The 61,422-nt window shown below is 33.8% G+C and overlaps 8 protein-coding genes and 2 long non-coding RNA genes across 12 annotated transcripts in view; 7 read left to right on the top strand and 3 right to left on the bottom strand.

The window, feature by feature from the left end:
• The first annotated feature begins 1,045 nt into the window (after positions 1-1,045).
• On the top strand, positions 1,046-7,287 carry LOC142619918 (serine carboxypeptidase-like 7). Its single transcript, XM_075793296.1, has 15 exons — positions 1,046-1,096; positions 1,309-1,471; positions 1,584-1,729; positions 2,721-2,797; positions 2,953-3,075; positions 3,681-3,783; positions 3,971-4,008; positions 4,131-4,232; positions 4,439-4,525; positions 4,611-4,766; positions 4,853-4,924; positions 5,012-5,130; positions 6,683-6,796; positions 6,898-6,952; positions 7,058-7,287. Exons 2-15 carry the CDS (start codon positions 1,311-1,313, stop codon positions 7,139-7,141), a joined length of 1,437 nt encoding a protein of 478 aa, XP_075649411.1. The 5' UTR covers positions 1,046-1,096; positions 1,309-1,310; the 3' UTR covers positions 7,142-7,287.
• A 4,865-nt stretch (positions 7,288-12,152) lies between these two features.
• LOC142618215 (uncharacterized) lies at positions 12,153-19,629 on the bottom strand. The gene is made up of 13 exons (XM_075791119.1): positions 19,279-19,629; positions 18,248-18,382; positions 18,044-18,070; positions 17,143-17,233; positions 16,902-16,945; positions 16,497-16,595; positions 15,993-16,050; positions 15,824-15,876; positions 15,570-15,671; positions 14,967-15,032; positions 14,229-14,350; positions 13,698-13,869; positions 12,153-12,625 (listed from the first exon to the last, which is right to left on the bottom strand). The coding sequence occupies exons 1-13, from the start codon at positions 19,393-19,395 to the stop codon at positions 12,557-12,559; spliced, it is 1,155 nt and encodes a 384-aa protein (XP_075647234.1). The 5' UTR covers positions 19,396-19,629; the 3' UTR covers positions 12,153-12,556.
• Positions 19,630-19,936: 307 nt separating this feature from the next.
• LOC142620875 (uncharacterized) lies at positions 19,937-21,587 on the top strand. The gene is made up of 2 exons (XR_012841651.1): positions 19,937-20,354; positions 21,304-21,587. It is a non-coding gene; the product is annotated as an uncharacterized LOC142620875 (long non-coding RNA).
• A 246-nt stretch (positions 21,588-21,833) lies between these two features.
• On the bottom strand, positions 21,834-23,579 carry LOC142621071 (uncharacterized). The gene is made up of 2 exons (XR_012841696.1): positions 22,979-23,579; positions 21,834-22,322 (listed from the first exon to the last, which is right to left on the bottom strand). It is a non-coding gene; the product is annotated as an uncharacterized LOC142621071 (long non-coding RNA).
• Positions 23,580-25,520: 1,941 nt separating this feature from the next.
• Positions 25,521-30,428, top strand: LOC142618470 (pentatricopeptide repeat-containing protein At1g71490). Of its 2 annotated transcripts, XR_012841296.1 has the most exons (3): positions 25,521-25,663; positions 26,330-29,034; positions 29,240-30,428. XR_012841296.1 is itself a non-coding variant. In XM_075791411.1 (2 exons), exon 2 carries the CDS (start codon positions 26,457-26,459, stop codon positions 28,662-28,664), a length of 2,208 nt encoding a protein of 735 aa, XP_075647526.1. In that variant the 5' UTR covers positions 25,521-25,663; positions 26,330-26,456; the 3' UTR covers positions 28,665-30,428. The 2 variants fall into 2 exon arrangements, 1 of the variants encoding a protein (XP_075647526.1); XM_075791411.1 differs by having other exon boundaries at positions 26,330-30,428.
• Positions 29,006-30,303, top strand: LOC142619469 (uncharacterized). The gene is made up of 2 exons (XM_075792569.1): positions 29,006-29,034; positions 29,394-30,303. Exons 1-2 carry the CDS (start codon positions 29,006-29,008, stop codon positions 30,301-30,303), a joined length of 939 nt encoding a protein of 312 aa, XP_075648684.1.
• Positions 30,429-31,849: 1,421 nt separating the features above from the next.
• On the bottom strand, positions 31,850-36,736 carry LOC142619189 (uncharacterized). Its single transcript, XM_075792265.1, has 5 exons — positions 36,283-36,736; positions 34,084-34,198; positions 33,892-33,973; positions 32,634-32,685; positions 31,850-32,130 (listed from the first exon to the last, which is right to left on the bottom strand). The coding sequence occupies exons 1-5, from the start codon at positions 36,652-36,654 to the stop codon at positions 32,068-32,070; spliced, it is 684 nt and encodes a 227-aa protein (XP_075648380.1). The 5' UTR covers positions 36,655-36,736; the 3' UTR covers positions 31,850-32,067.
• Positions 36,737-37,747: 1,011 nt separating this feature from the next.
• On the top strand, positions 37,748-40,133 carry LOC142618740 (pentatricopeptide repeat-containing protein At1g71460, chloroplastic). Its single transcript, XM_075791750.1, has one exon. The coding sequence runs from the start codon at positions 37,837-37,839 to the stop codon at positions 39,931-39,933; it is 2,097 nt and encodes a 698-aa protein (XP_075647865.1). The 5' UTR covers positions 37,748-37,836; the 3' UTR covers positions 39,934-40,133.
• Positions 40,134-54,328: 14,195 nt separating this feature from the next.
• LOC142620932 (ethylene-responsive transcription factor ERF021) lies at positions 54,329-55,547 on the top strand. 2 transcript variants are annotated; one of them, XM_075794247.1, is made up of 2 exons: positions 54,329-54,949; positions 55,052-55,547. In XM_075794247.1, exon 1 carries the CDS (start codon positions 54,401-54,403, stop codon positions 54,947-54,949), a length of 549 nt encoding a protein of 182 aa, XP_075650362.1. In that variant the 5' UTR covers positions 54,329-54,400; the 3' UTR covers positions 55,052-55,547. The 2 variants fall into 2 exon arrangements, with proteins under 2 accessions (XP_075650362.1, XP_075650361.1); XM_075794246.1 differs by having other exon boundaries at positions 55,041-55,546.
• A 4,932-nt stretch (positions 55,548-60,479) lies between these two features.
• Positions 60,480-61,422, top strand: part of LOC142619466 (uncharacterized) — a 1,965-nt gene continuing 1,022 nt past the window's right edge. The window contains exon 1 of the mRNA XM_075792564.1: positions 60,480-61,422. This exon is cut by the window's right edge and continues 1,022 nt beyond it. Within this exon, the coding sequence (XP_075648679.1) occupies positions 60,480-61,422 (943 nt within the window).

The following is a 61,422-nucleotide window of genomic DNA, read 5'->3' as shown; positions in this document are numbered from 1 at the left end:
CTGCAATAAGCTCATTGCATCAACCAAATGAATTGGTCCCTTCTGAACTGCTTCTCAAACACCAAAACACCTCCTCACTGATATGAGTATGGTGAGATAAAGATTTGGCTAAATGTACCTCTCAAGAATATGTTAATAGAGAGGGTGAGAGTAGAGGAATTTGGGGAAGGATGAAGATTGTGGATGAGTCAATTTTGTTTTTCTTTAAGGTTTCTCTCTCAAAATTTTCTCTCGAAACTCTCTACATTTCGTGGGTATAAGAGTATTTATAATAGGGTGTATGAGGAATGTGAAACGTCAGGTTTATCCAAATAGGGCATTCTGGCGACTCGACCTTGCGACTGAAACGAGCCACGAGCTAACTACCTGATCAGACTAGAAGTTTTGTCCTGTAGTGCTCTAGCTGTCACGACCCTTCAGCTCCCCTACATGCTCCACACGTGTGCCGCCTTTGACGACTCGCTAGTCACAAGCCAATCGCGAGATCCAGTTGCAAGATCCAGTCACGAGGCTCTTCTTGATTGCACACTTTTGAGGTTTCTTCGCACTCTCTCACATACTACCCTTACATAATTCCTACCTAAATACATTGTATCTAGTTGCTAAAATACAAGCAAATTTTGCACGAAATAAAGCCAACACATAATTGAATCAACTCAATCTTACAATGTTATCAATCAATTTTTTAAATTCAAATTTTTATAGTTTAAAATAATTCATAAAAGATGAGTTTATGGATCACAAAGTAAATAACATCTGATTAGCATGAAAATTGGCATGCATGTTAAGCACATATAGAACATGTAATTCAACGGTGAGATTCTTAAAATATGAATTGAATAACAAGTTATTGAGTGATGTAATATTACTTAGAGTTACAGTAGGTGTAACTTGAACCTAACTCATATATATATATATATATATATATATATATATATATGCACACTAGGACGATGTCATAAAATAAAATAAATATATTATATAATAAATTGTTTAATTGCTTATCCAAAATCTCATTCGCTACTATAATATAAATTTGTTTAGTTTCACAAGTTTTATGGTCGAAAAAAGTCACCCTTCATCAAGTTCCAAAGAGGTAACATCCATTTCTTCAGCTTGGATATCGGCAATGGAAGCATCAAAACTACTTACTAAATGTGCCTGAATTTCAGACTCACATATTCTTTGTTTTTGTCTTGCACATATGTCTTAAATTTCATGAATTCAACTCAAGAAACTTGAAAAGAATGATCTCTATTATTCTTCTGACATATACTTTTTCTTATGATGTGAATGGATAACTTTTAGGCATGGCAGCACAGCAGCAAAAGTTTGAAAGTATGTTCAGCTCCACTGTCATCACCTTGCTTTGGCTGCTTGCATTTTCTATGTTGTGCATGGTCCAGTCCCAGTCAATTGTCGAGACTCTACCCGGCTTTCCTGGTAAACTTCCATTTAAACTTGAAACAGGGTAAGTCATATTGTAATGCCATCTTTCCTCTCTATCTAGCTCTCTCTCTCTCTCTCTGTTTTATATATGCTTGGATTTATATGTTTTGCTTAGCATCTCTGTTAATTCTCAGATACGTGGGGGTGGGTGAAGCAGATGATGTGCAACTATTTTACTACTTCATTGAATCTGAGAGGAATCCAAGGAAGGACCCTCTGCTGCTTTGGCTTACTGGAGGCCCTGGTTGTTCTGGCTTCTCGGGACTGGTTTATGAAATTGGTTTGACTTCTCAGTTCTCACTCTTTGTTTTTTTTTTATTCCTTATAGTATTAAGCTACTGTTAGCCTACCCAGGGAGGAGTTAGGAATTTTTGTTTTGTGAGCCAAGTTATGGCACTAATATATTTATCAAGACAACTAGCATATACAAATATATATTGTGGGCGCTTTTTGTTTTACACAGAGGGAAACTTTTTGCGTACTCTCTTGTGAAACTTTTTGCAATCTCACATCGAAAGTTACTCCCCCCACTTGCTGCGTTATAAGCCTGAAGTTGAAGGAGTAGTGTACCATCAGTTATTAATAAAAAGCGCCTATATATATATACACACATTTTTTTAATTATATATACACACTTTTTATTTGATAAGTTATATATATACTCACCCAAAAAAAAAAAAAATGAACTTAGTATTTTCAATCAAAGTTATGTTTGATGATGATCTTTATAAAATAAAATTCATTTTTTCCATTTTCATAGTGAAATTTTTAAAAAGTTCCATTTTAAATACAAATTATCAAATTTTATACTAAAGTAAAAAAATCTTTCAATTGAACTAATGAAAATTTAAAAAACATGCAACTAAAGACATTAAAATAAGTTAGGCTCCAAACATATTTAAAACTATCTTGCTCTAACCTATTATGTGTCAACTAAAGACACATTTCATGTGTAGTTTTAGTGACAAAATTTTTTTAATGAGTCGATGACTTGTTAATCGCCACATAATGAGTTAAAAAAGATAAAGTCAAACATGTTTGATGCCAAACTTTATCAAATATTTAATAGATGTAAGAGCACATTTTACAATAAAAAATAGAATTGCGAAAAATAAAGTTATATCTCTATAACTATTAGACCAATTATTTTTTTTTAAGAGCATCATTGAACTAATTCAAATATTTGGGGGGCAACTCTTATTTTTATAGACTAAACTTTGAAAATACTAAAGACTCTTTTTTTTTCGTTGATAATTTGCACTGTAATGTAGGTCCAGTGTCATTTAATTACGAAAATTTCGATGGGAATGAACCAACATTCCAATTGAACCAATATTCATGGACAAAGGTATGTCATCATATACTCCTATATTTTTTTTTTTGGGGGGGGGGGCCGGGGGGGGTGGTGTGGAATCGGCTTCTATGCAATGTAATTGGTGATTTCGATTGTAAAGACTTCTTTCGGCTCCACTTCAACCATAGTGATTATTGATTTACTTCCAGGTTGCTAGCATTATATTTTTGGATGCTCCTGTTGGCACAGGATTCTCCTATTCAAGAACCTCCCAAGGTTACAATATGACAGATACATTATCAGCAGCACAAACCTATGAATTCTTGAGGAAGGTGAGTGAAATTCTACAAAATAATGAAAAAATTTCGTTTCGCTCACCTTTCTTTATAATCAAACGGGAAATTCTCTAGCAAATGGAAAATAAATTTTTAAGATTACCCAGGCAGGTTTTATTATGACAATTACTTTACATTTGTTGTACTTCAATGGTGTTAAATCCACCCAATTGCTCTTCTAACGTGTGACGTAAATACTAGTCATTGAAAGAATTTTATTTTTTGTTGTGTTGTAATTTTCGGAATTTTCTAGAATATGATTTAATTTTCTTGTTTTGGAGAGTTTGTCAAAGTATTTTGGTCAAAATTAACTCTTTATATGGTAGAAAATTAATTCAGATTTATTTAAGAATAGGTTTTTTTTTTTTTTTTTGTAATTTTTTCTATCAATAAAAATTTTAGTACTTATATTATTTATTTATTTGGTGGAATCCAAATCTTCACCTTCAGAGTTCAAGGTTTTCTAAAGTCCAGTCAAGAACTAACCCTTCTCTCACGTTGCATTGTTTTCATATAAAATTAAAGCACATACTAGCCTTTTTTTTTTTTTTTTTTTTGAGGGGGGAAAGCACATACTAGCTAATATTTTTGATTTGTCACAGTGGCTATTGGATCACCCAAAATTCTTGACAAATGTACTCTATGTTGGTGGCGATTCATATTCAGGCATTATTGTTCCAATCATCGTTCAAGAAATACATAATGGTAATTTGTGATGACTTATGATAACCCAATTTTGGTATCAAATCCAATCCAATTCGGTTGCAGAGAAAGCATAGGACGAGTGGTTTACTTCAAAACAATCAGAGTTAACACTTTTTTCTTATTTGCATCCATTTCCCCTTTCTATTATCATAAAGGTCCGTTTAATTTTAATCTTACATTCTTGCAGGTAACGCTATTGGAAATGTGCCATTCATGAAGCTAAATGTAAACAATTTTTATCACACAACTTGGATCACAAGAGCTAGTTCTATCTTATTCTTTCAAATGTCTTCTGGATTTTGGTTTCTACTAGTGAATAAATCAAGATTCGTTTAAATTGAAAACAGGGATACTTTCTTGGCAACCCAATTACAGATCGGCGTAGTGATGTCAGTACACAAATTGAGTATGCTCATCGTGTGGCACTTATTTCCGATGATCTCTACGAGGTAATTCAATATTTCTTATGTTTATGTAACTGATGTGATGGTAGATTGAAATGTTGTAAAATTAATAACAACTTACCACTTTAGTAGCAGTTGGAATTGAAAAATGTTGTGTGTTGCATTACTCATACTTGTATACCCTCCATCAAAGATAACATTAGACGATTAAGACTTACAAATAATCTAACAGCTATATCTTAAATTTCCAGTCAATCAAAGAAAGTTGTCATGGCGAGTATGTGAGGGTAGATCCAGAAAATGTGCAATGTCTGAAAGATATTCAAGCTTACACAGATGTAAGAAAAATTGCTACTTCTATATATCCAATTACATATGATATTTATCTTTCACTTTCAGTGTGGCTAACTGACTCTGTTGTAGTGCATTACAAAACTTGATCCTGCCAACATTTTGGAACCAAATTGTCCTTTAATTTCCCCAAAATCAAAACGAATAGGATGGGATCAAGCAATTTTTGAAGAAAACCCTATGGATATACTCCTTTCGTGGTCTCGAACTCCTTCCTTATGGTGCCGGGTAAATTGCTTTTTCTCTTTCTCATGTTAAAATGCATAACTAATTTTTCATTATTGTCTAGTAAATTCCTAAAATTTCTTTTACAGGTTTATAATTATGTGCTCTCATACATTTGGGCTAATGATGAAAATGTACAAAATGCCCTTGGCATCCGGAAGGTACACTGATTGTACCATTACACTTTATAGTTAACAAAATCCAAAAACGAATGGATCACTTCATCATATTGTTATGATGACACGCAGGGAACAAAATTGAGCTGGTTTAGATGTAATAGGACTTTGTCCTACACATATGATGTTGTAAGTACCATTGAGTATCATCGAAATCTCACAAATACTGCCTACCGATCTCTGATTTACAGGTGACAATGATGCACGACATCCCTTTCTCCTTTTATTTTCTCCCTATATTTTAAGCATCTTGTTGAAATTATATCGAAGTTAAGATTTTTGATTCAATTATCTTCTTCATCTTTTTCAAATTTTTTTTTTTGGCTGGTTAGTAGGCCACTGATTCATAGAATGGTGAAAATATTCATTTGGACCATGACACAAAATATTAAAGAGAAGCTAATAATATGTGTTATTCTCTTGTTGTTGAAAATTGAAATTCAAATTGCTTGACATAATTTGTTAGAATGAGTCGAACATAATAATGTGAGCCTCATTATTTGTCTGTTTGGATCCACGTCAAAGCTGCGTTTCACATTTGCGTTTACTTTTTTTTTTTTAATTCACGCGCAACGGCTTTTAGGAGACAGTGCACTGTTCATGTACTGTTTGTGAAATGTTTGTGCACTGTTCATTAGAAAAAATATTAAAAATAAGTTCTACGGCACTCAGTGGCGGAGCCAGGAATTTAGGTCAGGAGGGGCAAGATTAAAAGATAAAATTGAAAGTAAAAAACTAATCTTAAAAAATTTAAATATGAATATTAAGAGTATGCAATATACCTGTGAATATTTAAATGTGACTCAATGACTTGAATGCTTTTAAAAACTCTGCTTGAATGCTTTTAAAAACTCAACAGAAACTCTAATAACTTGTTTGGATGGAAGGTGAGTACAAGGAAATAGAGTAGAGAGAGGGAGAGTAAGTTAAATTACCTTATTTGGATATTTTTTTAAGAAAGAAGGGGGAGTGATTTGGGAGGGTTTGGATGAGTTCTAACCCCTCATTTTTAATTCTCCAAAATTGGAGAGATTTTGAGGGAGGGTAGAGTTTAGAAGTGCTGAACCAAATAAATTATTAAATTTACCCTTATTATATTAACAAAATTACAAATTATGAAAAAATTAATTATTCTCCCCTTACTTAATTTAAAAAAAAAATCTAAAGAACTTTTTTTTTTTATTTTTATGGGAGGCGTGCTTTATACTGTATTAGATATACACTTTTTTTTTTTTTTTTTCAGAGTTCTATTAGTATTAGTATTAGTACTCCAATAAAAAACAAAAAGGTTCTATTAGTATTAGGTTGGTGTGATTCCTATTCCGTATTGGCATATAACATTAGCAGTAGGTTTTTTTTTCTTTTCTTTTCTTTTAATCATTACTAAGTGGGACCAATAGTTTTATATTAAAGTTATAGTAGTTTTAGAGTTCTATTAGTTAAGGCTGTTGAGTTCTGAATCATGTAGCTGTTTGTTCCCAATAAATAGAAAAGTTTTTTGTCTTTTGTGTAGGGGTAAATAAGACATTTCAATTCAATACATTATCATTATCAATAAAAAAAAAATTGAAAGTTCAGCCCCCCCTCGCCCCCCCTTCCCTCCGCCCCTGACGGCACTATTCACACCTTTAAAAATTATTTTGTTACAGTATTTTCACTTTTTAGCGATAAGTTCTATCCAAACGGACCCTATGTTCGACATTTTTTTAACTCCTCATGCTAAGTATTTCTCTTCTCACACAGTGGAGACCAAGACCTGAATGTTCCATATGTTGGCACCCAAGAATGGATCAGATCCCTCAATATGACTATCACAGATGATTGGCAGCCATGGTTTGTTGAGGGCCAAATTGCCGGGTTGGTATCTAAAATTTGGAATTAATATATCTTTAGCCCTGTTGTCAAATTTTATCCTCTTGCCTGTATGAAATAAAACTACTTTTATTGTTATGACACAGGTACACAAGGCTCTTTACGAAGAATTTATACCATATGACTTTTGCTACGGTTAAGGCATGAAAAACACGCCCTGATTATTTTTCTTCTCCATTAATGTTATGTTATGCAAGAACAATTAAAGTTGACCTTTTTATTTTCCTATTCTAATTGTACACGTAGGGAGGGGGTCACACAGCTCCAGAGTACAAGCCTAGAGAGTGTTTTGCCATGGTGGATAGGTGGCTTTCCTACTATTCTCTCTGATTTAAAAAAGTTGTAGCTGCAAATCTTAGCAACAATTTGATATGTAAGCAGCCAGATGGTGATAGAAATTGCTAGTATGGCCACTGTGATGATGAAAACAATTGGTGTTGTTTGTAATAAAAAGACTGAACCAACCAATAAGTATTGTCATAAATTTTACTATATTTAGTGGGCACTTCAACTTTTAAAAACATAGGAATATTCAATTAGAAAATAGAAGGCTTATATGTGAAATCTGACTCCAATGTAGTTGTTAAAAGTTAAAATAGGAGTACTCGCTGACTTTGATCACTTCATACTGAAGTATTCAAGTATTTTCTTAATGTAACTTTTCTGTTTTTTGATCTCTTTGAATTTCAATTCCTAAAAATTTCAATCAGGATCTTAGCTGCGATGAGCATCTCATCGACATACAGCAAAAAGAAGACAATAGAATCAATGGAGAGCTTGTGATACACATAACTATCATGCTTACTTCTAGAGTAATCGTGCCTAATATCATGCAAGTGGCAAACTACATATACCACTGCCTTGGACATTACTTCAAACTATATATTGATTTGTCAAAAAGCAAACATGGTCTTATTTTTCTTTAACATCGAAATGCTCTAGCTAATGGATATAAACAGAGTACTCTGCCCTTAAAATAGAGTACCCTGTTATAGATGTAGCCTACATTGTTCCTACAATATATACAAGGAATTTGATTTCAAACATTATAAATCGTCGAAACTTGAAAGGTGATCTAGTGGTTGAGGCTCATTACCAAAAACTACCCTCCACATGGGAATAAACATGAACATCCTCTAAACACCAAATTTCCTTTAGGTAAGCATATATGTTTGTCTAGCTCATTAGGCTTGGGCCTAGTATCCAATACTTACAGCACACTCATATTACTTGTGTTCATTACAAATTGTGTCTATTAGTCTCTTGTCTTTAAGTAGAAAGGGTTCAAACCCATATTCCTGTATAACAATTAAGCCAACACCTATAACCCCATCTTATTTACTAGAACACTATTAAAATTCCTGCATGAGTTGCTCAGTTGGTTTGGAGTTGATTTTCCTTTCTTGTTTTATTAATCTCTTTAATTTAAGTATGTAAATTGTATCAATTGGAGAGGGAAATCCTTGAGAAAGCAATTCCCCCCAAATTTTTTTGAGGAAACTGGTCCAAAATTATATCACAAATCACAATGGTAAAGAGGTGCTTTGCCTAATCCATAGACTAGAGTCCCAATTCAAGAAAAGCCTAGATTGTTCTTGGTGGAAAATGCCTTTTCCAATTCTTATGAAGTTCTGATTTTATTTTATTTTTTATGGCTATAATTTTCCTTAGTCCCAAGTCAATTCAGAGTTCTTGGAAAGATTTATGCACATTTGGTCCATTTAGTTTGAGATTTTAGAAACAAAAAACTTTATTCTGAGTTCTAGATTCATAATGGCATCCCATTAGGGATGAGCAATGTACGCTAGTGGTCGTACGATTTCTTTCTTTAGGAGACGATGTTCTTTCAAAATTGCACAAATCTTTCTATCTTCTCTTCTAAAAAATAGATTTAAAAAAAAAAAAAAAAACCCTTCTTTTGGGCTTCTTTTTGAGATTTATATATATATATATATATATATATATATATATATATATATATATATATATATATATATTTTATATATAGGCTAAGGTTTTCTTACTAATTTAATTATTTTTTATTAGTGAAAATAGTTAGGTGATAAAAGTAAATGCTAATCTTCGAATCAGCAGAGGGTAGGTGTCTAATAACTTTCCATCAAAACTAACTTCAAACTTTGAAATTCTAGTTAGGACTTTTGCCCAAGGTTTCAAAAATCGATTCTTGGACCATAAAATCAAGGGGCAACTCCAATTTCTCCATTGTAATCCCTGAAACTTGAAGTGAATTTTCAGACTCATGTTTAGGGTAGGCTACATATGCGTACCGAAAGAACCAGCCATATATAATCGATTCAAGCAAATGGGTTGAACCCACATTTTGAAAGACTTCCAAATATGATTTTTTGCCATTCAATTTTTGTTTTCCTTTTTTGTTGGTATCGTATATTCATATTGATGTAGTATAGTTTCAAACAGAGGAGAAATCATAAGCCTTCACTTCAAATATCATTGAATATTATATTGTACTATGTTACTTATTAATGTGAAAGTTGAATAAATTCCAGGAGAAATTATCAGCCTTCATCTGCTCTTGCAAATAGTTAGATTAGGAATTATATTTGAAAATATGAAACAAATGTTACCCTTCCTCTCCCGGATCAATCCATGAACCTTTCACTTGCTTAAAAGAGAGACATATGTTTATTGTTGTTATTGTTGTTGATTGATTGTGTGCAACCCAAAAAACCTTCCTTTTTGTAATTGGAAATTTCTTGAATTGTCTTCAAAATTTCATCATCTTGAGGAATTGATGATGGCCTTCGATGATTGGAGCTTTGGGAATTGAATATGGCAGTTAATGAACTCTCAATGTTTAGGGTTTTGGTGGAATGATTATGAAAGCTTGTTTGATGAGGGAAGAAGATTCGGTGATTACAAAATACACTTCTCTCACTCATTGATTTTCTTAATCCATTTCTCTTGATTTTACAAAGAAAAATGGTTTAGGAAATTTAGGTGTTGTTTGGTAGAGGAGTTTGAGTAACGTTGTTTAAAATGATGTGGATAATGTGGTTTAAAAAGTGTTGTAAAAAATATGTATTTATAGTATTCATAAAGAGAAAAATGTGTTTGGTAATGTGTTTCAAATAACATGTTTTGGTGTTAGAATAAGTTGTGTGTTTGATATGTGTGTGTGTGTTTTTTTTTTATAAAAAAAGTTGACAATGATGATAGGCCAAGAATGTATTGATCCCTTGTGATGAATTAATTAATTAATTAGCCAAATTTATTAATTAATCAAATTAACATGCAATGTATGTGGCAGCATAAACAAATCATCAACTAAAATAAAATGCAGCAGAAAATAAAGTTGACAAAGTGATTTTTTTTTTCAAATGGGAAAAACCTCCAAGACAAAAACTCCATCGGGTGATTTTAAGGTCCCCACTCTTGAGAATTCACTATTATCACAACCAGCGGTTACAAGTAAATGAATTCCAGTACCTTATACCAACCTACAGTTGAACCCTAACCCCAATACCCAATTGAACTTGTTTTGTATTGACAATCTCTCTTTTTAATGCACGACTCCCAATACGTGACTAACCAATAGATGCACGGATCCTAGTACGCGACTTAGTCACCAACTTGAAAAGGATTTTGGCTGCAAAGTTCTTCAGTTCATCACAAGATGAAGATCATGAAGTTGCTTGGTCACAAAACCCTACAGTGTACAAACACAGCAACTTTTTCAAGAGAAAGATGAACTAGGGAATATGTCTCCGGTTCACAATATGCTTGTGAAGAACTTTTGCATTGATGTGCATCAGCTATGACGGCCCTTAAAACAATTTTTATATATATATTTAAGGTTGTAAGAAAAGAAAACTCAAACACATACTCACGAAATGGAATAAAATCATAATTGAAAATCTGATTTTCTTACTTGTTTATCAATACCAAAGTTCAGTCCCTAAGCAAAAATTTCTAGCTATGTCATTGTTTTCATTTATAGTGGCCATTTTTTATCTCTTTCATTTCATGAAAAAACAAAGAGAAAAACATTCAAGAATATTTAACAATTTCATGAAAAAACAAAGAGAAAAACATTCAAGAATATTTAACAATCCCTATTGCTCGCACGTATTTCATTGATGAACATGGCTTCTTAATGTAGGCTATTTTAATATGAAAATTTTTCAATAAGATGGATGAGTGCCATGATTATTAGTTTCCTCCAATATTTTAATAATTCTCACCAAGAGAACTCAATTAGTTGACCCTTACTTGTATTTATTTGACGTGTATTTTAGTAATTTAATAGTTGATGTAAATCATTCCTCGTATGCAGTTTGTAAAATAGTTTCTTCCAATATTTTAATAATTCCCACCAAGAGAGCTCAATTGGTTGACACCCTTTTTTTTTTTTGAGAAACCAATTGGTTAACACTTGACACTTGCTTGTATTTATCTGACATGTATTTTAAAATTTTAATAGTTAATGTAGACCATTCCACATTAACAGTTTGTAAAATATTTTATGACTCTAACATTACTCTTTATATATACAATATATACATGTTGATAAGATGGGGATATCGACAAAGTGAAAGTATATTATTAAGATTTTATTTGGACTACACGAGACGTAGCACAATGTATACTGTTAGTTTATGGGGGAGAAAATGGGTTATGTTTTGGGAGAATTCCTCTCCTTGGCTCCACTCTAACATTTATCTCCTGTGCTCGTAGGAGGTTCCCCACTCTTGGTCTTACTACAAAAACAAGTGGTTCAATAGGCTTCTTTGTCGCCATTATAGCAATGCCATAATAGCACACCTATTCTGAGGCCAATATTTATAGGGAAACTACTGGTTTTTTGCTCAAGGTTCGTGGCCTTGAAGGTTTGATTCAGAGAGTGCTGGGGATCACAATATTCTTGTGAAGCCTAGGCTTCATATTGGTCCCAGGTTTGGCAAAATCAAGTCTACCCTATTGAGTATATTTTGACTATTTTCAAAACTACCCCTCAGCTCTATGGAAAATCTACCACTAGCCATTTCTTTTGGACCATGTTACATATTGTGAAACCAACTAATGAATTCTGCTTGCTTTACCCCCAATTTGTGAGCTAAAGCCAAGTCTCACCTGGATATGGATATCCATCATGCGTATATAATTCGAGGAAGTGATGGGAAGGACAAAAGTAAAACTGCTGTGCATCCCTGGAGCTCATACAACTGCTGGTCATTAAAGATCACTTGCAAAGACTGATAAGAGTGAAAAATATGCTTTTCTGTACAAAATATTGTTTCTCCATTCAATTTGATTGCATGATTCTAATATGATGCAACAGAACCATTACGTATCAAATGAATTACTAGAACGTTTAGTTTATTCAATACAGGTATGTATATAACTATTCTTTGCTTTAACAACCGGAAAAAAAGTTTCCAAGAGTTTCATTGTTCATGTGCATTCCTCACAGGTCATCTGCTTTTACCTTCTTTTGCAATAACTCCTATGTAGACTAACCTCAGTGCCATATATAGAAAAGATAGATAAATAGATCATTGTATATTGTTAAGGAAAAAAAGGCTAAGGGAAAAGAACAGAAAAGGAAAAACAAAGAATGAAAAGAGATATACAAAATTGTTATAATACAGTAGATACATACGATCATCTGGTAACCTCCTGCTGAAAAAGGAATATACGTGACAGATGCTTGTGTTTGAAGGCCAACTAACTCTGAACTGAAAGTGACAATAACCTTGAGATCCCTTACTTTTTTATTCCCTTGAAAGAAGATGAAAGAATCCTAAAGAGCCCATCTGGGTTATCCGCTTGTACCTGTTAAAATAAAGCATTTGAAAATGTAGTCCATTACTTCAAAAAAGAAAAGAAAATGTAGTCCAGTACTCAAGCCCGTACACAAACTGCACTCAACATTTCCATTTGATACAATGCTTAGAGTGAGTGATATTATTCATGTATCTCACACTGACACAAGCCTGCAAAGTAGCAGGTTGAGTTCTTGTGTCCTGGTGTAAATATTAAATTAACCTCTAAGCTAAAATTACACATCTTTAACATTTGTGAAGAAGCTAAAATGACGACCACTTGTTGGTTACCACCCATTCTTAAGGGGAGGAGGTGCTTGTAATTTTGTCACCTATTTGTTTATGACATAACAGCAAATAAATATATAATTGAACAGTGATTTGATTTTTATTTTCTGTTTGTTTTACATCACTGGGTGTAAAGTTGATGTGCACCAAAAACTGGCCTATGATCACTAGAAAGAGATGGGAACCAAAAAGATATCTATCTAAAGTTAATATGCAAGTGATTTCTTTCATAAATTTTAAGTTACATGGCTCCAAGAATAGATGTCAGATACTGCCCTTTCAAGCCCCATCTAAAGTTAATCTTATGTATGCAGCAAGGACAATTTTTCTTTTTGCTGTCAAGGAACAATTGCCTGCCCAACTTGGACATTACCATCATATCGAAATCCAATGGAGAACATATAAAGAGAAATATTCGCTTAAGAGAATTTAAAAGTTTCTGTCCAAAATAAATTGAAAGCATTAAATATGATCACTTTTTCCCCCTAGTTGATAAAGTTGTTCATGGACTATCACTGTCATGTTGGGCTATAAGTCATTGAAGCCAACCCGCGACTAGAAAACATTAAAAGAACTTTCAATTTAAACAAATTGCCATCATTTTTTGTAAGGTGTGTCCTTAATTTAAGGAAGCTGCAATGGAATATATAATGACCCCAATCATGGAATTTATAAAAAGCAATTCTAATTCTTTCTTATTTTCCTCCAAAACATTAGAAATGGACATCAATTGTTCCCACCACTTAGAGCATACTGTGTGTATCACCAGATAAAAGTACATGATAACAACATACCCAATGGCCAGCATCTTCGAGGACATGCATTTCAACTCCAGCTCCCTCTTCAGCAGCAATTTCCTCAGCAGCATGAATTCTCTGGAGATCTTCAAGAGCCCACCTGTGCAGGCTCCTTTCAGCTTTCAAAAAATTAACATGCACACCTTGAGGCACATCTTCGACAATTTTCCTAAAATTATTCAGAGAAGATGAAAAGGCTTATTTTAGGCTCAACTATTTACATATTTCCCAAAACGTGAAACCATAAGTTTGTCTTCTGCCTTTACTATTTGAAATTCTAAGTTGTCAAAGGAAAGGATTAAAAAAAATTTCGAGTTCAATGTATCTAAAAACTACATTTCCGATGAGAATGACAACATATTTTTATATTCAAGGCAAAGTTCCTGCACATCCCATACTCCCCCAAAGAAGTCAATTGTATGGATATAACTTAAACAAATGAGAAGGATAGGTGCATTTGTATCTAAGAGACTCATTGGGGAAAAAAATGTATCAAGAAGGCCAACGAAATTAACAAGAGATTAATACCATAGATTTGTTTCTTCATAGGATTGATACATTTCAGCAATTCCCTTGAGGTCAAACACCCATGAGAAGCTTGATGATGATGAACCAGGAGAACCATTTGTTCGAAGGTTAGTTACCACCCACTGCACAAGAGAAAAGATGTAAGGTATTAATTTATCAAGGCATCAAAAGTAAACCTAAAGGCAATAAAAAAAAAAATTAGGAAGCAAATAAAGGAAAAAGATGCAACTGTTCTTTATTTTTAGAATTTTATATAGGTACTATTACAAAGCTTGTTGTACAAGGACCCCCTCGTATTCATATTGTCACAATTAAATACAATTTCAAATTAAACTTGCATTATAGAGAAACTAAATGTGATTGACCTGAAAAAAAATCTCAATGTAAAAAGGCTGTATTATTAACAAGTAGCATGAACTCCTCCACAAGCAGCTGTACCCTACAGAATACTAAAATACTTTGTAATATGTTTCTACAACTCTTAAATTCAGAATGAAATAAATATCTGGTACACTAAACACTAAATACACCTTAAACATTGGAATTACAAATTTTCTTTATACAGGATAGAAATGGACAGAATTGCAAGATCACAAGACTTTAATTAAGCATTAACCAAAACTGTCAACCATTATACGGAACGAGATTTTAGCTATGAACAAGGGTTCAATTGTCCAGCTTCAAATTAATTTCCTTCAGATACGAGTTCTAAGACCAGAATTGATGTTTCATACATACCTGTGCCACATCTTTCGAAAATCCTTGTTGAATGAGAGCATTTACAACATCCCGCTTTGAGGAGACCTTCGTTAAAGGAAAACCATAGCATAATTAATATCATTCTTACAAAAGGAAAGGAAACGGAGGTACTCTCCTTAAAGTAATCTGTATAGTAAGCATAAAATGCCAGACTTTTGTTCTTGGCAACAACAGAATATGTTTGAGGATAATATGGCTAGCCAAACTCTAAATTTTTTACTTTGGTAACTTCATGTGAAGGTTAGTAGTTAGTAGGGTAACTTTCCTTTTTTTTGATAGGTAATAACCGTTTTATTGATAATGAAAGCACAATGAATTTACGATATATATATACAGATAACAAATGCAAGAAATATTATTTGTTTGGTGCCATGATGTTGTAAAATGGCTCAAGTTGCGTGTAGCAAGATATAAAGAGATGTTGCTAACCTCTTTTACTTTTCCAATGAATACTTACCCTGTTGATTTACTTCTTCAAGTCAAACATAATAAAAGCAATGATAAAATTGCATGGTCCCTGTCTCAAGGAAGGATACATGATGCATCAAAAAGAGAATTTTGAACAATTGACTGAATACTGACCTCCTTTGGCAATGTACTTAAAAATGCTATTAGTTCTTCCGGATGATCCTCTCCGTCTCCACCAGATCGAAGCTTTCCAGGAGTAGCATCTAGAGACCAAACCTATATAAATAAATTGTAAACGGAAAAGGAAGATGATGTAAACTAGAAAACCAAAAAGAGAAAAAAGCACAAGCATATCATTACTTTGGCAGTCAAGGTCCACAAAAGTTTAGCAAGAGGTTACTTTGACTGGTCGTGAACAGAAAGCTTACTTTGACTGGTCGTGCAAGAGGTTTTGCAGCTTGCTCTACCATGCTCAATGCAACTGCATAAAAAATTAGAGAGCATACTAAGCACCATCATCTGAAATATTTGTAATTACACTACCATGTATATTTCTCTCAAATTAAGGTATATTCCACGTTAATATAATTATAGTACCTTTCCCTCCAAAACTATGGCCAACTAAAACTCGAGGTGTCATTCTTAGCTGTCCAACCTAGCCAAAAGATGAAGAATAAAAATCAAAAAGAAAAGTTTAAATACCTAACCTAATAAGTTGCTTCTCTACATTTTATAGAGGATAAAAAAAGAATACATGTCCTGGTAGAAAATATGGAAAGATGAGATGCATACATAATCCAGAAAATCATGCTAGTTCCCGCACATGTATATTAGCAATTGAACTTGGCTTGTGGAAACTTAAAACAATTAAAATGGCCGGGGGGGGGGGGGGGGGAGGGGAAGATTAAGCTATCGACTATGTTGAATGCAAAGCTATAGCACCCAAAAGAAAAACTGATACGCCCAACTGCCTGAATTGTAGTAATTAGTGCATCAGCAATGCCAAAAGTGAGGACATATCAGACTCTGTTTTAGCTGATTTAAAATATGGAAGAAAGTGTCTTTCATAACAAACATAGCCAAAACTCAGAATATACTTACTAGCTTTAAGACATCAAGAGCAGTGGAAGCAACAGTATGGGGACCCCTCTTCTTTATCGATGCTGAATCACCGTGGCAACGCAAGTCTACTAAAAGAAACTGTCCAAAGAAACATGAGAAAAAAATAAGATTGACTTGAAATCAGAAAGTCCCAAGTTGTTCTAGTAGAACCATGACAAAGGGGCCATAACAGGAAAAATAGGCGCTTAGATGGGTAAAAACTATGATGCATTCACAACTTTACAAAAAAGTGGCATTGGAACAGAACACAACTGGTGGTCGACATTCTACAATGCACAAGTAGCAACTTCAACAAAAAGATTTTGTGGAAGGGAACCTATCCATTTTTGTAAAATGTAAAAGGTACTCTATTAATGTCAACCAAGCACAATTTCAGAAACGCACCTGCCATGTTGGAAATTCCTTGGCCAATCTCCGTGCAAAGGTACCTGCAATATTAGCCATTATGCAACTCATTAATTTCTACAAAAACCTAACAAACAGTTGCCAAATATCATATCAAGTTGTTGGCCACCAATCAAGATGTCAAATGAAAAATATTTACTTTTGTTCCTCTCTGCTTGGGAACAAATTTAGTTGGACCAATGAAATTATCCATAGCAAATGTAAAGTACAAAGTACCCACCCCAGTTCTTCCTGCTACCTAGAATGCCATGTAGAAAAACAGCTGTTGGTGGGTCAGGAAATGACCTGTCCATTATAGAACTCCATCTTACCTGCAATCCAATAACATCATAATACAAAATTACAATTTTTGAAAAATACCTGAGAAGATTTATCAAATACATGATATTTTCTGGAAGCATAAGAAACACACTTAAAAGCTTTTCTCACTTCTTATAAATGCAAAACTTGGATCTTTCTGATCAGGGACCATTTGAAAAGTCTCAGTTTCTAACTAAGAAATTATTTACATGCAGATACTTGTCTAAACCTAATTATTGTCCATAATATTTCCAGTTAATCAACCATTCCAAGAAAAGATTACCAAAAATAGCACAAAGAAAACACAGCAACACCATAATTGATTGTGGTTGATTAATGCATTTTAATGAAACACATCAAATGCACCATCAATGAAACGATAGTGTTGTATGTGAACACAAGATTGAAACAATGTAACCTATTGAGGAATAACATAATTACAGATCCATGTTAAAAATTCTCAAAGCAACTATTTATTAGTTTAAGGTCCCTCACAATGATATATTAAGAAAAACATAACCCATATAAAATAGAAAAAAGAAAAAGGAAAAAAAAAATACGTTAAGAAAAATATAGTTGTTTAAAATTGTACCAGCTGACCATATTGAGGCAACCAACCACAAAGGAAGTATCATAAGTTTGGAACTAATCAGAGCAATATGGTAATTGTAGGTGCTAATGTACAACAACTGAAACAAACATGATAGAATCAACAGCTTTTGTCCCCCACCCCCCACCCCCCACCCCCTCTTTTTTAATGAGTTGAAGCAATGGCTCAATAAAGACAACTAATGAAGATTGAAGAATACGCAAAGACTTACAAGTGCTCCTTGAATAAGATCATAAGCCTGCAAAGAAAATCATTGCAATGCCAAATGAGTTGAAATAACACAAACAATAATCTTAAAATTATTGACTGTACATTACGCAACAACATTATCAGTAAGCATCAAGCTTCTGCATGACTTGCACCTTATAAAATCATTGTAAACTAATGTTGCAAGTCCAAAAGTTAGTTCAGTTACCAAGATTTCAGAAGTCTTCCCCACATTTCCCCTACGAGCAAGCCTCTCATCTACTATTGCCATAGGTACAGTTAAATCTTTAGTTGCCCTGCTGGATTGACGAAGAGCTAAACGAGAGACAAGGAACTTGTCATTCTACAATAACAAAGTGTTAAGTAATAAGTCAGTCAGTCATCCAAGAGTAAAAAAATACTACTATTAATTACACAGTTACATTACCAATGGCCACATTGGAACTAGTCTAGCATAATTGTATCATTCTTACATATTGCTAAAAATTGAAACTTTATATTTTAGTGTTCCTTTTATGACGTAGGGAAACTTCACTTAGATTAGTTGCACGTCACAAAGCACACTGTACAACAATCCTAAATAGGCAACAAACCCCACCCGCCATAACCAATTATTGGGTAATCCAGGGGCTTTTCACCCTTGACGGGCTAAGCATATCTTAGTGTTTGCAAGTTCTTTACATCTGTCATTAACTCATAGCAGTTCTAAACATAATGAACAAGAATAAACAAACATTTGCCTCATTCTCACAATACTCCGGAACTACCACACTTTCAAGTCATATATTACCTTCATTTCGGGTACATTATTTAAGGATTCATAGTTATAGCTCATATTTCTCATAGGACTTCCAAGACTTAAACCTTTTTATACGTCTAAATTCGACATAATTTAGATCATAAATACAATAGAATAAAAATAAGTCAATTCAAAGCTGTAAATTCCATTGCAAGTTTATGGCATAAACTACATTCAAACGAGGCCGTGCCCATTCATCAAGTTCAATGATTTTTCGGTAACACACACAAAAAAAAACCCAAAAAAATTAAAAATATTCACAGTCTCAATCAATTTGACTTCAAACTATACTAGGTCACAATCATTAACAAAGTAAAAGATATTGTTGATCCTTAAAATTACTTGAATTATGAGCTATAACGCACATTTTTCTCAACAAATCAACGGCTCACAAAGCATATAAATTCACAGTGATTTTGCGTAATTCTAGAAACTAGTACCTCAAAAGGCCTCGGAATCAAAGCCATATTTGACCGGAACTTCGACTCCGTCCAGGAAAAACTAACCGATCTCCCTCCGCCGGAACAGGACGGCGCGAAATTCGAAACAGCCGACATTTCCAGAGCAAAACGACAGCGTTTTTTTACTCTTTGCTTGGAACCCTAACGATCTTTTCACTTTTTTCAGAGAAAGAAACGGAGGCGGAGACACCGAGGGAGTAAATCGGTGCCTCTCTCTCTCTCTGTATGCGACTCCTTTTGCTTAGTAATGAGCTCCGAAGTTTTTTTTTTTTAATTTTTTTATTATTATTTTTGTAGTCGGTGGAGGTGTTACATGTGAGTTGAAATGTCGAGAATGCCACCCCTCTTGCCAACGGTACTTGTAGTACTTGGTCCTAGATACGCGGCTCTGGCGTGTGGCCTGCAATCGTGTGTTACTGTTTGGGTTGTTATGGCTTTTAAAGGAGAAAGTATATAGTGTTTCAGGAACTCCAACTCAGCACACATGTGGTGTTTCTAAGACCAATAAAAAATTGACACCTAGCTAAAAAAAAAGACACATAGTGTATTGAGCTATTTAAAATAGAATGACTAAATTGGCCCTGAAAAAATTTCAAACACCCGCCATTTACTCTCTCTGCAAAACCAAAAACCAATTACTTTCCTCTTTTCAAAATCAAATCTCTCTCTCTTCCCAGTCCCCACGCCACCATAGCCCCTGCTCTCTCTCAGCCCCAAACCCTGATAGCCACTTCCCAGCTGCAGTGTCTCCGGTGGCACAATACTGCCGAACATTGCAAGTTCCAACGAAACCGGCCTTTGCCTCGTCAGAAAACCTCCAAATCTTCTTTTTCTAGCAAAACCATCTTATGCTGGAAGCTTTCTTGCCCCCCTCACGTATAATATTTTGTTCCTCTCCTTCTCTCGCTTACTCTATCCCAGATTAGTTTCTAGCCTCAGTCCCAGAGCTAGTCCCAAAAAACCCTAAGAATAAAATTACCCCAAATTGAAAACATTGAATTCGGTCTCTCCCTCAATTCCAGATCGTGTGGAGAAAGGATTTTGTGTTTTCTCAGGTAATTTTCTTCCTAAATTTTTTCTCAGGTTTCTCTCTTCACATCCCTCAGTCTTCACTGATAAGCCGCCACACGAGCTCCAACCTCTCCATCTCTCTTTATTTTTCTTATCTTATTTTCTTCTCTCTCTTTTTCTGCTCAAAGGTCCCTCCTTTTTTTTTTTTTTTGTCTGTGGGTTTGGAGATTGAAAAATGGGATTTTATATTTGGGTCCAAGTGTGGAGATTTGAAAATAAGGGATTTTTGGGATTGGTATTTTGGCCGTGGGTTTGGTTGTTTCTGTGGGGATTTTCTGATGTGGGTTTGGGGATTGTTATGGCTGTGTGTTGTGTATTGTGCTGATGTTGGTGTATGCATGTGAATCTCTGTTCATGTGATGGTTTTGCAATGGATGTGTGTGCTTGTTTAATGTAATGCTTGTGAACTCACCCAAAAAAAATTGTAGCTTGTGTGCTGTCTTGTGATCATGTACAGAGAGATGAAAATGCACTAGGTATGTAAAGCTCAAGCAGAACTAGCAACACATGAGAAAAGAATGGATATTACCCTTTTAATGCAAATTGAAAATTTCTACGTTATTTACTTCACTAAATTAAATTCCAAATCTATAAATGCATAATCTTCTTACCCAACTATTATTTTGTTCTTCATGTTAACATACATTTGCATATGGCAATCTGAACTGAGGCAGTAAGCACAAAGAGTGACCTGACCATACTTCAAATATTTTTACTTTTAATTCCTTACCAGATTTGCTAGATAATTATACTTTCTTATATATTAGTTTGCTATTTTTATGGTTGTTCGCACATTGCCTGCTTTGTCTTTTTCTTGGTACTTTTTCATCATAATTGCAGTGGAGTTTTATTTACCTACCCAAAAAAAAAAAATCTGGAATTGTTGTTGGCTATACTAATTATCAAATTTTGTTTCTTGTTGGATTATTGTAGGGGGTCATCAACTATGTAAGATTTTTCATTAAAGCGATGAAGATGTCAAATATGAAGCAGTGAGATAAATTGAAGCTCTGAAGTATCAATCAATGATGGATATATACAAAATAGTTGTGAAGAAGCTGAAGTAGGCATCAATAGGGTTATGGCTATTTTTTGTAGTTTGTTTTGGTGTGTTTATGTATGCTGGCAAAACAAAAAAAGCCTATTTGTTGTTACCTTGATGTAACTTTTTGAATAATGATGCCAATAATAGTGATGTATCAAAAAATTTATCTTTATGTTAGCTTGTGGTTTAGTAGACAATTGTAGATTAATATTACCTTTTGTTGAGTTTATGAAGTTCAATTAAATTTAGCTTTATGTTAACTTTGATAATCATTGGGTGCTAAAGACAAACAACACCACTTGGGGATTACGGCAAACAACGACACAATATATATAATCTAAATTCCAGAATTGTGTGCAGAAAAAAAAAATCTTACTCACAAGATAGGTATTTCATTTTGCAATGATATATTTTCAAGTTTGACAAAATAGGTATTCCCATAAGAGTTTCCATGCTATTAACGTAACAACATAGTCATGTATATCACCTAAATATACAATCTGTAAAATTGCAACTTTATTCTGGATAAATAGATGAAAATTATCACCTAAAGCTGCAGAATTATATTAAGGACAAAAAAGAATTCCAGAATTATTTGTGGGTACATAATCTATATCACCTAAAGCCCCAAAATCATCACCACCAATTGTATGTGGATGACATAAAATAGATTATTGTTAATGCCTAGTTATATGTTCTCAAATCCTCCAAGGTATGTTCTTCTTCTTGGCCTGCATCCTTTGAATTTGAATCTTCAGCACTTGCAACAACTATTGAATCTCCAACACTTGTAGCAGCAGCCCTTGCTTCTCCAGCCCTTGTAGTAGTTTCAGCTACAAAATCAGCACTTGTAGTAGCAGCAATTCCATCTCCAACACTTGCTGCACTTGTAGGTGTCTTCTAACCACTGGTAGACAATGTATCCTACATTAAAAGTTTATAACATACAAAAAAAATATATACATAACCATCAAAATATTAATCCCCCTAAAAATAACATAGAGCACAAAGCTAACCTTGCCTCATTAAGATTCCTGAACCTTCCCCCATGGTGAATCTCAAAATTTAAATCAATAAACTCAACAAAAGCAATACAAAGGATGGGATTGGTGTCAACAACCTTCACACACAAAATGAACTTGTGTGTGAAAATTCCAAGTAAGCCAACACATATTGCAAACTTAAATGCATCTAAAGGAAACCATCTTTAACATGAATAGCTAAAAAAGAAAGAAAAAAATCTAACAAATAAATAATACCTGAAAATCAAGCACAACCATCAAATACACTAAATCAACTAAACAAAGAAAGAAGCTTCATTTCTCTACTTACAAAACTACATCATACTAACCACTTTTAATATAATCCAAAAGAACAATTTTTTGAAAAAAAAAAAAAAACCTTTTACTGTATTATGATTGTATCCATCCTCACTGAAGCATTTTATCAAACACTACAAGTTCCCTTTTGACATAAGAATGTATATGTTAATTTTTTTTTTAAAAGGCACATATATAAACGGAAAAATCCAGAAAATAAAATGAAAAAAAGAGTGAGGATAACCCTTCTTAAAAAGTCAGTAGTCGAAAGCGGTGAGAAAACTTTCGGCGTCATGGTTGGAAACAATAGAGAGACAATTTTGGGTGTTTTCCGTCGAGACAAAGGTCGGCCTCGTCGGAACTGATGATGATCGGCGATGCTAGGTAGTGGCTGTCAAGGTTTGGAATTGATAGAGGGAAGATGGAGGTGATGGTAATTGGTGTGCTACGGCGGTGCGAGAGAAACAGAGAGGGTGTTTTCCGACGAGACAAAGGTCAGTCTCGTCGGAACTGATGATGACCGGCAATGCTAGGTTGTAGCTGTCAAGGTTTGGAGTTAAGAAGGAAAGATGGAGGTGCTGGTGACTGATGGAGGTGCTGGTGACTGAGAAACAGAGAGAGAGAGAGAGAGTGCGTGTGAGAAAGATGAAATTTTTTGTTTTGGAGAAGAAGAAAAGGAAGAGTGGCGGGATATTGAAAATTTAGAGGGTATTTGTGTCTTTTTACTTTAAATAACCTGAGTTGCTGAGTTGTAATTTTAATCCATGTGTCAATTTTGTATTGGTCTTAGAAACACCATATGTGTGCTGAGTTGGAGTTCCAGAAACACTATATACTTTCTCCTTTTAAAGAGTGGTGCACTACTGTACCCAGACACTCACAAGTCACAGCTACTAATAAATGAGGGGTTGTTAATGTTCGAGATAGCTTAATTGGCAAAGTTTTTGGCTTGGGGATTGAGTAGGGGGAGTGTGGATGGGTTGAGTTAGGGATTTTTTTTTTTTTTTTTAATATGAACCCAAACGAACTCATGTAGATCGGGTTAAATTTAGGGTTGATCATTTTTTAATTAAAAAAAAAACATTAGAACAAAAAATTTATAAGATTATCAAATATAAATAATAACATATATATAATCTTGATTTAATGAACTAATCAAACTTGAGCATATTACTAAACCAACGCAAACTATTTTGTTAGTGCATCAAACCATATAATAATAAAATAATAAAATTATATAATATATATTTTAAGGGTAGTGTTAACGGGCACCTTGCAGTGCCCGTTAAGAAACAAATTTATGTCAAGGAAGTCAACTTTTTGTTAGAATTTTGACCAATTTTATAGGGTGTAGAGTCAATAAAGCCAAATTTTTGAATTTTACTTGTCACTTCAGTACTATTTTCATTTATTTCATCAATTTATACAAATTTTTTATTAGGTAGACCCCACAATATTTCATCCTTAACGGATATTTTGCGGTGCTCATTAACATTTCTCATATTTTAAATATATGTTAAATATATATGTGTGTGTGTGTGATGGATTTGGCTAGGCAAATTTGTGAATTTGCTAATTTACATTGACTCAACGAGTTGTAAAAAAAAAATTGGTAACCTAACCCAACCTATCAACTTCTAAAAGTTCACATAACCCATCAGGTTGGGTTGGATTAGATCAATTTTAGTGGATCATTGGGTTGGTTGCACCACGCCCTTAGAGTAATCATCATGGCTTTAAATTTGTAATTAGAAGATGTCTATATATAAATTAGCAAATTCATAACTGTAATTTCTTTTTTGAACGTGAAGGAAAAAAAATCTTAAATTTTAAGATTTCTCTTTTTTTTAATTCAAAATGAAATTTGTTATTTGACATTTATGATCTTATTTCTAAATGAAGTTACCCTTCATTAATGAGGGGTATTTTTGAACCACATAAAAAGTCCATTTTTTTTAGAGGGACATAAAAGTCCAATTGAAAGAGGGGAATCCTCTTATATATAGTATAGATTAATAATAATAATAACTAGTCGCTAACCCGTACTATGCACACGAACCTACCTATTTATAAGGTAGACTAAAATAATTTTATAAAATCTTAAATTGATTAAGAAACTACACCATTACATGATTTGCTCTTGTATAATTTCAATTTGTGTTACAATTTGATGAATAAATCATTACTTGAATGTGTACTAACTTACAAAAAAATTGTTAGACAATTTCAGATATTACAAAAAATAACTTTAAAATTCAGTTGTTAAAACTTCTAAAAGACTAAAATATATTAAAGAATCAAATGACTCACGGCTGAGAAATTTTTGATACAAAATAAAATATATATAACTAAAAAAAATATAAAAACATAAGAAAAAGATTGAGTTACATTCAAAAGAATAATCCATAGCTATAAGCTTACACCCTATCATAAAATATCACGTTAGTGAAATAGAGAGATAATAATAATAATAATAATAATAATAATAATAATAATAATATCAATGTTTAAGTTTGAGTTTAAGTTGGACTTGTTAGAAAAATTGACTTTCACTCCTTGTTAAGTTTGGACTAAACAAAAATAATTTTATTTAAATAAAATAATAATAATAATAAAAATAAAGAGAGCTTTGCGGTTTACTGCAAGTCGTTTCACTTTCACAAAAAAAGAAGAAGCTGAAGTCGTTTGAAACCACTTGTTTTTGTTTTGGTTTTTTGAGGCCTTTTTTTTTTTAGCTTAGTTGTAAAACCTCAGAAGTTCACAAAACCCTTTCCTTTCACTGATAAAGCCGAGAAACCTACCTCACTGATACAAGGTTTCTGTCTGGTTCCCAAGAAACAGCAGAGGAAAACTAAGGAAGAAGAAAGGATACAGAGAGAGAGAGACAAAACCTTAACATTGTTTCTTTCGAGGTACGCATGGGGCTCTGGTGAGTACGCCTCTGGGTAATACGGTTTTGTGTTGTTTTACTTAAAGAATGATTGAGTCTCAATTATTTCGGTCGGTGTCGGTTGACACCCCTATATTATGTTTGGTTGCTGAGAAAAATAAATTTAAAAACTTCGCTTGGTTGTGTTATAACTGAACGAAAATGTTACTGCTCAAAGTTCAAAGTTTTTTATTTTTTATTTTTATCTCCTCCTGTTGTTTCTAAAGTTTGATTTTTGCTAGCTACTTCCCTGTATGATTATTACTTAGAAGTGATTTTATTTGATTTCTTTTTGAACGCAAATGATCTTTGAATTATATTGTTCATAAGTATATTTGTGATCTCTGAAGATTATATATATGCCTATTTTTCATGTTGAGAAAATAGAAGGACAGAGAGAGAATAAATTTGGGTTTTTTACCCCTTATGAAACAAAAATATATTAATTTCAACTAAATTTACCCAATTTGCAAGAACCTTGTAGCTTAGTGGCACTGCTTGGTCTTGTTTATGAGGAGAGTGTGTGAGGTAACAATTGAATTATTTAAATAAATAAAAAACCCAATTGAAGAATGTTTTTGGGCATATGTGGGAATTAGTGTGAAGAGTGCTTTCTTTAACACTCTAATGGTTCATTCATAGCTTACATTATTTCTGATTTTGCAGGGGAAATATTACCTTCAGTCCATGATTGAATGAAGTAGCCTTTGATGCATGTTGCGAATGTGGGTGAAGCCATGCGGTCAGTTCTCACTGACCATGCTATCATCACACACACATACATTTATAGTGTATGCCGCCTGCTCCATCTCGGTTTATCCCAAGAGGTATCTCTATAGCTCAAATCCAGAAATACATTCCTAGAGAATGGAGACAAGATACAGAACAATACGATAAGCCGTCCACATCATGCAAATCAAATGATTCTGTCCCGGAAACAAACACAAGCAGTGATGAATCCATGATTAATTCCCTTTTGACATCTCTCAAGGACTTTGCAAGCCAAGGCCATCTATCAAAAGCATTCAAAAACTTCTCTCTTATCCAGCTCCATGCCTCTTCATCTCCTTATGACCTTATCTTACATCCCATTTCTTTTCTTCTTCTATCTTGCACCAACCTTAAATCACTCCCACAAGGTCAACAGCTTCATGCCCAGATTATCTCCTTGGGTCTCGAACAACACCCCATTTTGGTGCCCAAGCTTGTTACTTTTTACTCAAGTTTTGACCTCCTTGCTGAAGCCCGTACTATTACTGCGAATTCAAGTATTTTGCACCCTTTGCCTTGGAATTTGCTTATCTCTGCTTATGTTAGGAATGGGATTTTTGGGGAGGCTCTCTCTGCCTATAAAGAAATGGTGGATAAGGGGATTAGACCAGATAATTTTACTTACCCAACTGTTCTCAAGGCTTGTGGTGAAAATTTGGATTTGGGTTTTGGTAGGGAGGTTCATAATTCTATTAATGCTAGCCCTGCTGGGTGGAACTTGTTTGTACATAATGCCTTGGTCTCCATGTATGGGAGGTTTGGGGAAATTGATGTTGCTCGAAGCTTGTTCGACAAAATGCCAGAAAAGGATGCTGTTTCTTGGAACATAATCATATCTGCTTATGCCTCCAGGGGAATGTGGGGGGAAGCATTTCAGCTTTTTGAAAGCATGAGAATTACAAATAATGAAGTGAATATCATAACTTGGAATACTATAACTGGTGGGTGCTTGCGAACTGGAAATTTTAAGGGAGCACTTGACTTGCTTTCTCAGATGCGAACTTGTGGCGTTCTTTTGGATTCTGTGGCAATGCTTATTGGTTTGGGTGCATGTTCCCACATTGGGGCAATTAAACTGGGAAAAGAAATTCATGGTTCTGCAATTCGTAGCTGTTGTGATGAGTTTGATACTGTCAAGAATGCACTAATTACTATGTATTCTAGGTGCAAAGACCTAAGGCATGCCTATATTTTGTTCCAATTGGTAGAAAATAAGAGTATAATTACTTGGAATTCTATGCTTTCTGGCTACAGCCACATGGATCAATCAGAGGAAGCATCATTCCTATTTAGAGAGATGTTGCTTTCCGGAATTGAACCAAGTTATGTGACAATTGCCAGTATTCTTCCCCTCTGTGCTCGAGTGGCCAATCTGCAACATGGGAAGGAGTTCCACTGCTACATTACAAAGCGTGAAGAGTTCAAGGACTATTTGCTTTTGTGGAATGCTCTTGTAGACATGTATGCAAGGTCGGGTAAAGTTTTAGAAGCCAAAAGAGTGTTTGATTCGTTAAGCAAAAGGGATGAGGTGACTTATACTTCCTTGATTGCTGGATATGGAATACAGGGAGAGGGACAAGCTGCACTGAAAGTATTTGAAGAGATGGAAAGGTTCCAGATCAAACCAGACCATATAACCATGGTTGCAGTTCTATCAGCTTGTAGCCATTCTGGTCTTGTAATCCAAGGCCAGAGGCTGTTTGAAAAAATGCCTTGTGTTTATGGTTTAAGTCCTCAAGTGGAGCATTACTCTTGCATGGTTGATCTATTTGGCAGGGCTGGTTTGTTGCACAAAGCAAAAGAAATGATCAAAACAATGCCTTACAGGCCAACTCCTGCCATGTGGGCTACTCTAATAGGAGCCTGTCGGATTTATGGAAATACAGAATTAGGGGAGTGGGCAGCTGAGAAACTGTTAGAAATGAGGCCTGAAAATTCAGGTTACTACGTCTTGATTGCTAATATGTATGCTGCTGATGGTCGTTGGAACATGCTAGCTGAGGTTAGGACTTCCATGAGGGATTTGGGTGTGAGGAAGGCTCCTGGCTGTGCTTGGATTGATGTGGGCTTGGGATTTTCGCCCTTTATGGTGGGCGACACATCAAACCCCCATGCAGAAGAAATTTACACTTTACTGGATGGATTAAATGAGCTAATGAAAGATGCGGGATATGTAGCAAGTGGGGATTTTGGCTCAGAAGTGAATTTTGTGGAATATGATGAACAATAGAATTTATACTAAACAAAGGACTGCTAACATGTTTCAAATGGATTTAGATTGCCATTTAAAGAAGCACAGAAAGAACCACAATTGTTGAACTTATTTGAAGTGAAGATATTCTTTGTAGATGGGGTTTACAAGGAGAATGCTAAAAAACTCAGGAATCAGAAACATTGGGGCTCAAAATTTGAGACCTTGGTTGGCCATGGCACTCTTTGAGAATGACTTCTACCTTCATTAGTTTGCTATTTTAATTTTGCAGCAGATTTGAGCTCATTGCTTCAGCAGTCTGTATTTTTATGGTTTCCAATTTTGCCTAATTCCATTGCCCTTATTTTATTTGGGCAGAAATGATTAATGCACTTCTTAATGAAAACAGGTGTGCATAGTGACCAAACTGATTTTACATTCATAATGTAGCTGTATTGAATGGAGAATTCACATTTCACATTGTAATTTTTAAAAACATACCTGAGTATAGACTTCACTTATTAAAAAAAAAAGTTTCTTCTTTGAGCTATATTTGATTTTTTTTTTTTTTGGTGATCAATACTGAAATGTCATCTTTCTGATCTTATTGATAGCACTACCAACACTTGGAAAGCTGACTTAGTTAGGAAGTTATACCCATCACACTGCCATGGAGATTCTGCACCTCCCCATTCCTAAAACTGATGCTGGGATTGATAAGTTAGTTTGGAAAGTATAAGGTGGAAAAAGCCTATGATATGCTGTCAGGTACTTCCAAAGGTCTGCTGTTCCTAAAGCTGTTTGGAGCACAATAGGGAAGCTAAAACTCCCTATGAAGATCGTTACTTTCATTTGGAAATTACTCCATAATGGTCTTCAAGTGAAATCAACCTTAAAAAGTAGAGGTATTGCATCTGAGCCCGCCTGCCCTCTCTGCAATGAAGATGATGAAACTTTATCCCATTTGTTCCTGTACTGCCAGTTTTCAAGAGCGGTATGGCATGGCACAAATCTCTCAATCCATACCTCGGCTTTGAACCAAGCAAATACCATTCAGTGGCTCTCAGGTTGCATGCCTAGAACTGATCTTGAACCCCAACAGAAGGACTCTTATCTTCAAACCATTTGCACCACCCTCTGGTCTTTGTGGAATCACAGGAATAAAGTGGTTCATGAAGGCATTAACCCGAACCCACTAATGGTCATTCTCACCTCTCAATCTCTTGTGTGCAGGTTCCAGGAAGCTTTTAGGATGGATGATTACCACTCTCAAGATCAGGACAGACCTGCACTGACTTCTGCTGTCACCAGAGATTGGCAACTCATTGTTAAAGTTGCTGGCTGCAAGGGAAGGAAGTGCAAGCGAAGTGGCTATGCTTATGAGGCAAAGGACTTGAAGGGAGACCAGATTTTCAGTGGGGGAGCTAGCTGCCTATCCACCTCCTGCTCAGTGGCTGTTCAGAATGCAATTGTGGAAGCAGCTATAAAGGCTACAACTCTTGGGTTTAGACAAATTTTGTTCCTTACCAATTGCAAAAGAACCACCCAGGTTTGCAATGGTATTAGTCAACCAGGATGGCAGGAGTCTTCCTTGATGACAGACTTACACTACCTAACGCAACAGGGTCTACCTTTGGCACTCTTTTTGTTCCTAAGCTTATCCTATGTAATGTTTTAGATATTGCTTATTTAGCTGTCTAGACTCCAATCCACTACTGCTGGATCACTCCTACTATAACCTAACGTCTTATGTTTTTTGCTACGGTATCAAAAAAAAAAAATACTGAAATGTCATCATTAAAATGTTAATCATACTTGTCCTTTTTTCCCCCCTCCTTTTAAATGCAAAGGAATCAGTTGACTAATTTATGCCTTTGGCATATGTCTTCATGCAATCGTTAGCATTTTAATACACAGAAGAGAGATTCTTCTCTTTGTGTGAAAAGTCCTGTACAATTCTCCTTTAAAGTCAAATAAGAGTCTTTGAATTAATCATCAAATGGCTCTAGCTGACTAAATTCTTGTATACATGTACCCCCTTTTTTTTTTCTACGATGCAAGTGTAATGTTCTGCTAAATATCTTTCAAATAAAGAAATTAAAATAATTTTTCCATGTGGAAAGGATATGTATACTTTGATAGTAGTTTTTTTTTTCTCCCATTATAATGAGAAAAAAAAAAATTATTTTTTGCTGGACAGTATTTATGTCTAATAGGTCGCATTAAAGAATTTTCCAACAGAAAAACTAGGCTCGAATTGGTTAGAGGGTAATGATGTGAAGAGAATTGTAGTTTATAATAGTACCTTCTCTTCTTTTGTAACAAAAGGAATTGCAAAATGAGTTTCAATTTAAAAGGATTTAGAAAAATACCTCTGGATCAAAATCATCCTCGTAGCCTTTTCAAGCATATAAGTAAAATATTAGTGAATTTCTGGTCATGAGCTTTTGGTTTCAGCCATGGTTTTGGTCAGTCTCAACGAGAAAATCATTTTGTTACCACCAAAGTGGTGAAGTTTTGAATTGTCTGAAATCTTCTTTGTGACTTTGAGCATCGCGGTAATTTTAGCTCTCTCTCCGCCCATTCATGGCTATGGCGCTGATAACAACTCTGAGAGAGATCATGTGACGTTATAGAAAGAGTTATTGCTGCGAGATTTTTTTGGTCATTTTGGCTTCCTCTTGCATGAGCAACCTGATCTGGCATAAATGAAGATTGCATGTAAGGTGTATCCTATTCTTTTTGATATTTTGAAGTTTGAACCTTATAAACTCAGTCAAAATGGCACAAATGAAGCAGCTGGTTTGGCCAAAATAGCTTCCAAAGTCAACATGAACATGGGCTGGTCGAACTCTCAATGGCTCTAAGGTCCTTCTGTAAACTGATGGATGAGTCTGTATCTTTTTAAAATTTTCTCTTGTTATGCCTATGCAATTTCTTCTATTATTAAAACTAAAATAAAATTTTTTAAAAATGAAGAAGAAAAAAATAAAACTAAGTTTTCACTATGTTCTATTCTACAGGCATCTTCTACCATGGCATCCATGTTTATTTATTTTTGCTGAATGTAAGTAGGGGATTTGACCCCAAGTTTTTGAACCCACAGAAGAGGCCCAATGGCATTAACCAAGTTATTTAGCTATGATCTTATTCTTGGTGTTAAATGTGTTCTATGTAAGAAAGACATTGTGGCTTTAAAATACAGCATGTGACCACAAAGTGCATTGCTCACCAGATATATTTTACTGTAATGATATAATTGAAGAAACTGATCACCAAATATGTTGTTGCATATTAAATTAACAGTGTAGTAAAGAATACAGTGTGGTTGGGGGCAGATTTAACTATACATTTGAACCTAAAATTTAAATCTTTATCAAATTCAAATAACCCTATAATCATTTCTATTAAAGATGAAAAAATAATTGCTTGATAGCTGCTATCATAGCCGGTCTGCCAGCTGAGGAAATTGCTGCAGAAGCCAAGTTACACCTCTGATAACCACCTGCACACATACAGTAATTTGATTAGAAGGATAAAATGTATGCATAAGCATAATAACTGAATCAATACAATTTTTAATTTTTATCCATCAATGCAAAATTTATTTTTTATATCAATTGGTTACTAGGAAGACCATCAGAAAATTGAAATATATGGGCTATCAGGGGAAAAAATTAGTGTATCAGAGGTGAGATACAATAAGTTTCTCTCCAAATTCATGCAATCTCAACACCAACTTAGTGGAGTTAAGCAAGGTTGTAAGCAAGGGCTGAAACAGACCAATGCATACTCAAGTTCAACCAAAATAATTTTCAGATTTTAGGAGTAATATGAGCATATGAAGGAAAGCATTCATGCATGCGTGTGCACCCACACAGAGTAGCATTCTGACATTTTATTTTTATTTCTCTCTTCTAATTTTTTTTCCTTGTTTTCCAGTCTATCTCTGGACATGTGTATTATTTCCTGACATCTAAATGTGTGTGTGATGGCTAATTTACATACCAAAGCTGCCTCCCCAGGTTTGATTGCAGGTTCTACAACATCTCGTCCATAACTGTATTTTGAAAATAGCAAGATTAGTCTCCCAACACAATCTATGCAATCTTTGCAGTGCATGGTGCAAATATGTTATAAGCATCTTATGAACTAAATAAACACAAATTTTTTTAGATAAGGTTTTATAGAGTATTTTTTTTAGTCAATGATTTTTCCCAATAGAAGGTCCTATTTATTTATTATTGAATGGACCATAGACTAACTCCCTTTTATTTGGGAGTATTGAATTCCCCCATAAATATGTAAGTTATCATCTTAATTTACTACTTAAGTATTGAAGAAAAGGGCCTCATTGTATGATTGGCATCTTGGATGACAAGGTATTGCATTTCAAGGGTATCTTCTCTTTAAAATCTTTGGTCTTTCAGGAAGGAACAGGAGCAGCAAGGCTTAACATAATGGAGATTCTTATCATTGATTTGGTGGCACCATGGAGTCCAACATACTAAAGTTATACCAAAAAGGACATGAGCAATGGACCCTATGTTGGCTAAGGGTGAGAAGGTGCTCCTTTTGCCAGGTTGGAGCTGGGGAGGTTAAAGCAGAACCTCTAGTCTGAGGTTGTCCAATCATTATGTCTCAGGTAGGTTAACTCAATGCCATATTCTGCAAATTTGTCCAAAACTAATAGTACAATCATCATGAATATAAAAAATCTATCATGTTGAAATGGTAGTTATAAAAATATGTTCAATTGGGTTTTCAAAAAGAATTAGCCAAGTAATCTAATGAATACCACATCCAAATAAAGAAATCAGGGTGGAATGGAATTTTTTTCTAATTTAGACAAAAATAAATAAATTATAGGACAAGTATTACCTTTTGGACTGAGATTAAACATGCCAACTTGTAAGGTCAGGCACTAGGCCGCTAGCACATGATGCAAGTTCTTTTATTCTTAAATTGAAAATTTATTTGTATTTACATCAGGATTAAGCAAGTTTTGATGTTTTGATAGCTCCCATTTGCATCATCTCAAAGATATATACAAAGTGAAGAAACATTGGACTCTCACAATCAATTATGTTTCAACCCAGAATTCAAATTATTTTCTTTCTGGGGAACCAAAATTGTGATTGCAAACAATACCCTTATTTAAGGGTTAATGAAATTCTCTTAAGGCAGATTCTTTCAACTAGGGTTAGATAATCCATTGCAAATAGTATATAGTATACTACATATTCAACATTAAAATATCACTTACATTATTTGTCTCTTTTTATTCACAACCTCCAATCGATAAAAGCTGCATCCTTTGCTAAAAGGAAAAGGCCTCTTCCTCCAATCTGAAGTTATTTCCCACATTAATCAGGTTGAAAATCAAAAAATCTAAAGAGGTAATTAATACTTATTGGGATGAAAGAAGGTAAAAAGCATACGATATTTTTCAACATACCTAAATGCCATGTCACTCCAACTGCTGAGGAATCCTCAGTAGACAAATCATCAATAACAAATTGGAGGTCTATGGAGATGGAATCAGTGAATTTTTTGAAGAACTGCAGGATTTCCTACATATTGAATCAAACTATGTTTAGAGAAGGGAAGAGATACATAAATGAAACAGAGGGATGTTTTTACCACTTTTTTTCATATAATCATATTCATGCTGTATCAAGTTGCTGAGGTTTTCAATGATTCAAATTGGTCTAAAGATTGTATCTTTAGGTTGATAAATCAGATTAGAAATTTTATGAGTGATTCCTTTGAAAAATGTCCAATTGAAATTCCTGCAATAAGAAACCCAGGAAAGAGGAGGTGTTTCTCTTTTGCCCTATCTCATTAACTGTTACCACCAAACAAAATCTATTGAAGAAAACATCTTCCCTGCTGTTACTTTATCCCCTCCACCATGTGAACAAACACTAGTAATTCTCAGAGACATCATTGACTTTTAATATGCTTCCTTATCAACAAACTCAAATCTGCTTCATGAAATTCAAGGGGTGCTAAAGTCACATGAATCTATATTATGAAAAAAAATAAAGGGACTGATGAAACAATATGAGAATGTCAGTTTAATAAGCTCCTGAAAGACATTCTTATACTTTGTTGAAAGTTATGAATTCTAAAATATTTAAATTATACATTAGGATATTATCATAGATCGTGGTTTTCTAGAATACCATGGACTACCATAATTTTGTATACCAAGGGCTACCATGTCTTTAGGGTTACCATACTAAAGTTAATGTACATTAGATCCATTGTAACACATATTCAGTATAGCTGCTTAGATTCGGCTGTGGAGATGAACCATTAGGCCAAACCATGTTAATTATCTTACTTCTTTCTCTCTATACATCATTCACACAGTTGCCTGCAATGAGTTCTTCCATGGAGACCAAATCGTGGACATTGATTCCCCCGTAGAAGTTCCTCACAACATATGCAGCAGATTGTATGACATCCTCATCATCATCACCATTGGTTGTAGTTATTGTTCTTGGTGATGAGACCCTATTAAAAGTAAGTGACACCCTCCTTCTTCTACTTCTTGTGTTAGGAGAAGTACTACAAGGAGTAATGAAACTGGGAGTGGCTTTGTTATAGAACATATACGAGATGAAGCAGGTTCATCTGCATGGTTGATTGATATGGCTAATTTAAGTACCTCAAATAGACACAGAAACTGCCTATGTAGGATATTGGAGAACAAAATGTAGGATTGGTATTTTGGATATATAGAAGCAAAAGTCAAAGAAAGCATTATCAGTATGATAGGGACTAGGAAAAATTCTTGAATTATGTTGTTCATTCTTTCTTGGAAAAAATAGGCGCATTTTACCATAAAGGACTAGAAAAGGATATGTGACTCAATTATCATGGACCAATTAGTGTACAGTTTGCTTATCCTAATAGCCCCTAATCATATTAGAATTGGGATAGATCCATCTTTCACAATAGGACTTTCAACACGACTCTAAAAAAACAGAGAGTGGAGAATCAATACTCAAAACTAAAGTGATGACTTTAGACCTGGAAACATTCCGTCTAAATTATTATATTTTGGACACCAAGTTGAAGTCCAAGTTGGGGTGTACTAAGGTTTGGCCTGATTTTCCCCTGATCATAAAACATCATACCAATATACATTTTGTTCTAACATGATTTAATACTCATATGATTTTTCTTCATATATGTATGCTCGTTTGGTTCCACTTGTCCTCAGTTTGTTTGACTAGAAACAACTTTTTTACTAGAATTACATACAGCCTTTTCAATTGTTTAAAGACAAGGTTTTGTTAACTGAGTATCCTAAAAATATGGATTAAGAAAAGATTAAATGTTCAAAATCATGAATTACAATTTAAGGGAGATTTCGGCAAATTTTAGATACAAATTCCTAGTAGCTTACCTTGAGTTTTTCAATTAAATTTAAACATTTGATTATTTTGATCAACAAATCACATATTTACTATTTGTACTACATTAACCAATACAGCACCTAAAGAATTTTATTGTATCATTGTATTGTAGTTTTGCCTATACGTGTACATATACTAACGTAAAATATCCATATACAATTATACATACGCATGTGTGGCAGTGTGTGTGACATTTGAAGAAAAATAGGTTGAGAAATGTGGTGTACCTTGCGACCAACAAAAGGAGTTGCAAAGATAAGGTCCTCGTACACGCAGTTACTGGCAATGAGGTCCTCCACGGAGGCCAAGTCACGGCCATTGATTCCATCATAGAATTTTCTCACAACTTCCTCAGCAGATTCTACAACAACATCCTCATCATCATCAACAACATTTACATTTTTTGTTGTTGTTGGGATTGATGCAATAGCAACCTTTGTTTCATCTGAGGATGAGACTCTTGTAACAGTTCGTGGTACCCATCTTCCTCTACTGCCTCTTGTGTTAGAAGAAGTACTTGGAATGATGAAACTTTGAAGAGTGGCTTTGTTAGTGGTGAAGTGAAGGAGAGGAGGTGAAGGAGAAATGAGAGAAAGCATTGTTTTGGTGGGGTTTGTTGTTTTAAGGCTTTAAGTTTAAGCACTTCTGACACTTCTCAGCCAGACACATATACTACCTACATAGATTATTGGGGAACATAGTCTTGGATTTGATTCGGTATATTCGTGTGGAAGTGTAAGTAAGTGAAACATTGTCCACTTACTTTTTAAAGCTTTTTAATTTTCAAGGTTATAAACAACAAATCTCATAAATTTTTCATGATTTGTTGAGTTGAGCATATTATAAATTTATAATCAGTATGACATCAATTTTTACATATCATTTTTATTGTAAATCAATCACAATTTATAAATTTTAAGTATTTGTTTAGTGGTTGACATTCGTTCTCCTCGTCACAAAGGCTTGAGTTTGAGTCTCTAATAGCACTTGAGAGTTGAGACATAAGTCCATACGTGTGACGAGTTTATCTTACTAGGTAAGATGTGATTGGTCTCACAATCCTACCTTATATACATAAGAACTTGTCGTTATCAAATTGTGAAATTTTTTATATAATTGAAATTATGATAAGATTTAAAGTTATGATTTCATTTTTATGGTAACAAGCAGAGCTAAATAAACCTTGAAAGTGATTTAAAAAAAAAAAAACTGCCCAAATTCCATTCTCTCCCATAGTCAAGCCCCATTATCATCTTTAAGCTTCTATAAAAATTCATTTTTCTTCTAAATGATTGCATAAATGTTTTAGAATTCTTATCACCTTCTGTGTACAATTTCAGTTTTCCAAATCAATTCTTCACCTTAGAGCTCTTGAATTTTATTCATGAGGTCTTTCACTTTAGAATCGACAAAACTCAAAGCTTTATTAATTTAGTTTAAAAACTAGGAGGCCGTTTGGTAGGGTAATTTAAGTAACATTTTTTAATTTTTAAATAATATTATACGTATTTTCACCCACTTTTCTATCCACGCATATTTTTAAAAAATACAAACAAAGATACTAAACGACCCTTCGGATTTTATTAGTTGAAAAGTAAAAACTCCCAAAACTTAAAAAATATGTTTAGTGCTATGTCCAAATAAAATATTTGGCTAGAAGCACCTTAGCCACTTAGGCGAGTGCTGAAGCAGATAAAGAAACAAGCAACCGAACCCAATTCCTTCTGTCTAGTCCAAACCAAACAAACTCAGTGTTTTTGTGAACCCCAAAAGACAAACCCATGGAAGTTACACTTCCATGGACTCTTCATCTCCACCCAAATCCCTTCACTAACTACACCCACAACAGAAACTCCTACTTCTTCAAAACCAAAGCCTCAACAAAATCCCCAGCACCAATCCAAACCCATAACCCAAAACCACCACCATCAAACACCCACCCCCAACAACAACGCAAAAAAACATCCAAATTTCCATCCAAAAAGCCGCCACCATTTTCACAAAAAGATGCATTCCCAGAATCTTTACCACTCCACACCAAAAACCCATATGCCATTTACAAAGACATCCAAAGATTTGCTAAGCAAAACAAGCTCAAACAAGCATTTGCCATATTGGACTACTTGGACCAACAAGGTATACCTGTTAACCCCACCACTTTTTCTTCTCTTATTACTGCTTGTGTTCGAACCAAATCCTTAACCGAAGGAAAACAAGTTCACACTCATATAAGGATTAATGGGCTTGAAAATAACGAGTTTTTACGTACAAAGCTTGTGAATATGTACACAGCTTGTGGGTCGATTGAAGATGCACACCAACTGTTTGATGAATGTTCTAGTAAGAATGTGTATTCGTGGAATGCCTTGCTTAGAGGGAGTGTGATATCGGGTAGGCGGCGATATCGTGATGTGCTTTCGACTTATACTGAAATGAGGGAATTAGGGGTCGATTTGAATGTTTATTCTTTTTCTAATGTCATCAAGAGTTTTGCCGGTGCATCTGCGCTTTGGCAAGGTTTAAAGACTCATGCCCTTTTGATAAAGAATGGTTTTTTTGATAGTTCAATTCTTGGGACGAGTTTGGTTGATATGTACTTTAAATGTGGAAAGATTAAGCTTGCGCGTCGTGTTTTTGAAGAGATTGGTGAGAGGGATGTTGTGGTGTGGGGAGCGATGATTGCGGGTTTTGCACACAATAGGTTGCAAAAGGAAGCTTTGGAGTATGTGAGGAGAATGGTAGAAGAAGGGATAAGGCCAAACTCGGTTATACTGACTACAATACTTCCTGTTATTGGAGAAGTTTGGGCACATAAATTAGGCCGAGAAGTTCATGCTTATGTGTTGAAGACGAAGAGTTACTCGAGGCAGATTTTCATTCAGTCTGCCTTGATTGACATGTATTGTAAGTGTGGGGACATGGGATCAGGGAGGCAGGTGTTTTATGCATCAATGGAGAGGAATACTATTTGTTGGACTGCTTTGATGTCAGGTTATGCCTCAAATGGGAGGCTTGAGCAGGCTTTGAGATCAATAATTTGGATGCAGCAGGAAGGGTTTAGGCCTGATATTGTCACAGTTGCCACTGTTCTTCCAGTTTGTGCAGAGTTGAGGGCTCTGACTCAAGGGAAGGAGATTCATGCTTATGCTTTGAAGAATTGGTTCCTACCTAATGTATCTGTTGTTTCCTCTTTGATGATAATGTACTCAAAGTGTGGCCTGTTGAAGTATTCTTTAAAATTGTTTGATGGTATGGAACAGAGGAATGTGATCTTGTGGACAGCCATGATTGATTCATATGTAGAACATGGCCATCTAAATGAAGCACTTGGTGTGTTTAGGTCAATGCAGTTGTCAAAACACAGGCCAGATTCAGTTACGATAGCAAGGATATTGAGTGTTTGTGGTGAACTAAAAAGTTTGAAGCTTGGGAAGGAGGTACATGGACAAGTCTTGAAGAAGAATTTTGAGTGTACCCATTTTGTCTCTGCTGCAGTTGTGAAGTTGTATGGGAGTTGTGGAGCAATTGGTCATGCAAAGTCAGTTTTTGATGCAATCCCCGTTAAGGGAGTAATGACATGGACTGCAATTATAGAGGCATATGGATGTAATAACCAGTGTCAAGATGCAATTGCTCAGTTTGATCAGATGAGATCGGGTGTTTTTACTCCAAACCATTTCACTTTCAAAGTGGTTCTATCTATATGTGATCACGCTGGATTTGTGGATGATGCTTGCCAGATATTTAATTTAATGCATCATAGATATAAAATAAAGGCATCTGAAGAACATTACTCTATAATCATTGGACTTCTCAACCGTTTTGGTCGCATTGAGGAAGCTCAAAGATTTGTACAGATGAGTTCTTCCTCATCGTAAAAAAGAGGCAATGAAATATTTACTCTTCTTCTTTAGGTTCATTAAGTTCGTTGATGAAACATGCTCATGAATAGCCAATAACTCAGTAATGTGCAAATGTATAGACCTGTTGTAACTTAATGCATCTCATTAAAACTATCTGTAAGGATTTGTATATTTTGATGGCGAATGAGAAAGGTTGACAGTGAAATTCCTGAATTTATATTTGGATATAAGAACTTTATTTGTTTCCTAGTCATGGTGAGAGTGGCATGTATTAATAGTTTTATATGTTTGTATAGATCATAGGATGTGGAGTGTGGATGCTTATTTAGGAGCCCACTTTACAGATATGGGAACTCTTCTTGAACCAAATACTCTTGTACTCACAGTAGTTGGAGTTTGGATTTGTTGATTAGCTTTTACTAACAAGCTACCAGAAACCTTATTATTATTATTTTTTGATGAAAGAAAGACCAGAAACCTTATTATGAACTGAAACAAGATATCATTTATATTTTTTGGAAAAAGAATTAAACAAACAAACCCAATATAGGATCAACACACGATATATTGTTGAAATTATATCATGGTTTTTTCTTTTCTTTTCCTACACTGTGATTGTGCCAGGACTTGTTTTTTACTTCTTTACGTCTAAGGCTGAATGCAATTTTAAATTTGTTAATGTGTCGGTTAATTCAGCTAGAAAAATCTGTGTTGTATCAGAGAGCTAAATGTCTCCCTAAAAACTAATTCTAAAAGACCTGCAAACATTTTTTTTTTTTTGGGTTGCTTTAGTCATTGAAACAAACACATATTACAAAGGGAGATCCCAAGAAACCAGCGAAACCTCCCTGCTACAGTTACCAAAATACAAAGCTAACTATAAAACCAAAGCAAGCCAAAACAAATGGGCAAAGCAAAACACACTAACAACTAAACAAAACATCTATAAGGTATCCAAACTAGCACCTTCAGCACAGTAACACATAGACAATACAATAGCACTTTGGCGAAAGCACAGCATCACAGGATTTCTAGAATCAAATTAAAATACTACTTGTATCAATCCCCCAATTACAACAGATGGTAGCATTTAAAACTGACTTCTTGAATTTGGTTTTGAACTCCAGCCTAGCATTGACATCCCTTTATATATATATGCAAGATAGAATTTTTATTTTAGTTTAATCTAAGTGTATATGTGTGTGAAACTCCATCATAGAGACTTGAACCCCGATTTTGCCCCCACACCTCACAAACACTTATACTTGTGGAATAACTATTGCGTCAAGGATGCGTGGTGGTGCTTTGACATCCTTAATGGTGCTTCTCTTTAGTTGCTCTTTAGTCCAAATTCTTTCTTCATGAACTATGACATTCTTTGAAAGCCAAATGTTGTCACAAATCATGAAAGATTTTAAATGTAATATCTGATTTTTTTTTTTTTTTTTAATTTGCCACAGAACCAATCATTTTCCACATGTAGCTTGCCTTGACTCAATCCCAACAGTCATGCTGTCCTAGAAACATTGATGAGAATGCGGCCCAAACCTGCCCCATGGTTCTGTTGTATGCATGGATTTTTCCATTGCTTGCCCAATATTGAGGGTTTGGGTTGATGTCAGTGGGCCAGTTACTTGTATATCTTGATCCACGAAGTACATGCACTAAATATGTGAGTGAGCGAGTGAGCAAATATGAATTTTGTTATCAGCCCAAACCAAAAAAACAAAAACACTTCAAACCATCATTATTTGGTAGAAAAATATTAAGGAAAATTCCATTTTAAACTCTATTGTTTAAGGGCTAATAACAAATTAAACCCTAATATGAGCTTTGTTATCAGCCCAAACCAAAAAAAGCACTTCAAACTATCATTATTTGGTGGAAATATATTAAGGAAAATTCCATTTTAGACTCTATAATGTAAGGGCTAATAATAAATGAAACCCAGATATCATTTGTAACGACCCAAGGAAAGTGATAATCACTTCTACACTTATAGCCCAAAAGGACTAGTTAAATTGCAATTGGGGCTCCTCACAATCACTTATAAACCCAAATTCCATTTAGTAAATATTTAATGTGAGACTCAACACATGCCTACACAACACACATTCAAATAATCAAATTCAGTTGGTTTTGCACAATTTGGGATATCATAGTTGGTCTAGTGGTTCTTAAGGCCTAATGAAATTCATGGAGTCTTGAGTTCAAACTTCCTAGTTATCATCTTGGGGTCACTCTAAGGAATTCCCCCTCTTAATTATCCAGTGTGTGATGGATAGGGAGACAATATACACTTGGAATAATAGTCAAGCTCTTTAAAAGCTCTAGACATTTTATAAGGATGGCAACAAGGGAGGAAATGTTGGACCGGATGTCTTGCCATTGTGGTGAATGTATTTTACCATTAGTAATGAAGATTTTTTTTTTTAATTTTTTTTTCTACATTGATGAGCATGGTTGTCAAAATCATGATCTGAATTCTACGATTTTACAATCCATCTGCCCAAAACGATTCGGATCTTTCAAGAATCATAGTGATCATTCAGGATCGTACGATTCTGACGATTCCAAACAAATCTGGTTTCTTGTAATCTTCTTTAACTTGACAATAGGCTCAGTTGGACTCAAATGAAAAATAACATCTTAATAGACCAAGTTTTTTTATTCTAATGTAGAGAGATAGAGTGTTAGTTGAACCAAACGAAAAATAACATCTCAATAGAGTGTCATGTTTTGAGATTTTTGGCCTCTTTAAATGATGCTTACAAATGGATGTAATGTAATGATGTATGATAATTACATTAAATGAATGCAAATATTTGGTTTATGAATGTATAATTTATATGATTGTTTAACATACCAATTTGCTTTTTCTCAAATAATGTAGGGTCTTACGATTTATGATCCAATTTTATAATCCACAATCTCACTTACCTCTCACAATTTTACGTAGGATCCCGATTTTGATAATCTTGCTGACGAGAGTAAGAGAGGAATAGAGAAATTGAATGGTTGGTAGGTTAGTGAAGAGGGAGGTGAATGTTTTGGATGTGAGTAATATATATGTATATATTCGTGTCAGAACAAGATAGGATGAGACGAGGCATGATGGTGTAAACAGAATTTATTCATGTCATATCAAAAAATTATGTGGGGGCAAAATAGTGCAGATTGGACCGGAAATTTTGCAATCCCTCAAAACACTTAACAAGGAAAATTTCACTTCTTTGTCCTAACAAGGGTAGGTGAGAAAAAGAAATCTTATTAACCGTCCTAGCTATATTGTCTTCCCTAAAGTTTGCGTATTAGGTCAATCTTTGTCGGACCGCAGTCAAAGAGTGAAACCTTAATGGCACCGGCATTCTAGCATCAGTACCCCACAAAACCCAGGAAATTGCACTCATATATGGACACTTTTCAATTGGATTATTTGCCACTTAATTTTGGTCAAAAGCAACATAATGTCTTTATTTGCAATATGAAAACTAAGCTGATTTACTCCTTTGTTAGTCAATAAGAAAATCTATGTCACTTTGTGAAACCTCTTTTTGTATGTGTTGCAGCTGTTTCCCTCTCTTAAGCTAATGTATGTCGCTTTATTAGTACAATATTCTAATCAAGTCAAGGTTTTAATACAATAATTTGACACAACATTAGACCCCTTATCCCCTTCCCCATGAAGCTGGATGGATGGTTCTTTAATCCTAAGCCCCTAGATTCTAAAACCCAGTTTCTAGTTTTATACAAAACATACGACCACATGTGTTTACATCCTATGCTCTATATCATATATCATTAGTATCTTTGATACTTATTAAAGAAAAGATTGTCGGTGAACACACAAGTTTTTTCTGTGTTCGGTGAATGATGACTGGATAAATTGACTTGAAAACCATGTGATTAGGAAAAACTTAAATCTTGTAATAGTATTACTTGATAGGAGTGTTAGGTAGTTGTGTGTCGGCCCACATTAAGTGCACTTGGACAAAGTTGTTGCTCTAATTCTTTGATAATCATAAGCTTCAAGGCAACAATTAATGCTCAACCATGTCCTACTTTTATTTATATATGTATTCTATTCAATTGATTTAGTGGATTAGAACTTTGTTAATAAAGATATTAGAGGCAAGAAATGCCTGATCAAGTAAGTGGAGTAGGTCAGATGATAATATGTCCCTCAAATATTTGGATAAATTGACTATATTGGGATAAGGAAATATGTTAAATAATTTGTCATTTTTTATAAACACAAGATGGGTAAGCAAATATTTGGTATTTTGAATCTTAGAAATTGGAATAAAAGGTTTGGAAATTTGTATTCTGTTGTGTAAAACTTTTTATTTTTCCTCATTTTCTCCTACCTTTATTTTGGGAACACAGTGTGATAAGAATTAATAAAAAATTGACCTCTCTCTCGTTTTCTAATGGTGGTGATTGTGATTATTTTGTTTATTTTTCGAAGTATGTATAATTTCTTAAAGCTTTATATGTTGTATTTTTGCACAATTTATTTAGGAGTGTAATAGATTAAGTTCTATGGTTTCAAAAGTAATAAATTAATCCCTAATATTTCAAAATAACAACTTGAATGATATAATTTCAAAAGTAATTGGTTGAACCATATAATTGAACCCTAAAGTACTATATATCGGATTCAAAATGTAATCTACTCATTTGGTTTTTAAGCAAAACTAATTAATGAAAATAAGTTTATTCAATTAAACTAGTGACCAATTTGGTCCATTTATTTTATAAACTCACTTTATTTAGTAATTAGTTTTTTATATTTTTGATAATTCAATATTTATAATGGGGGAGAGGAGGAGTTTTAAACTTTGAATGTCTCTCTTGAAAATATAAGAAGGTGTCAACCAATTAAATTATAAGATTTTTGACTATTTAGTCATTATTTAATTGAAAGAAGTGGATAAAAAATCTTATAATCATGACTCTCAAACTCACATAAAAGGGAGTACTTCAATTGGAAAAGTTAATAATAGTATATGGAATCTTGTATAGAAACGGTATGGAGTATGGACACAAAAAGAAGTATACGTTAGCAAGTTTTATTTAATCTGATACGCAATTTAATTATTGCACCAATTTTCTATCTGTATGAAAGCTCTAAAAGACTGCAGAAATTGTGTTAAACGTCACCCCCTCCAAAAAATAAAATAAAATAATAACAAATAACAAATGAAAAACACATGTCTCACAATGAAAATTTCTCTCGACAAAACTTTTTTTTTTCTTGACCAAAGAAAACGATTTGAACTTTGAAGACACCATGGATGATGAATAGGTCAAACATTGTGCAACGCGGAGATAGTGTGTGTCTATGCATAAGGTTTGGCATTTCAAATCAATACAAGTTTTGACAAAAAAGATTGATGGTGATATTGATTGTAAGCACTAGTTGTTATATTACTTTTTTCTTGAATATGGTTGAACCTTAGCTTATAGACTAGTTTCATTTTATTTTATTTTATTATAGTGACATATAGTTGAAGCTTAGCATGATCCAGCTGTTTTCAAACTCACTTAGCAGCCAAAAAGTTCTTATAGCTTGAAAGACCCACTCTAACCAAAAATATCATGCGTCTGCTTGTTGAAAATAAAAGTCTCAATAAAATTTGGTACACAATAATTTATAATTCACAACAATTTTACAATAATTTCACGTCAGTCTATTATCTTGTGGATGAGCCTTCCTCGATAAGAAAGAGTCTATAGACACTTTCTATGCCAAACTTTTTTCATAATCCAGACATATGCAGTTGTAAATGATGGATAAAAAATTATAAGTTTATATCAAAGTGATTGTTCATCCATTACAATCATATATATCATCAAATTATGGCATAAGTTTTGGCAAAGTATGAGATCGTAAATTAACTTTTTCAATATTAAGGTGACAAATTATTAATAGGTAAAAAGTGACGTTAGTCTCGAGTTCAAATGAGAACTAGTAAAAACTAATCAACTCAACGGTTAAGAAAATTATTGTGTTTGTAGGATTGCTCTTAATTTTTTTAATGGACATGTATGAGGCGATTAACTAATTTAGGAATATTGTGAAATTATTAAGAATTTCTGTTATGCCCCTAGATGGATTATCTCGTTTTGATCATTTCACTTTCTACTTTATCCATCACTGTACTATTTCATTTTTTAAATAAAATAATCAAAGTTTAAAATTTAAAAGAAAAAAAGAAAAAAAAAACCTTACGCGTGGTGCAGTGTAATTTGTGAAGCGCAACAAGTGGAATATTACGAATAAGACAGGATTTTTAATTTTTTATTCGGTTGTTGGGTGATATATGCTCCTGAGTTGGTGCCCTCAAAAGTGTAGATATTGACATGAATGAAGGGTTTTATTTGTGTCCAAGCCAATAACAACAAAGAGTTGCTTAAACCTATTAGCCAATAACATCTTCAACCATGGTGTATGCTTAATTGTTACCCACTCAAAAATGGAAGCTAGCTACATAATGGGTTTTTGTGACTTCAGGTGTTTTATGAACCAATGCAATGAAGATCGAATTTTCTAGTATAGTTTGTTCAAGACAGGTATAATTGTAATGTCAATTCAAGATCATTCCTACAATTATTTGATATATTAATATAATATTAATCTTGAACTTTAGTGATGTTTTTATTTTCAAATAAGGGAGGGTTATAATTCTTTATTTCTCATAATTGTGGGATTTGTGAGATTGAGAATGATTCCGTGTGCAAAAGAAAAAGATAATGAGTATTAATTCTATAATCTATATATGTGAAGTAGATGGCTACTATTCTAATACAATAAAGATTGAATAATAACTTCCTTCTTTTGGTATTTCTACAAAAATTTTGAAAGGTACTAAAAAAAAATTGTGGGGGTAAAATGGTCAAAACACGAATTTGGGCCTTGGCCTTGATTTGGTGATGTGAGCCTATTCGAGCAGAGACTTTAGGGCCCATAAGCCAACTCGTACTAGAAAGATTGGTGAGGTTATCCGAGGAAAGGCATCTCCTCGGACAAGTTAAATAAAGATCGTATGACACGTTATGATGTTTCAGGAGAGAATTCTGGAAGGTTTAGTGGGTAAAGATGTGTTTCACATAGTTATAGAAAGGAAGAACGTATGAGAAATATTTAGGGAAAAGGCTTCTACCACCGCATTAAAGACCCTGCACCTACCTCCCTGGCCGCATTAATGGGGAAATGACCTCTGAACAGTAATGTTCAGCCTTCCAGCTATTGTTTGAAGATATCAAGAAGGTGGTGGATGTGACAAGTATCTAATTGGGTGATCTGTGCTATACGTGGAAGGAGAAAGGGGGAAGAAGATTGATATAAGAAAGGAAGAGAGACATGGAGAAAAAGAGAGGAAAAAAGGATGGTACACTTTAACTTCAGTTGTAATCTTTTGTTTAAAGAGAGAAAGGTAATACAAGTCATCCTCGGCTTATGTCCGAAGATAATTTCTGTTATTCTTATCCATTGATTGTGTAGTTAGTGACAGTCTAGCCCGCCTATCTGTCGTCCAATATCCACAAAACCTAGGTTTCAAGCCCACATTCTACAAATTTTATTATATAAGACTATTTGGGCCTGAATCCATCATTTGGTTGGGTCCAGGTACAAATTGTGCACTTACACAAATCAAATCCCATAATTTTAAATCAACAAATTAAATGAGTAAAAATTATTACGGGCAAAAATTATGTATAATTTCTTAGTTATTGTACTTGGGTTTTCCAATTAAATTTAATCGCTTAATTTTGAACAACAATTAAATTCAACTATATAATTTATTGGTCAATGCAATCACTTGATTGAATTTGATCAAGGATCTAATATACAAACACCCAAGGAAATGCACAAAAATTTTACCCTTATCTATTTATAAATTAAATTATTATCATGCATACTTTAATAAGCTTCAAATGGGGTTCATTCAAGTGACAACTTTACAGTAATGATATTTTTTGTAATATCTCGTATCCGTGGTTCAAGTTCACACCCCAACTTGCTCTCCCCACTATCTACCATTCTACCTACAAAAACAAATAAGCTTTAGAAACTATCATATGCATCATTTCTATTTTGTCAAGGGGACATTTCGATATTTCAGGAGGAGAATTGCATCTCCAATCTTTCGTTATTTAGCAAGGAAACAAAATGTTTGTTCTGCAAATCATGTATCGATAAGAAACTTTCTACTTTGGTTTTTTTTTTTTTTTAAGTAGTCCTAATTTGTTTCATTCCTCGGTGGTACTAGTACTAACATCTTTAAGTACTAGTTACTTGTCATGATTGAGTTTGGTTTTTAAACCTTCACTTCAAAAAATTTCTTTCTATGGCAAGTTTTATCAATCATCACCTAATGCAACAAACAAAGGGATTTTTTTTTTGTCGTAAACAACAAACAAACATGATTTTTATTGGGAAGATATGGCAAATGATGTACCAGGAAACTGTTATCAAAGTCATATCAGTTGTAGAAATAATAATAGGATAATAAGGTTTAGGATTCAGTTCTCAAACATTAGGAAATCATGTTTCTTTATTACTTAACATGTGAGAAAATTAAACAAAAAAACGAGGGTAATAAAAAATTGGCTAAACTATGAAATACACCTCTAATTTCACTTGTTTCCAATTCAGCATTTTAATTAATTTCCTCATCGTTATGTCCACCAAAATGCCATCATCTTGAAAAATGAAAAATATAGAACTTAATGAGAGCATGCACATTGGGAATGACATATATCATATGTAGAGAAAATTTAGTATAAAAGTCCAAAACCCCCCACACATCCGGACTTGTAAAAACCAACTATTGCCACAAAAAAAAAAAAAAAAAAATTGCAATAGTGTTATAGTGCAATTCTTAAAAAAAAAAAAAAAAAAAATATTTTATTCACTTACTTTATCAATTCCTCTCTCTCTCACTGGGTTTTTGGATTTTGGGATATATTATTTTATTGTGTAGAAATATTATTTTAATGTATTGTATAGTAAAATAAAAGTTGGGATGCTAAGAGTATTGTAAAATAGTATAATATAATTAATAAAGTAGTTTTTTGGGATGGTAAAATAGGATGTAATAGAATTTTGAGATTTGAATACTCTAAACGAGAGCAATGATTTAAAATATGAGTGGTTTATTTACAATTATGCATGGTCTTTATTAAAGAGAAAAGTTAAATAAATGAAATTAAAACTTTTACAAAAATGTATTTTGAAAATTGTTTTGAAGCCCAAAACTGAAATCATTGAATCAGGCACCATAAGGGGAATGGTTTTTTTTTTATATTTTATTTTATTTTATTTTATAAAGATTTTAAAAGCTAAAAATTAGTTTTCAAAATTTGCTACCGCGCAGCCTAATGTAATGTCCAGAAGGTTAATTATTTATATAAAAAGTGATATTTGTAAAAAAAAAAAAAAAAAAAAATCATGTGTTATGTACTATTTCTCTTTTACTAAATAGGAACAAAAAGAAAGCTTTCGGTGAATGAGTTATCTTTGTTGCTATCAATTGTTTTTTCTTAGTGGGACTTCAAAACTTTTGACTTGAGAGATCCTTTGCTAGAAAGGAATGGTTATGTTTTTTAGTTTTGCTTTTGTTTTATGCATTTTTAGGTAATGAAAAGTAATGTATTTCTTCAATCACCACGGGCCGGGGTAGGGCCTTGTCCTTTTGGATTGTTTTGAATTGGTTGGTTAAATGGTCCATGTCTAAGCATTAGAAACCAATCAAAAGGGATAAGAAGTGGTACATACTGTTAAATGAATCTCAAATAAAAAGGGATAAGAGGTGTTGTATGGCATAAAATGAATCTCAAATCAAGTATATTCTGAAATGATTTGGGTTATAAAAATAATTATTTAAAATTTTAATTATGATTAGAATTTTTGAGATATAATGCAAATGTGATTACTACTTTTTTCTGATGGTGACTGTGGGGATAAAAAGCTCGGATAAGGGTATTGGGTCATGGGCTATGCCCGAGGATGTCAAAGAGCTCGAGGACAAACAAGTATTAGTGAAGGCAAGTAGGTTGTCAGGCCAAGGACTAGAGCTGGTTAGGACAAGCAGGTAATGTTGTCCGAGGAGACAAACCTCCTCGGGAAACAAAGTAGACGTCTGAAGTTTGATCACCCAACAAGAACGGGGAAGAGGACAACTATGCTTGGAAGGAGAATAAACTTTGGAGAGAAGAGAGTCAACAGGATATTGAGAAATATCTAGGAATAAAACTGTTATCATTGTATTGAATGCTCTGCACCTAATCAACTGGTTGCATTCATGTGGAGGTGATGCTTGAATAGTGACTTCCAACTTTACAGCTACCCACCAAAAACTTCAAGAAGGTTTTGATAGGACAAGTTACAAGAAGATGTGTTACTTGATCAACAGGTGGAAGGCTAAGATGAGAGGAGGGGAGGAGTATAAAAGAGAAAGGATTCCCTTATAGAAAGGGGAATCAGAAAAAGAAAAGGAGAAAAAATTTCTTAGTAACCAAGAACCTGAATATTTGTATAAGTCTGAGAAATATATATATATATATAAAAGAACATACCATCCTCGGATTTGACTGAGGAGCGTTTTCCTTTTCAACTTGTTGTTCTCATTCATTCCAAGATTAAACTAACCCATAGTGATTCCTACTGGACTCACTGAACGTTTAATATTAAACCCACTTTCTAACGAATTTAATGTTGTGGACTTGTTGTGTCATTGTCCATACCCATTGGGCCTTGAACCAAATTACGTCCTTACGGTGGCAAATGTAGAAAATTTTTCAATAATGAAAATGAAGATATATTAGTAGTCTCATTTTGCCATTGGTTATAATACTACAACAACAACAATTTAATAAAATTTTACATATATTTATTATTCTTTGGATATTGTGTCATATATTTTTGTTATTGTAACGGTGATTAATTGCATCACTTGTGTATGATTTGTAAGTTTGTTGATTCTATACTTCTGTCTGAAGATTAAAATTTTAGTTTTGTTATTTTTATTCAATATTTGTTAAAGTTATCACAATATATTATCAAATTTATCATATGACCTTCAACTATTGTTGTTTAGTAAGGCATTGTGTGAATAAGCAAATCATATTTATGTCTTTAATTAGTTATCTACTACATAATTGAAATATTGATTTTTATTTTGAAGAAATTATATAAAAAAATCCAATATTAGGAATAGCGTTAAAGGGGATTCCTAATGAAAATCAACATTCTTTAATAAATTAAATAATATACTTATTTAATTAGGTTTTTTTTTTTTTTTTTTTTTTTTTTTGAGAAGGAACTTATATGATTAGTTAATATTTAGTTTGGCCCCCTAAAGTGAAATTCGAAATCTGCCAATGGAACTAAGGATCAAATTAAATAAATCTACCCATCAAATTGAACAAATTCTACAGCTCGTGAATTCCTTTAATATGATGTTGAATGTGAATTCAATAATTTTCAATAGTCTTTTGGGTAAGTGGTATTTTGTAATTCTCATGTAAAGGAGAATTTGAGTATTTATTAAATCTCTCTCCCCGTTTGCAGTAAAGGAAAAAAAGAAACAAATAATCTCTCTTTTTTTTTTCTGGTAGAAAAAAAAATTTTCTGTAGTATTGGCTTAAATTATTCTTATTTTAAGCATATGTTGCAGAGAATCAAGAGGTTTTACTTGCTAGATATATTTTAGTGAACTAACTTGCATGTAAAATATGAGGTAATTTATGTAATATCTCTATGCACTCATTTAAAGTAAAAGTTGTGTGATTAGGCGTGATGATTAAATAATGAGCAGAAGCATAAATATAATTATATAAGGTTTATATATTAGAAAATACTTGATCCTAAATTGACTATAAACTATCATAAAATTAATATACTCGTTCTATAAGTACATAAGTCTACAATTGGTTTGGATTGCCTTAGTTATAATATATCCAATAAAGGAAATTTTACGAATTGATGTTTGAAAATCAAGATCAATATTAAAGTAGATCACTTTGAATGTGATTTTCTCAAAGGGAATATCTCTAATTACCCTTCTCCCAACACTTGAGAGCGTTGGTCTTTCACTTTGTGGTTGTAGCCTTATAGGTCATGTGAATTAGGTCCATTCAATTTTGCAATGTTTTTGAAAGAAAATGTTTTGTCGAATACTTTTTCCCTTTTTGAAAACATCTTTTTGAGTTCTTTTTTTTTTAAAATTTAAATCACTTTCTGAATTTTTGTTGAGAGGATCACTTTCTGAATTTTGACAAACCCAAAAAATCACTTTTCAATTAAAAAAATATATTTTACTACTTCAATAATATCTACCATACCATACGAGTACAATGTCCTTGATCTATTTTAAAGGACTGTTATTGTAAAAGCTCGAATTGTTGTTGACAAAAAAAAAAATTCAAACGCATAAATCATTACCCTCTTTTTTCACAGTTCAGGAACTTTCAAGCACAATTGACTTTGTGAGTTCCGAGGCAATAAAATGAGACCTCTTGTGGGGACAATTTTTTAGCATTGGCGATATCAGCTGGATCCCATTATTCCCATCCCATGCACAATCGTGTGTGAGGATAATATTTCATATAAATTTATATACCCGATATATAAAATACATTTTTCTTTACTCGCACTTGTACCTCATTGGATTAGTTGTATGGTCCATTAATGTTACTCCACACAAAATAATCATATTAGCAAAGCTAATTTCTTTTTTCAAGGGGTACCAAAATTATATATAGTGATATAAAAATTTGAGTTAAGGTTTAAGAACTTATCTAAATGATAATCTATCTCGAGAATTCATGCTCTAGTGCTCCACTAACAACACATTAAAAATTACAAGTTCATTAATTCTACGTATATATCATACAAATGTGAATTAATATACTAATTTAATATACGTAGCTCACCAAGTAGTGATCTACCATTAACATACACAAAATATCAATACCAATACACTTACATAAAATATAAATACCAATGTAAAAAGCGAGCTGTGAAAGATATATGAATATGATATTATTAGCCATAGCGCATTAGTTAAGTAGTTCTATTCTATATCTATAATGACATAAATAAATAACTATTACATTTGAAAGAGATTAAAGTTGATGATTTAAAAAGAAAACTAGCTATACAATATCAATATAAAATATAGGATATTATTAATATTCAAGGGGCAAAAAAGATTGTGATATTTTAATTTAAAAATGATATGAAGGAAGAATTACACCATAAATGCAATAAATAGTATTAAATACTACTTCAACATTGTAATTATTAAATATTGAATTACTTTTTTACGATTAGATATGTTCTCATGTATAAAATTTTTAATATTTCTAACATATTAGTTTCATTGTCCCTCACACAAATGCTATTATAACCAACTCTTTAATGATCTTCGTTATGTAATACATTATAAATCTGTTTAAAAAACTTTATATACTACTTTTATATTTGTGTATTTTAATAAGTATTACTGTTTCTTAAAAAAATGGAGATGTTTATCCCTACATTGATTGTGCGTATTAGAGTTTCAGTCCTTATAACCTTAGGTTACTACTATAAAAGTTAGACCATTTTATAGTAATACTTCTACTTTCGTGGTTGTGTGGTCTAATAAGTATTATTGTTTTCTATAAAATAAAATTTAAAAAAAAAACTCTTTTAACAATCCATTAATTATTATAGAACGTTATCTAGGACTTTATTCAATTTGTACTTTTGTGATTCCTTTGTCCAACTCCTTTTTTATTTGTCATTTATCAGATCCTATCTATGAATTATTCAATTCTTTTTTCTTTTGTTTTTTCATTCAGGAGATTCTGTTCATGATCTCATAGATCTATGATGATAACGTCATTTTCATATTCTTCATGCTTTGATTTTATGCCCAAGAAAAATGGACCTTTTCTAAAAGAAAACTGTTCAACAATCTTTATCTCTAGCCTAAGATTCAGCTCCAAATGTGGGATTAGTGGGTCCAAACTTTTTAATGCCACCTGCAGAGAAACCGCGTTCTAAATAGGAAACACTATGTCCCTCAATTTTTATCTTATTGGTCCTGCTACAAATTCCATACAACTTTAATTCTTCAATCACCAAATAAATATTCAAAATGAATTAACTCGGCATGCTATGACTGGTCCTTTCTAGAAATTTTTGGTTCCTTAAAATACTTTTATCTTCTTCTTTTTTTATATTAATTTTTATCTTTTTTGGGTTTAAGAAAATTAACATGAAGAAAGTTGTGACCATGCACATATTCACATAATTTTCCATGGTGCAACTACGTGGAAGCTCACCTCAGTCCATGTTAATTTACCACGTTTCAATCAAATCGCATAATTCCACATCTATAAATACTTATAACTGGGTTACACTATCATTCACCAGTGCATTTACTTGAACTAAACAATAATATAGCTTTCTAGCAAACTTGAGTGCATGGAAGAAGAGCCAAATAGTAGCGGTAACACAAGCAGTACTAGCCATGGTGCTGCATCGTCTAGCTACAGAGGAGTCCGAAAGAGAAAATGGGGCAAATGGGTGTCTGAGATTCGTGAGCCAGGCAAGAAAACAAGAATTTGGTTAGGGAGCTTTGAGACACCTGAAATGGCTGCTGCTGCTTATGATGTTGCTGCGTTACACTTTAGGGGACATGAGGCACGTCTCAACTTTCCTGAATTGGTTCATAGCCTCCCTCGCCCTGCTAGCTCTAATTCTGAACACATACGCATGGCGGCTCATGAAGCAGCCTTAAGGCTTCGAGGCTCTCAAGGAGTGGCTGAGGTTGGAGGAGGGTCTAGCTCGAACATGGCACCGGTCACGGTGAGGCTCTCGCCTAGCCAGATTGAGGCCATTAATGAGTTCCCTCTTGACTCACCCAGCAAGATGTGGATGCAAACAGCAATGGAAGAGTCTATGACGTTTTCCAATGACATTGAAGATAATGAATGGGAAGATATGCAAAATGATTCTCTTTGGGACCCCTAGGTAACTTTCAAATTATGTAACACTATTTTTTAGTACATAGGATAACTTAACCCTCTATATTAAATTGTTATATGTATTTGATTTTCTATAGTTTTTCTATAGCATCTATGACTAGGAGGGATATAATTTGACTTACAAAAAGTCATAAAAGTATAGTAAGAGAAGATTGTAATTGAAAAAGAACATGCTGGGCTTGCTTATTATTTAGTTCAAGCACCAAAACTTGAATCTGGGAAATAGAGAGGGCTCCTAGGCTTCTATGGCTTCTAAGGCATTGGATTTTGTAGCAAAGAATTCAAGGATTCACTGTTTCATGGAATAGTACTTGAAGGCCATTGTGTTTTTGAGGGAAAGCCACCTGTATTCTCAGAATGGGTTTTGGCGGGTCCCAATTGACATCAAAAGGATTTGGTTTTTTCGGTATTTTAAGAAGTATTTTAGTGGATGAAATTAATATATAGTGAATTGGGCCATATTGGCTACTTTTTTTCTTTTTCTTTTTTTTGTTATTGGCTACTTGTTTGGAAGGGTGTGGTGTGATTTATATTTTATTATTAATGGTTTGATGTAATAGAATTGGATTGTTATTTAAATGAATAAGTTCCTTATTTGATTTGTTATCCACTTCTTTTTCATTATTCTATTTATATATTTCATTTTGGAGGGACTATTAATCTTCCATTTGCTTCAAGGAAATGATTTTTCTATTCTTGTACCACCCACGTGGCAAGAATTTAATCCACACGGCATAAGATAATTTTTAACCAATTCACCTTTTTCAATGTGATGAGGCATTATACAAAGTGATGTAAAAGGCTTTCTTTTTCTAGCTAGTTTGAGGTTCTATGGAAAACATAGTTACAATGGGCAATCCTCATTCAATATAAATCCTTTGAAATAGATAGAGAAAAGTGCCAATGTCTTGTTGATCAAAGATGGGTTCGTATGGGAGAACTTATTATGGACTGTAATCAATAGAAAGAGTAATGAGGTATGGACTTATGCCTCTGGTAACAGTATAAAGATTGTTTTGGCTTGAATGAGGACGTTTACATAGCTTTAGCCGTTATAGTGCATGATATCAAACTTGACCAACTCTAGAGTTTGTTCAGGTTTTCCAGGGGAGTCACAATATCGTATGGAAATCATTTCAGGCCAATTCTGACTCATTTTGGACAATACCATGTTAATGATGACAATAAGAACCAATCTTTTTGCTATTACCATCTTTTCGCCAAGCATTTGGATAAAAAGAACGGATTTGAAATTGAAGCATGAACAATGGTGGTAAAGATGGATTTTCTGATGTACCCATTTTCTGATCATTGTGATGCATGCATGAAGGACTTTAGAGGTAGGATTTAGGGTGTGTTAGCATATTTTTTGTCTAAATAATTGCCAACACCATTATATTCAAAATAGCAGAGTTAGGAATTGAGAGTCAAGAAATAAAGTTTCATAAGATTGTTGAAGCAACTTCATTCTCACTTGAGCAAACTCAAAGAAAGAGTTTGGTTAACCCTTATTAAACTGAAATTAGGGTAAACGATAAACCAATCTTGCTAAATTGACATTTTAACTTTTTTTTCACTAATGTAATTTGTAACTAAACCCTCTCTTCACATGGAATTAGAGAGTTGGTGTTGAATAATAATTACTTTATGAAGTTTTACAGTATAGATCGACTTTGAAAGTTCATTCATATACGTTCTATACTTGCACTCTACAAAGAAACTTAGGCATGATATTGTTGATGTCCTCTCCGCATGAATAACTCTAAGGGCAAATAGTATGTTATTAAAAATCGATCTTATGACCAGTTGGAATGGAGCTTCGTTAATCATAGTCTTTCATTTTTTTTTTTTTTTTCCTTTGCCTAGGATAAAGCTTATTGTGCCTCGTGTGTCATCCTCTAGTCTTGGTATTTTAGTGATGAACGGTAAAAGATGGAATTCCTTCCAATTTTCTCGAGGGATCTAACAATGTTCGCCCACTCTTCCCATATATATTCATCATTTGCATGGAGTACTTGGTTTGGTTAATCTAGAGGTGAGTGGCCAAATAAGAATTGGGTGGGCATAAGATCTTTTACGGGGTCCAATTTTTACTCACCATTTCTTTATACATGACCTTGTCCTATTTACAAAAGCCATTGTGAAGAATTGTCAAGCAACTGTAAAGGTTCTAAATGAGATCTATAAACTCATGGGGAAAAAAAATAAATTCAGCAAATTTAAATTTTATTTCTCCTCAAGATTGATTTTAAAAAAAAAAATTGCTTGTTAGTCTTGAGTTTTGAAAATAGATAAAATTTACATACACCTTACTTCATATAACTGTACACACACATATTTTGCACTGAAATCGTGACTTAAAACAACTTAATTTGAAATTTTCTTGGTGTTCCTATTGTTAATGATAGCATAAATAGGCCTTCGAATTTGACAAATTAAAGACATTTTGTGGGGGCATACACTGAAGGAAAAAAAAAAAAAAAAAAAAGAAAAAAAAAAAGAAAAAAAAAAAGGCCTTCACTAAATTTAGTTGGGTAGGACACAACTACCCAAACCAAAGATACAAGGAGGGCTAGGTATAAAGTGAGCCTTATACTGCAACAAGGCCCTTCTTTCTAAAAGAACCTGGGCCGTATGAGGAGATTTGGGCATCAACACTCAAGAGGAAATCTCTTGAATTATCACATCATAAAACGGAAGTCTGTCATTTCATTTGGGCTTAGCTTGTGTGAAACAAAGTAGATATGTAGTAAGGACTCGGCCCAGATAATAAAAAAATTGCATGTCTATTAACTTACTGAATGACCATTGGATAGGCTTGGGAACCGCTAGGCAGGGAGGAAATGGACCTCAGACTTGTAGGTATTTGGGATACACAAGAGAATTGGAATCTTGATACAATTTTTTAGGTACAAGCACTTAGCCATTACACCAAAAACTATAATTGATGGTAAGGACGCAATTTTATTCCCTTAAAGGATGGCAATCCAACACTAATAGATTGATTGAGATCTGACCCAATCTGACCTTTGCTTCTGTAAGATGCTTGACTCGGCCCACTAAACCTCCGCCCAACACAATCTATCACCTTGTTTCAATAGATCTTAATAATTATTAGGGTTGTGGCAAAGCCCTCCTTTTCCAATCAAGTTGACCCTTTAACTTGGGCTTCTTCTTAGAATAGATAATTTTAGACAACCTTGAGTCAACCTACCAAATCACTCTTGACTTGGCATTCCCTCATCCCAGACTTCCCTCCTGGAAGTGGATTTGGAAAATCAACTCCATATCTCAGGCTGGCTTACCATGAGAGTTTCAGAAATATCATCTTAGATGGCACTTGCTTGTTATAATACCCCCAAGACCCTAAGCACATTTTTAAGGATTGTCTATCTGTAAGTCAAATTTAGGAACTAATCGGGAGTACATTTATTTTCTCTGCCTATGAAAGAATATGTCTAATACCTTTATATACTTTGATTCACCTTCTTGATGGAGACTTGTTTTCCCCACAACCTTGTGGCAAATCTGCATTGCCCGAAATAAGAATGTCTTTAAAGACCAAGCTTTTGAAACAGTGATCATTTTTCATAGAATTAGAACTCTATCCACTGATTCTCTACTTCTCACACAAAGTAATTTCGTGGTGACCAGCTAATAGCTATATGAAGCACCGCATTAATTTCTCTTTTTTTCTTCAGATGCCATTTACTACAAGCTTTATATAAAATAAATAAATAAATAAATAAATGAAGTTACTACAAGTTTTATTATATGAATTTTTTTTTCTTGAGAAAGAACCATATGAATATTTGAATTGCATTACACATCAATTTTGAGTTCAATTAATGTAATAAGATTGGTAGTACTCCTAACAATTACAAATTGACTTTTTTGGATCATGCAGATACACAAAACTGTAGTTTTGGGGGGGGGGGGGGGGAGGTTATGAGATACCTAGTTTCCTCCAAGTCTCCCCATTCAAAAAAATAATCATTGCCAAAGCCCTTATACCTGAATTGGCACCTCCCCATGTACAAAGAGTTTGGGGGTTTAGGGGGAAAAAAGGTTCGAGCTGCAGGGTTAGCAGAATGTTGTAATTATCTCTAAAAAAAATATAATCATTGTTGAGTTCTTTTGCAAACCTCATAATAGGTGTAAATGAAAATTTTAAAAAGGGTAAATATATATAGTTTTTTTTTTTTAGTGAACACAAAATTTTCATTAGTTGAGAAAGAAAAAATATGGTATTGTTTATTTTAGTATAAATAAAAAAAATAAAAATAAAACTTGCCCTGTTTGGTTTTGTAAAGGGTTAAATTAATAGTTTAATACACTTAAAGATTAAATATTTTTATGAGAAGATATTTATAATAGATGAATAATTTTAATATATGATACTACAAATATTTTAGAAAATAAATTATATATTATATATTGCATTACAAAATCATTATATACATCACACGAGCCCGTAACTATTACTTATCAATGCCTCATCCCAACCCCAAGCCTCATGGTTTATAAGATCATCTACAATTAAAGACTCCTTTGCAAATCCAGATTACTATTTGGGTTGGCTTTAAATCCCTGGACTCATGGAATCCAAAGACCCTCCCACAAATCAAGGCTATTAGTATCACCTACATATCATGCACTTATTACAGCTTTTTCAAAACCTCTCCATATCTATAGTCCTTTCCCTTCAACCACCTTTGCCACTTCTTGCTATATGTCCATACTTGCCTCTTAACACTTGAAACAAAGGATGTCTTGGTCAAAATCAATCGCATCCAACTTAGTTAGGCAATTATGGCTTGATTACATTGTTTGAACTTTCTGAAACCCAGTTCCCCACTTTTGCTTAGGCTGCCTGTTAAAACTGCAGGGCATACTACAGGGCAGAGTGGCATGAGACAAGCTGCAAGTCTGCTAAGTGATGCGGCAGTTGCTGAGACAAAGTGCACTAGCCAAGACACAAATGTGCTAGGATGTTCAGCACTTGCTGATGAACAATGCAGGGATCAAGCCACACAGCAAGCATCAAAGACTGACTTGATTAGCATTGAGTTTTTGGAAGTAATTGAAGCAATGCCACATCATGTTTTGTTCTCTCAACAGCACTGAAGACTTAGATTCCGTAATTTTAGGAGGTTGTTAGTTTTGGTTGCCACGTGTACATTCTAGAAGATTCAGTAACTGATTGTAACTGTCTTTGGCGCCATTTCTTCTGGTTGATAGTTGTTCACTGTGTATATAAACAGGGTAATGTGTATTATTTAGTAAGTTTTTCCATTCTTGTAATCTTTTCTTCAATCAATGAAATTCTCTCAGTTTATTTAGATTTCTCTCAGTTTTTTCATGGTATCAGAGCAGCTAGCACAGGTTACACTGATTTCCTAGCTTTTTCCTTCATTCCAAACAAGAATTTTCCTCGAGAAAATTTCCTTTGTTCTGAGAAATCTTTTGGAGAATTTCTTTTTTTTCTTCTCTTTCTTCAATCTTGAAATTCATTCATGGCTTCTGCTGAAGGAAGTGATCACTCCGATCCTACAAACACTCAAACCATGCAACCAGTCTCCAATTCCAATACAGAGACCAATTCGCCCAATCCTTTTTTGCTAAGTGCAAGTGAGAATCCAGGTCATGTCTTGGTCACTCAGCCATTGTTGGGGATGAAGAACTATCAATCTTGGTCTAGGGCTATGGTTCTAGCACTCACAGCCAAGAAAAAGATAGGCTTCGTGAATGGAAAGATTGAGAAACCTGAAATTGATTCTTCGGTGTATGAAGATTGGGAAAGCTGTAATACAATGGTGCTGTCTTGGTTGATCAATTCCATGCATGTGGATGTTTCAAGCAGCATCATGTATTGTGAGACTACGAGGGAGATGTGGCTTGAGTTGCAGCGAGTATTCTCACAGGAAAATGGACCAAAAATTTATAATCTTCAGCAAGAAATCTCACAGATAACTCAGTGTCAATTGTCAGTAACTGAGTATTATTCTAAGTTCAAGAAGCTTTGGGATCAATTTCTTCATTATGAGCCTTTACCAGCTTGTACCTGTGGTGCAATGAAAATACTCCGTACGGCTCATGAGAAGTCTTATGTGATGAGGTTTCTAATGGGGCTCAATGAGAATTTTGAGACTGTAAGGAGTCACATTCTCATGCTTGAGCCATTCCCATCAATGAGCAAGGTGTATGCTTTGATCCTTCAAGAGGAATCACACAAAGGCATTGGTCATGGTCAGGGTTCTACCTTCACACCTAAGCCTAACTCAGTGGCGATGTATGTCAATACTAGAGGAAATTCTGGCAGTAAAGGTGGCCCTAAGAAGGATAGGCCCTTATGCACCCATTGTAACATGCTTGGACACATGGTGGACAAGTGTTATAAGCTCCATGGCTATCCACCAGGTTACAAGCACAAAGGGAAGATCAATGCCAGTGCAAATC

This window comes from Castanea sativa, chromosome 12 (genome assembly GCF_040712315.1).
Source record: "Castanea sativa cultivar Marrone di Chiusa Pesio chromosome 12, ASM4071231v1".
Classification (NCBI taxonomy): Eukaryota; Viridiplantae; Streptophyta; class Magnoliopsida; order Fagales; family Fagaceae; genus Castanea; species Castanea sativa.
This window is presented reverse-complemented; position numbering and strand designations above follow the sequence as displayed.

What these genes read in the sequence shown, in the direction of transcription:
- LOC142619189 (XM_075792265.1), bottom strand. Translation starts at nt 36,654, where the DNA reads ATGCTTTCTCTCATTTCTCCTTCACCTCCTCTCCTTCACTTCACCACT. An exon ending in CTCCTTTTGTTGGTCGCAAG is followed by an intron (nt 34,199 to 36,282) that starts GTACACCACATT and finishes TTCAATATGTAG; the next exon opens with GAAATCCTGCAGTTCTTCAA. An exon ending in AATAAAAAGAGACAAATAAT is followed by an intron (nt 32,686 to 33,891) that starts GTAAGTGATATT and finishes TTCAAAATACAG; the next exon opens with TTATGGACGAGATGTTGTAG.
- LOC142618740 (XM_075791750.1), top strand. Translation starts at nt 37,837, where the DNA reads ATGGAAGTTACACTTCCATGGACTCTTCATCTCCACCCAAATCCCTTC.
- LOC142619918 (XM_075793296.1), top strand. Translation starts at nt 1,311, where the DNA reads ATGGCAGCACAGCAGCAAAAGTTTGAAAGTATGTTCAGCTCCACTGTC. An exon ending in TTTCCGATGATCTCTACGAG is followed by an intron (nt 4,233 to 4,438) that starts GTAATTCAATAT and finishes TTAAATTTCCAG; the next exon opens with TCAATCAAAGAAAGTTGTCA. An exon ending in ATGCCCTTGGCATCCGGAAG is followed by an intron (nt 4,925 to 5,011) that starts GTACACTGATTG and finishes GATGACACGCAG; the next exon opens with GGAACAAAATTGAGCTGGTT.
- LOC142618470 (XM_075791411.1), top strand. Translation starts at nt 26,457, where the DNA reads ATGCCGCCTGCTCCATCTCGGTTTATCCCAAGAGGTATCTCTATAGCT.
- LOC142619469 (XM_075792569.1), top strand. Translation starts at nt 29,006, where the DNA reads ATGATTAATGCACTTCTTAATGAAAACAG. An exon ending in GCACTTCTTAATGAAAACAG is followed by an intron (nt 29,035 to 29,393) that starts GTGTGCATAGTG and finishes ATATGCTGTCAG; the next exon opens with GTACTTCCAAAGGTCTGCTG.
- LOC142620932 (XM_075794247.1), top strand. Translation starts at nt 54,401, where the DNA reads ATGGAAGAAGAGCCAAATAGTAGCGGTAACACAAGCAGTACTAGCCAT.
- LOC142618215 (XM_075791119.1), bottom strand. Translation starts at nt 19,395, where the DNA reads ATGTCGGCTGTTTCGAATTTCGCGCCGTCCTGTTCCGGCGGAGGGAGA. An exon ending in TTTCGAAAGATGTGGCACAG is followed by an intron (nt 14,351 to 14,966) that starts GTATGTATGAAA and finishes TCTCTTGTGCAG; the next exon opens with TGGGTGGTAACTAACCTTCG. An exon ending in TCGAAGATGCTGGCCATTGG is followed by an intron (nt 12,626 to 13,697) that starts GTATGTTGTTAT and finishes TTATTTTAACAG; the next exon opens with GTACAAGCGGATAACCCAGA.